The sequence below is a fragment of the Juglans regia genome, chromosome 10 (genome assembly GCF_001411555.2).
Source record: "Juglans regia cultivar Chandler chromosome 10, Walnut 2.0, whole genome shotgun sequence".
Lineage (NCBI taxonomy): Eukaryota > Viridiplantae > Streptophyta > Magnoliopsida > Fagales > Juglandaceae > Juglans > Juglans regia.
Genome location: NC_049910.1, coordinates 32,202,981 through 32,275,069, shown reverse-complemented (window position 1 = coordinate 32,275,069; position 72,089 = coordinate 32,202,981). Strand labels below are relative to the sequence as shown.

Below are 72,089 nucleotides of genomic sequence, written 5' to 3'. Positions count from 1 at the left end.
TATGGAGCCTGTTGTAGGGCTATTGACTTGTAGGGGTATGTTGAGAAGGTCACATTGTATCCTAGTATGTTCTCGAATGGGTTGTGGCTTCCCTTTTGTCACCCTATTTTGGATGTTCTAGATTATATGGCCTTGGCTCCTTTGTAGCTTCATCCTAACACTTGGAGGATCCTTCATCATGTTGCGTGAGATGGCGCTTGGTCTTAGGAACCGACAATGACGATTAGCCAGACTTGACAGCCAAGGTGTTTTTCTACACCCATGAGATACGGTGTCAAGATGACAATTTGTGTAGCTTCTATTCCCATACCAACTACTGGGCAACACGCCTAGAACCCCGATTTTCTCATGTCAAGGACTAATTTAAAAAAGTTCTTTTTCATGTCTGGTTGTGGTTGAGAGTTCCCTACCGGTGAGGTTACTAGGATTTCCGTATTCCGGTCGTGTGGGGAGTTGTTCTTGATGACAGGAGTTTTCTTTGTCTCTTTCTGACTGGGAGCAATCTCTCGTGAAGAAGGTTTATTCCTGGGTTAAACGCCACCAGGAAGAGGTTTGAATTGATACCCTTCTGACTAAGGCAAATATTGACTAGCTCTTAGTCACTTTGAACCGGTCGCATGTTAGTGGCCACCACTTCTTAAGGGAACTGCTTGTTTCCCATGGCCAGAAGAGGCCTTCCAGTGCTCTATCCTAGGACAATTGACAGAAACCTCGTATGGAGGGTGAGACAATTCGTACATCGGAGGAGGTTCGTGACTACTTGAGACAAGCAATAGATTTCCCACCTGGTGCTTCTAGCTATCAGTAGCGGGCTTAGTCAACATCAGGTGTTGGCAAATCGAATTGGCTTGAATCGCCCAGTTTGGACTGCCTTGATGATATTTTGGACTAGGCGGAAGTTGATTTGGCAATGGCGCTAGGTTCCGAATGTCCTTCACCTAGTCTTTGTTTTGCCTCATTGCTGTCCTCGACTTTACACTCTACCTCGCTGGGCGGTCGAGGACCGATTGGCACTTCTAGTTAGGATGAGGATGAAATTGAGATGGCCTTCTATTTGGCTTTCATTGAACCTGTTCCAAGAGGTTCCTATGAACCCGTTCTAGGCATGCCCTTTGAAAATGCTCAGGAGATGCATGCTCATTTGGACGATTGTGCCAAGGCTTGCGAGATGACTTATGGCGTGCCTTTTTGCTTGGTTCGTGACATTTCATGGGGTGGTGCTGATGGTGGTGCCCACACCCCTCGTTCTCTTCCCTTCACCATTTTTGGTGATGAAACTCTGATTCTTCCCTTCAACCCTAGGAGTTTGTCCCTAGACAACCTATTGACCATGGACTTAAGTGAGGATAGCTTCTCAACACCCTTCTCACCCTTTAGTACCTCCTTGGGGCAAGAGGTTTCTTCGCTAGTGGCCTTGGAGGAGACTAAAGTCGTGCCCCTAAATTCTCCCCTAGGTGACGATGAGCCGCCAAGTGAGCAAAGGCCCGATGTTTCCAGGGGCATGAATCTTCCACCTCAAGCTTTTTGTCCTTCTCCATCCTACCAGCTTGGGCAGTTGAGAAGTTTGAGGTCGACCTCTTAGGGTGAGAGGCATGGTTTTTCGGGGTTGCCTAGGCCCTCTAGATCCCTCCCTTCTGAGTCTTGCCTTTGTGGGTCTAGCCCCTTTGGATCCTGTCCACACGCTCGTAATGCTAGGGTTGAATTTGTTCACGAAACAATTAACAAGCTTAGAAGCTTGCTTTCCCTTGTAAGCTTTCTCAATGCCCATCTCCAGCCTCTCCTAATTTATCATTCATCTACTGTCCATATTTCTCTTGTGTGTTTGGGAGTGGACTCACTGACTGCGTGGATCGTAAATGATAGGGTCGAGCTAGAAGATGAGGTCTGTGCTGTGGTCTTTCTCGATTCAAGCTCACTTGGAGGTTATCAAGGTGAGGGTTGAGAAGGATGTGGTGGAGGCCGCCTTTGCTCATGTGCATGTTTACTCCTGCTCATTAGAGAAGATTGTTTTTGCTCTGTGAGGATGTGTCCTACCTCAGCAGTGACTTAGAGAAATCAATGGAGGAGATAACTCACTACTACCTAAAGGTTAAGCTCTTGGAAAAGGAGCTAGCACTGGGCAGGATCGACTAGCCTGCTTAGACGAAGAGTTGGAAAAGATAGAGGAGCAATGCCAAGTATGTTAAGCTAGTGACTCCCTACTATGCAAGAGGAAAGTTTCCTCCCGAGACCATCAGATAGCTACTTTAGAGTTTGAGTTGGCTTCTTCCTAGGAAGAGCTATTCTGACTTTTTCCCTAGTTGGTAACAGTGAAGGTAAGGTGGGAGGTGGGCTTGATCACACTAGTTTGCGAGGAGGAATGAGAAACTTAGGAGAAGTGTTCCCTCCTTTAACAGTCATGCGAGTGTAGGAACACTCAGCTTTAAAGTAAGGCGAGAGATGGGCTACACTGCTCTAGTTGTCAAGGAGGAATGGAATACTTAGGGTAGGTATTCCCACATTTGACCGCCTAGCGAGATGTGATTGGAGAGATGATTAACTTTATGATGATAAACGATGTGAATGATTTTATTGAAATAATATCTTTACAAGTGATGTCTTTCTACAAGGTGTCTTACTTGAGGTGGTTTAGAAAAAATATTTCTTGAGGTGCTCTACATTCCATGGGTGTGGAAATTTTTTTCCTTTGGCATGCCTTAACAAGTAGGTTTGAGGTCGATGGTAGGCCGTGACTACATACGGTCTTTCCCATTTCGCCTGGCATTTTCCTTCCTCTTGGGTTGTTACTTTGGCTTCCTTTAGGACCCCAAATTCCCTACTTTGAATGATATGGGTCTCACCCTCCTGTTGAAATAACATTATATTTTCCTCTTGTTGACCATCATTTTGATCTCCGCCTCCTATCTCATCTCTTCCACTAAGTCCATATTCTCGCGTACTGCCTCTTCGTTCAGTTTCTCGTCGAAGTTCTTGACTCTATAACTTAGCACTCCTACTTTTGCGTGGATTATGGCCAAACTTCTGTAAGTTAAGGAAAAAAAGGGTGTTTCTTCAGTCGAGGTCTTTGTGGTTGTTTGATACGCCCACAAGGCCCTCTGGAGTTCTTCTGCCCATGTCCCATTCTTATCCGCCAGCCTCTTCTTCAGAATCGTACAAGAGTTTTATTGGTTACCTTAACATGTTCGTTGGCCTGTGGGTGCTCGGGGGAGGAATATTTGACTTTTATTCACAGTTCAACATACCAATTGGGGTAGTGGTCAGAGTTGAACTGTCATCTATTATCCGCAATGATGGTTTGTGGAATGTCGAACCTGCGCACTATAGTCTTCCATAGGAACTTGGTGATGTTGGTGGTGGTTACCATTGCTAGGGGTTTCACTTCATGAAGTAGTCTGCTGCAACAATGATGAATTTAAAACCTCCTTTCCCTAGGGGCATGGGATCCAGGATGTCCACCCCCATTGTGCAAAGGGCCACAAGGGCATGATCGATGCCACTTCCTCGGATGGGCAATGTGGAATTGGTGTGTATACTTAGCCCTTTATGTATTTCTTAAAAAAGTGCTCTACATGTTTGAGGGCATGAGGCTAATAATAGCTTGCCCTCATGACTTTTACCGTTAGGGCTCTTCTGCAGGAATGGTTTCCTCACACTCCTATGTGGATCTCTGCCATCACGTATTGTACTTCTTCTAGCGAGATGCACCTCAGTAGGGGGCTGCCTTAGTCTTCACTTTCCTTGCCTCTTCTTTTTCAGGTGGCAGCTCTTCGATGCTTAAGAATTTGGTTATTTTTTGGGCCCATTCACGTACTCCTGTCTCTACTTCCGAGACCTTGAGCCAAACGGCCAGAGTATCCATCCCCAACAACTTTGCTATGGCGAGTCCTGCTAGGAAGGCTTTGTACTCTCCTTCATTATTAGTTGTCTTGAACTCAAGCCTTATCATATTGTATTTAGTTTCTTCGCAAGAATCCGCTACCATATGCACCCCTACCCCCTACTTGATCGGCAAGAGGAGCCATCGACGTAGATTTTCCAGGGATTCTTGGTAGGTTAAAGTGGTATGTCTTCAGGGGCTCATGTGAGTTTTGTCATCAATTCTACAAGGGGAGATAATTGATATTGAACTCAATAAGTTTGATTGACCAGTTCACCAGGCGGTCGGACGCGTTCAGCCTTTGTAGTAATTTCTTTAGGGGTGCTTTTGTCAGAACCTTCATTGGTGGGCTTGGAAGTAAGGCCTCGGCAGGCATGCGTCTATTACAAGGGCGAATGCCATCAATTCAGAGGGCTAGTATCTAATTTCGGCTCCCCTCAAGGCTCTACTAGTGTAGTAGGCCTACTTTTGTACCCTGTCTTCTATAGTTTTCCTAGTTGCCTGAGCTCATTCAAATCTGATTATACTCGAAGTATGTGTCTATAAAGCTTAACATCTGATGGCCCGCAGTTGAGTCCACAATGAAATCGATGCAAGGCAATGGAAAACTGTCTTTTAGGCATGTTTTGTTCAGGTTTGTGAAATCGGAGCATATTCTCTATTTTTCATTCGACTTTTTGGCAAGGACAACGTTAGAGAGCCACTTGGGATAATGGGCCTTTCTGATGAACCCTGTAGTTAGGACACGCTCTACCTCTTCTGCTATCGTTGCGTACTTCTCGATGCTAAAGCTTATCCACCTTTGTCGAACCGTCTTGGCATTTGGTTCAACATCCAAACAATGCTTGATTACGTTGCTATCAATTTCGGGCATATCCTCATGGCTCCAAGTGGAGATATCCTTGTGTTCAACAAGTAGCTTCTTTAACTGTGATCTTACCTCAAGCTTCATTCTGGTTCCTATTCTTGCATTCCTTTTTGGGTGAGCTTCGTCAAGGGCAACTAATTCAAGAGGCTTGTTGACTCCACTTCATTTCAAAGTCCATTCATCTCGAGTTTCAACCTCTCGTTCAATGAGCTCAAGAGGTGGGGGCAAAGGCTGCTGTTCGGTTGTGAGTGATTAAGCTACACACACAATGGTTCCCCTATCTTTGAGTTCTTGCACATATCATTCCCTAACCAATACTTGCTTACTGCGCACTTCTCCTATGCCCGCCTCCGTGGAGAAATTCATCCTCAGCTCGTATGTGGAGGTTATGACCTTCATTTTGTTCAAGGCCGGTCGCCCAATTATTGCATTGTCGGAGGAGCGAGTCTTCACCACTAGGAAGTTTGTCATGGTGGTGGTTGAACAAAGGCTCGTTCCCGCAGTAATGGGAAAGCTATCAAACCTACTGGTTGTACTGTTTTTCTTGAAAACCACACTAGCGACGTCAGCGAGGTTCGTAGTCTGCTTTGGTCTATGCCCATCCTTACGAATGCCAGCCAAACTTTTGTTGTCTACAAATATTCTTCATGTGGTAAGATTGGTGATCAACATTGTTGCCCATATGACTAACACAAAAGGGGGTTTGAATTTAGTTGTTTTAAAAAATTAACAATTGTAAACCAAATATAAAATGTGAATAAAATATGAAGCAGCAATAAATATAAATAGTAAGAGTAAGAGAGAAGCATATTCAATATTTTAATGAGGTTCAGCTTCACTGTGTATGTCCTCGCCTCAAGCTACCTCTTAAGGATTTTCAAATTCACTATTCAACCTCTTTCAGGTGGGGATAGAAACATATTTCACCTTTGAACAATACCGCTTAAAAGAATTCGTGTAGAACACCTTCGACACTAACAACCACCTTACACATGGTGATTCAACTATTCCCTATGTAGAACATATTCTACACGCATAAGAGTTATACACACCCTTTTACTGAAACAAGAGCTGATAGTGGGTAAGTTATTAGAAAACACTCATCAATGAGTAAAATGAAAATAGTACAATGCAAACTATATCTCTCTCAAAATGAACAAGGGATAAGGCTCAATGTTTAGAGGAGAGATTGTAAGTTTTGAATGAATGTGGATAAGAAAATCAACCTATTTATTGCCTTCTCTAAATTACTAAGCAATAGTGAAAGCTTACTATTTTACCTTGTTTGATGATGTTTTGGTTTTGGTTTTCTTGGTTTTTGATGGGTAGGCTGTTTTGTTTGGTTTATTTTATTTCAAATAAAAATTTCTCCTTTTTGCAATTGTCAATGACAACATCATAAATCTTATACTTTTGGCATCTGATAAAATGAGCATTATTTACTTTTCAAAATTTTCAAACAAAAGCAACAACCTTTTGCTTATGTCAAAAATAACATCAATCGCTTTTCAAAATTTTCAAATTTATCATGCACATGTGAGAGATAACAATCAATCATCTTTCAAATTTTTAAAATTCTGACTTTTAATCATGTGTTGCACATGTAAAAGATGATAATCAATCATCTTTAAAAAATCCAAATTTTTAATTTTTAATTTTTAAATATATCATGCACATTTGAAAAAAGCAATTTGATGCTTTATGAGAAGCTTCATTTTGAGCCTAAATCTTATTTCAAATTTTGAAAGAGATGTACAAAATTTACTCTAAGAACTTTATTTGTAAGATTGTTCCCTTTCTTGCTTATGCTTGATTCGTTGATGTGCTGGACTCCATTGTGTAGACAACTTGACATTGAGACTCATTTATGCTTGAACTCATTCGTTATCATCAAAATCTATATGAAGATATATAATTATATAAAACTTGAAACTTTGGGTTCAACAATCTCCCAATTTTTTATGGTGACAAACACTTGGTAAAACTCTGAGATCTGTAGTAATACTTAAGTTCTCCCTAAGAATGTACATTAGTTTTTCAAGCAATAGATAAACATAATTTCAAGCGTATATAACAAGTTTAACAATTCAAAGGATGCTACTTTAAATAAAGCATTGGCAAGAACATGTTAATGTTCTATTCTAAAACTTCTCCCCCTTTTGGAATCATTAAAAAGGAACTGTAGTGACCGATGGCTAGATGAAAACGATACATTAGTAAAAACTGTGGTGCGATAAATAATTGGAGTTGCCCAGGTCCCGACAAGTGGTGTAAAGCCTTGAGGCCTAGCTTTATCGACTTTGTGCATAAAGAGATTCAAATCCGCGGGATGTTTTTGACAAATGGGGTTTTGTAAAGATTTGAAAGTTTTAGATTTTTGTTCAAAAGAATCATCTTTTCCCATCAGATACTCAAAAAACTTCTTACATCATTCCTTTGTTTATCCAAAACGATAGTATGGCTGAGCAACTTTCTTCCATAATGTTCCAGATTTGAATCTTCACACCTTAACCACCCATTTTCTTTCCCAAGGCTGTTAACATCATGATAGGACTAGAGATGCCTTTTTTTGGTCGGACTGATTATGAGATTGTTGCAGAATCAAGAACTCTTAGTGCTCAATATGCTGCCTCTGTTATTGTCTTAGAGGTTATTGGTGTGGGTGACTGAGGTCAATCAACTTCTCAACACTAGGATAATGCCTATTTCGTCAGCCACCCAACACTGAAGACTTTTATGAACCTAGCCTTTCTGGCGTAAGCTTTCTTGCGGGACATTGATGACCCACCTCCCATAAATCCCCTTGCGATGGTTTTGATTTTTCCTAGGAGCGCATTGTCGGATTTTGGAGAGGAACATTTTCCGCACTCCTTGTTGTTGTCCTCCTTCTCTTTGGGCTTTCACTTCTGTGGGTCCTTCATCCCTATTCATGTTTGCTATCCTCTGATCGCCTGGGAGGCGAGGAGTGTCAGGCGACCAATCGTTCGAGGGTTCCATCTTCCTGCATTTCTTCTATCCACTGCTTAAGATAATGGCAATCTTTTGTTGCATGTCCTTTGACATTGTGGTATGCGAAGTATTTGTGGGTCCTTTTGCACAGTTACCATTGTCCCGAGGGCGCTCTCTACTCCTTGTTTGTACATTCATATTCGAGTGCATTGGTCAGCCACTCTAGTGCCTGGAGGTTGCTCCGCTGTCTTTCCTAATTTCATGTTTTCCTTTCCTTGTCTTTGGCTCCTTTTCACGGATTCTCCTACCACTGGTTCCGTCGGATTGCCCTTCCACATGCTCCAATTTTGACTTGCTTTGGGAGGTCAGGGTTGGGAGAGTATCTTCTGCATTAACGAAGTCGTCCGTCCAGTCCATGAACTCCCTCAGTGTGGTTGGGGTCTTCCTTGTCAATGTTGCCATGAAAGGGTTCCTCGGCTAGATTCCACCTAGGAGGGCCGCCAATGTAATCTTCTCATCTTGGTCATCCGTTGCCATGTGCTCTTTGTTGAACCAAGAAGGATAAGATTTCAAACTCTCATTCCCCAATGTTTTATGGTAATGAGGTATGCATAAGGCCGCCTTCCCTTCTGCCTAGTCATGAATTGAGTCAAAAACGGCCTGCCTAGCTCAACGAAACTATCGATAGAGCTTGCAAGACTCCGAACCATCCTCTAGCAGATCCTCTAAGTGTCAAGAGGAAAGCTTGAAATGTAATCTTCTTTGAAAAATCGTGGAGTGTGATATGAGCTTTAAATGTCTCTAGATGCTTGACTGGATCTTTAGATCCATCGTACATCTCAATTTGCGAGACCTTGGATTTTGTTGGGAGCGGCATTACTATCACCTCAACACTGTAAGGCAAATCTGTGCTATTGAGAAATTGATCGGCTGAGGAAGACACTCCTATCTTCATGATCATTTCCTCGTACTTGTCTATGAGGCTGCATAACTTTTGGTGCAGCCTCTTCTTTTACTCATTGTCGGCAACCATTTTGCAAGCACTTTGTGATTCCGCTTTGGTTTGCTTGTTCTGGCTCAGTGTAGCACCTTCCCCAGATCTGACATTTCTTTGCTTTAGGGTCTCATTCTCCCACTAGAGATTCTCCATCTTCAGTTTTATCTTCTTTATCCACTCCTCCATCTATGCAAATCTCCCCTCCATATTCATTGAGGTAGCCTCTTGATTGTGGGTCCTTGAGAATGTGTCGTAGTAGGCATATGAAAAGCATGCGGATGTTATCAGTTTATCCCATAGACGACACCAATTGTTGTGGACGTGTTTCATACCATCACATACGATCTCAGTCATCCTACATTAAAAGAAGCATAGCGGTTCAGTGTGTTGGAAAAACCTTCGATGCCTAAGTAAGAGTTTATGGCGGAAAAGTATGAAATCAAAAGGGTCACCCAAGTTACCTTGAATAGCCTTTCCTTACCAGCTATATAGGTACTTACCTAACCGATAGAGATTGTATAACTGCATGATCCTCTTTGATGATCCCGGGGAGTGCTAAATATCAGGCCTTGGATAGGCAGTAGTCTTGAATAGTTATCCTTTTAAGGAAGGTCCGCGATCTCCTTGACAGTTATATGATTAATCTGCACTTGATAGATTTTTCAATTCCATGGTGGTATCTCCACGGGGTTGTGATATATATCTCTCTATTCCTTGTTTGTTGGACTCTTGATCTTGTGTTGTTGGGCCTTTGTAAGGTTACTTTGGCCCAGTTCGTGAGGGGTGAATATCCATCCCCCAGCTACCTTATATATGGTCATTGGAATTAAGAAATATTGTCGAGTCTTTTTATTAATTAGTTGTTTTTTGTGTTTTTTAATTGCAAAAGTCAAAATAAATAATTACATAAGATTTATCTTGCGAGATGAAAATATCTTTTGGTGAGTGTTGTGGACGTGCTATGTGCTCCTACTAATGGCCTTCATCAACCTGCACCAAGAAGATAAGAGGGGCTCGGTGTGGTGAGGGACTCCTCCAATGTCTAAATCCGAATAGTGTAAGAAATATTTCAATTCTCGGATTGTTTTCAAAATTACCTTTGGCATATGCTTTGGCCTCTATTTATACCGGCTTGTCTTATGCTGAGTGTGTGATTGGAACGGCTAGTCTTATGGCTTGACCATCTCTAATCCTGGCAGGACTGTGGACTGTTAAGATTTCAAGTCCACTACGAATTTAGTGCGTTTCGGCGGTTAGGGACTGGGTTTCTACTGGGCAGGCTTTTGGTTCTGGATTCGTGGGCCCTTGGGACATGGGGTTCGGCCTAGTATTAAGGATGTGCAAATTCGTGATGATTTTTGTTTTTCAAAGAAATTGAGATTTTATCCGAAACTTTGGTGCGAGACAATCTAGCTATCTTCGTATATCTGTGGAAGACAGTGGAACAATGTTCCTACCCCGAAAACCTGAAATGGCGTCGACAAATTCCCCCCACTGATGAACAGCTTGGCCGTGAACTTAATCATTGGGATTTTGACAGATGAGACTGAGTTCATGTGGTTCCTATTTTACTAATCTCCATCTCTTTCTTTTTCTTTCTGACTGCTGGTTTTTGGCCGGTGTTTTTAGTTAGTTATATGCAACACACTTTCTCCCCCTTTATACAACACCTATAGAGTAACCCAGCTTGTCACTTGCAGTTCACAGATGAGGGATAAAATTAAACTGTAAAAGATTCCAACGGTCAAGGAAGGGAAGGGACAATCTTAAAGAAAAATGTCATTCATTATTGTCTTAATTATCATTCTCTTTATTCTCTTACATGACATCAGGTTAATTGGAAAAGTAACTATCCTAATGTACTTATCTTCTCATCGATCGTTTGATATTATTATATAAAGGAATAATAAGTGAATAATAAACTTAACACAAATTTTATGGATGTGAAACTGTTTTAGAGTCCATTGTACATTCTTATATCCACTCAAAAGGGAAAATCAATTGGTGAAGGGCTTTCCTTTGTTATAGTAATTAAGCTGTTAAAATTCTTAGAAGATGTGAAATGCCCCCCCACTCAAAAAGGGAAAGAAGCCCCATCAGCTGGTAACCTCAGGCTGTTCTGCAGCCCTTTAATGGTTCTGGAGCCCTTTAATTTGACCACCCATCACTAATTCATTGTCCGTATATATCCTAGCAAGCTATTGCTTATCTTCAATTGGAGTAGATCATGTACTTTTTCAACGGCAAGAAAACAACAGGGAGATATTCATGTGGTGTTTTTTCTTTGTCCATTAAAATATTGATCGTGATTCTTCTTCAGACTTTTTGCTTAAAATAATGTCAGGATGTGCTTTATTTGCTTTCTTTTTTTTTTTGAAAACCAGTAGAACTTGTATTCAATAAGCCAAATGGCCAATACAACTACGAATGTCTTCTAGATCAATCTGGGTATGAACAATAACAAGAGCATGCTTAGCTAAAACATGAGCAATCTCATTGGATGCTCTTTTGACATGTTAGACAGACAAAGATTCAAAGGAGTTGAGTAGAATCCTTGTGTCCTTGGAGGTTAGGCCAGCGTGAGCCCAATTTTTTGAATCATTTTTGAGTTCGTTTACCACCTGCAGGGAGTCCCCTTCGAGAATGATCTTGTTAAGGTCGATGTTGGCAGCTAATAGTACAGCCTCTTGTGCTGCAAAGTCTTCAGCAAGATGGGGTCAGGGTATAGGAGGCGTTTCATCATCATAGTGGCAATGAACTTTCCTTCATGGTCTCGGATTGCCACACCTACTCCACTAGTGCCATTCAGCTTCTGGAGGCATGCATCCCAATTGATCTTATAGAAGCCAAGAGGAGGAGGTTCCCATTGGAGTACTGGAATACCAGCCAATGGTGGAGGTGTCGAGTTAAGGTTTTGCAGTATTTTGAGTTGATCCATCTTCTGTTTTGACTGAAGAGAAAGAGTGATAGGACTAATGAATTGTTGCTTGAAAATAAGTTCATTCCTTCTCTTCCAAATATTTCTAAATAACTACTGCAAATTCTATTAGAAGAGTCTCCTCCATCTCAGCTAGCATTAAGAGAACCATTTCTTTAAAAGAAGAATGAGATGATGACTTCTTTTGGAATTGCAGTGAGCAGTAGCTCCAGACATCATTGGCTGAGGGACATTCCCAAAGAGAATGTTCAACAGTTTCTTCTGCCAGGCAGCATATGGGGCAAGAGGGGTCTGCAATGATGCTCCTTCTTTTGAGGTTGGATTTGGTAGGCAAAGCATTATGGCAAGCTTTCCACAGAAAGAGTTTTTCAGTGCTAGTGATGGGAAGTTTCCATAGTCTTCCCCATTTTTCTTGCAGGCAATTCGAAAGGGAAGTTTGGCCTTGGGAGGCCTGATAGGTTGCTACTCGGAGGTTGTAAGCACTCTTTACAGAAAAAGCACCATTTTTTGTTCCTTCCCATATTATTTGTCAGGACTGTGGCAAAGACTGAAGGGAATTTGTAAAATAGTGTTGATTTCAGCCTCAGAGAAGAGTCAATGGAGGGTGTCAACCTTCCATGACATAGAGGATTGGTCAATCAGTGAAGCAATCACTGCATCAGGGTCAGAATCTTTGATAGGGCTTTGAATCATGTGTGAGGTGATACCCGGGAGCCGTTTATTTTTCCAGATACTAGTCCTTCTTCCATCTCCAATTCGCCATAAAAGGCCTGCTTCCAAGAGGGGTTTTGGAGAGAGGATGCTTCTCCAGATGAAGGATGTTGTTCTCTTAAGTTTTGCCTTCAAAAAATTACCTTGGGAAAAGTACCTTGCAGAGAGGATCCTTGCTGCTAAGGAATCTGGGTGTTGGATCAATCTCCAACCTTGTATGGCAAGGAGAGCCAAATTAAAGAATTCCAAGTCTCGAAAACCAAGACCACCAGTATCCTTTTGAGTTTCTCATTTGGTTCCAGGCCAGTGAGTCCTGCCTTTGTTTTCTTGCTTGCCCCACCAAAACTCTCTTATTATTCTGTTAATCTCCTCTGCTATTTGCTTAATTTGCTTGGACAGCTGTATCCATATTATTATAAGATTCAAAGTTTGTTCTGGAAAAGAACTGTAGGTTGGAAAATAACAGCTCCAAGCCTCCATGATAGCTGCTGCATATTTGATATATATTTTCTGATCACCGAATTCATTTAAAATCAATTGATGTTAGATAAGACGACATACTCCAGGCTTTTATGGCATTCTGTATCACACCCTGGGAATCTTTCCTTAATGCAATCGCATCGAGCAGTTTTATGGACATACTCTAATAGATGTCATGGTAATACAGAACATTTTGACTAACAACAATTCCTTGCCAAACATTTCTGACCTTAATTAAACACAATGTAGCAGCAAATAAAAGAAAGCATTCGCTTTTTATGCATAAGCGAAAGATTATAATGCAGCACATGACAAAGTACAGAACCTAAGATCATATTGAGCTGGCTGCAATGCATATCCTTCGAGCCACTAAAAATATACGTAACTTCCATGACAATAGTATATATATTGAGGGTTTGTGTATTTTCCAGATTTAGCTAGCCATGACGTTGATTCAAAGCCAGGGTGTATTATAAAGGGGAGTGACAACCGACTTCACTTGAAGATACTTGTGAAGGGCATCCATTCCAAAATCTTTTCCAAAACCACTCATCTTATACCCTCCAAAAGGGCAGTCATTGTCGAAAGCAAAATAGCAGTTTATCCAAATGGTGCCTGCACGGATTGATCTTGAGACGGTGTTAGCCACATTTAAGTCCTTTGTCACGATGCCAGCTGCTAGGCCATATCTAGTGCTGTTGGCCCTCTTAATCGCCTCCTCAATTGTTCTGTAATTATTCACCAGATCATAAGCCAAAATAGAGAGCGCTTTTATCAAGCTGCCAAGTACCATCTCTAAAAATAATTAGGAGAATGAAAATAAAAACATGGAGCTGCATGAAACCAAAAGTTCTGTATATGTGGAACCGAAGTTGGAGGGAACAACCATTTCGCTCATTATAATACATTCATTTTGATATCGAAATTTGTGAATAAATTTGACTGAAAATTGTACTCACTTGAACTTTGCAAGAGCCAAAACTGGTCCAAATATTTCATCCTGCGCTATGAGCATTTCTTCCTGATCAGCAAGTCGGCAAGAATAACAGCAAAGAAGGAAAGACAGACATTGTTAGAATAAAAATTATATAATCATTAGTTTTTAGTAACAACTTAAGTATATACCTTTACGTCAGCGAAAATTGTAGGCTCAATGTAATATCCCTTCCGAGCAATGGGCTTGCCCCCAGTTAAAAGGGTTGCTCCTTCTCTCTTGCCTTGCTCAATGTATGAAAGAATTCTTTCAAACTGCTTCAAATCGACCTGCAAAACTACTCATATAAAACAAGCGGCTTGCCATATGTTATTGTTGTTATTATTATTACTACTTGCATGGGTCCTTCGCAGTTCTATTGCATGGGATTCCAGGCTTCAATTCCAGGAATATTAGGATTGTATCCCTTCTTGTTATTGTTGGCTAGCTGCATGGTTTGTTATTATATATGTTCCTTTGTACTTTCATGAAAGCAATTCACATCATATATACCTGGGGTCCTTGTTGAGCTTTAGGATCAAAAGGATCCCCAACTACCCAAGCTTTTGCCTTTTCCACTAATTTCTTCACAACCTCGTCATATATCCCTTCTTGAACATAAACACGAGAACTTGCCGCACATATTTCTCCCTACAAATATATATACATATACAGATATATAAATATATCAGTTAGAAAAATTTTCATTTGAGCAACATTTTTATATAAAATATCTTTCTAAAATGAAAATTTGTTAAAACAACAAAAAATAAAAATAAAAACTATTTTACCTTGTTAAATAGAATGCCCAAGATAGCAAGCTCGGCAGCCATATCTACATTGGCGTCATCAAAAATTATAAGGGGTGACTTGCCTCCTAATTCAAGTGAAACCACTTTCAAATTACTTTCTGCTGCGGCCTGCATTACTTTGCGTCCTACTTCTGTCGAACCAGTGAAACTAACCTGATAAATTGAGTACAAGCGTATATAGCAGATTCAAGAACATGAATTTATATCCAATCTAAAGCCATAAACTTGGCCGTGAGGTTTACTCAAAATAATCGCAAAAATTTGGAGTTGCATACCGCGTCGATGTCCATGTGAGAACTTATGGCAGCCCCAGCTGTTGGTCCAAATCCGGTTACAACATTGAGCACTCCATCAGGGATGCCAGCCTTGACAAGAGGAAAAAAAAGGTATAGGTGAAAGGGAAAGATTTTAGTTGGAGTAGTAGTTCACAAGAGACAGAAAAGACCACCATAAGCCATAATAATGGCATCTAAAAAAGAATGTCTATATTTTTCATTGACCCTTACCAGCTTAGCAAGATGAGCAAAGTAGAGAGCTGACAGAGGGGTTTGTTCAGCAGGCTTGACGACCATAGTGCATCCGGCAGCTAAAGCCGGGCTAACCTTAATGAAGAACAAGGAGGTGGGGAAATTCCAAGGGATAATGTGGCCCACGACTCCAATCGGTTCGAGCAAAGTGTATCCATGAAGTTCACGGGACATTTTCAGTACTTCACCATGAATTTTATCAGCTGCACCAGCATGGTAACGGAGTAAACTTGCTGCACCTGGAATGTCCATGTTCTTGGCGACACTAAACAACTTTCCACAGTCAATTGTTTCCAGGGCAGCTAATTCTTCTACATTTTCTTCGAGCAAGTTTGCGAATTTCATCATTATCCTTCCTCTTTCCTACAAAACCCCACCAGAGAGGAAAATAAATGATAATTTACATGATATGTTGCAAGCTTTTGGTCCACTGAATTTCCACCAAAAAGTCGAGAGTTAAATTATTTTGCAATATTCTTTTAATTATGTAAGTTTGTCAAAAGATTTTCCATTCAAATTCATACATCATCAGTGACCGTCGTCAATTAATATCATTAAATCATTCATACATCTTCATGGACGTGAACGTTACCTCATTGGTACTGCATCATGTAGTACTAAACTCATGAAAGCGTTACAATAAAATGCATAAAAAATGCTTTTTTTTATGATGTTTGAGTACTTAAATATATATTCAAAGAATCGTACTCCAATTCCAATCATACACTTGTGTTTTATCAGCAAATATGAGGAGATAAGATTCTTTAAACATGTTCACATTGTACCTTTAAAAGTACGTCCGAGGTTCATTGAAATAATATTTAGCAAAAATATATCTTGTTGAGTTTTTTTTTTTTAATAAGTTTTTTTGATTTTTATGTTTTTTTATCACGTAAACCAAAATACATAATCATTTATATAAGATGTATTTTGACATATGGAAATTTATTTTGATGAGTAAAGGATGTGTGTTGGATGGAAAAAGATATATTTTTTTCTTATATAAAAACATTGAGATTTTATCTAAAACACGTGGGTAATGACATCACTCTCTTTTTTTTTCAAGAGCCAATAGCCACACATGTAGTGGCCCCCTCGCAAGAACCAAACCAATAAAACCAATCCGTAAAACATAACTCCAAACACCAACTTTGACTAACACAAGAACCACCAACGTCTAAGCCCAATGCACTAACGACGCAAAGCATGCAGGCAGCCCCAACCTGTCAACCTTTAAAATCCCTTTTAGTTGATGAGGAATAGCGCTGAAGACCACCCACGTCCCAGAATCATGCTCGGAAGCCAACCTCGCTAAGAAATCTGCCCCTACGTTACACTCACGATATACATGCCTGACCATATGCCTCAAGCTTGAAAGCATCTAATATTATTTCCTCCCAAAAATCTTCGATGTACCAAATACCAAAGCGCCTCTTCTCCTGCCAATTAACAATTAAGAGAGAATCAAGCTCCACTTCTATTTGTTGTAATCCCAACTCCAGACAGTGCTGCAAACCATAATAGAGGGTTAAAAGTTCCGCCATATTATTCGTCCCAAGGTCCAATCTTTTCGCAATAGCCAATTTTAATCCCCCTTGGTCATCCCGAATAAGACCACTGACCCCCATATGCTCAGGATTTTCCAAACAACTCTCATCTACATTTAGTTTAAACCAACCCACCGGTTTTTTTTAGTTTTCAAGACAAACCCGATTATTTTTTTCCCCTTTACTGGGATTGAAAACGCCATTAAAATTTATTCATCACCAGAATGAAATTTCTTACTAGCTTTAATCCGCAAGCCCACCCAATAAATGGCCGCCTTTATAGACAACCATAAGGACTCCACCGAGTTCACTCTACCCTCCATACGCGCCTTGCATCTCCAAACCCACAGCGACCATGTTAAAATGATGGGAACAAGGCCCGAATAAACTACCTCTTTGAATGGAGTGACTAGCTCTTCGGAACCAACATTCCATTTTGTCCTTCCATGGTCTATGCGGATCAAAAGGAATGCCCAGGTAGGAGGACGCACGACGCCAAATTTTAGCTGCAACCATACATTTAGCAAGTACATGGTCTTGGTCATCTAAACTCCCCAGAGAACAACATTCACATTTTGAAACTATCGGAATCCCCAAAGAGCTCACACGGGCATCAAAACTAAGAGCAAAATGCATTGCCTTCCACAAATTAACCGAATATTTCTTAGGCAATGCCAAATGCCATATCCAATTAGACCAACTAATCTTCGGGGCTCGGATTCAAATACAATCCCAAGCCGATTTAGACAAAAAATCACCACTCAGGTTCGGTTTCCAGATGAGTAAATATGTTCCTTCCTTGTGCGCACCAAGATAGCCCAAAATTTCTTCCATTTTGTTATCACCCACCAACGCTTTGATCAAGTCCACATCCCAACCATCTTCAAGCCTGCACTCCCTCACCTTCAACTCAGGATGTGCAGTTATCGTACATGACTCCACCAGAGCGCCTGACTTCAACCATGGATCCCTCCAAAATGACACCTGCCCTTCCCATAACCTCTAGGTAGACTGATTTAAAACTTTCGAAATCATGGACACCACACTGCGCCAAAAAACAGAGCCATTCCGAGAACAAACCAGCATAACATGCTTATCTTTAATATACTTAACTTTGAAAAAATTGGCCCATAAAGAGGATTGAGTCAACAACTTCCAAGCAAATTTCATAAACAAAGAAGACTGAACTTCCTCCAAATTTTGTAAACCCATACCTCCCTCCTAAGTCGGCCTACAGAGCTGTTGCCATGCAACCCATTTTCGTTTTGGTTTCCCATCCTATGATCCCCAAAAGAAACCGCTCATGAGACGATTTAAGACACTAAACACAGCCTTAGGCGCATGCATCACAGAAAGTAAATGGACAGGAATACTAGCCACAACATGACACAGTAGAATCAAATGAGCACCAGCGGATAGTAGCTTGTTTTGCCGCCCCCCCCCAAACCTTCCTCAAATGCGGCTCAGCAAGTCATCAAAGTCCAGCACCTTTAACCTACCAGTGGAAAGCGGAACCCCCAGATACTTCACAGGGAACACCCCTTTCGTGAAGGACGTCATTCGCAAAGAGTTTCGCCTCGTGGCAACAGTAGTATATTTGGAAAAAAAAAATAGCCGACTTCTCCTTACCATCTGACCAGACCAATCCTCATATTGTAAAAAAATGTCTCTAATTACTTTGAGAGTAGACTGACCATTATCAGCAAAAATAATAACGTCATCAACATACAACAAATGTGATATGAGAGGGGTGTCAAGGGAAAGAGTGAAAGGAACAATTTTACCAGACGCAAAATTATGCTTCAACAATCTAGACAACATTTCTTCCACTAAAATAAATAAATATGGGAAAAGTGGATCCCCTTGGCGTAGCCCACGACCACTCAAAAAAAAACCTTTTGCCGTCTCATTCATAACTACCAAGAACCACGGAGTCGAAATACATTGTCTGATTATCTCACAGACACGCCAAGAGAAACCAAAAGAAGCCATCACATGCAATAGAAAATCCCAATCCAAACATTACCACCTTGAGCCTTCCTATTAATCATATAGATCATTTCTTGAGCCAAGGCAATATTTTCATAAATGCTTCTATTGGGTAAAAAATCACCTGCTCAGGCGAGACAATTTTACTCAGAATAGGAGATAACCTACAAATCATAATTTTAGAGAACACCTTATATATTACCGAACATAAGCTTATTGGGCAAAATTTATCAAAACCAGATGATTGTTGCACTTTTGGGATTAGAACAATATATGAAACTGAATAGAATCTCGGAAAAGAACCCCACGAAAAAAATCTCTAACTGCTTCCACCACATCCACTTCCACGATATCCCAACACGATCTATAAAATCCAGATCCAAAACCATCTGGCCCGGACTATTATCAATCGGAATTGAAAACATGGCATCCTTAACCTCTTGGATCGAAGGGAGCTGTAGGAGAGAACTATTATCCTCCTCCACAACAATATTCTCCACATACAAAGACAAGTCAGAGAGATCTCTACATTGTCTGGCACAAAGGAAATTACTAAAGTAATCCACGGCTCCCAAATGCATGGTTTCAGGAGTATCCAAGTGAGTACCATCCCTCAATTGCATCTCCTACACAAGAGGCTTAGATAAAGATGTGAAAGACTTGAAAAAATTGAGCTGAAGCCTCCCCATTCTCCACCCAACTAAGCTTAGCCTGTTCTGATAATCTAGTTTCCTTTTGTTGCAACCAAATAGCTAGCTCCTCCTTTGCTAATAATAACGCCACCTCAACCTCCTTACTAAATTGTAGTTAACATTCTAAGCTTTCAATTTCCCTCTCCAAGCACTGAATATTATTCTCTGTACGCCCAAAAACCTGAAGGTTCCAATCTATAGGAACCATTTTTATTTTTTTCAACTTGCCTGCTAAACGAAATAAACCTGTAGTCCCCATTTGCACCTGGCATACATCTTTTACAACATCGTTTAAACCCTCATGGGAGACCCACATCTGTTGCAATTTGAAGGAGGAGGGACCATACCGAGAGCCCAAAATTGACAACACAAAAGACATTGGAGCATGATCCGAACTGGAGCTAGATAAGAAGGACACACCCGCATCAGGCCATAAAGAAATAGCCTCCATATTTAACAAGCAACGATCTAATTTTGACCAACTACGCACCAACCCCAGCTGTCCATTACACTATGTAAATTTACTCCCAACCGACTTCATCTCAGACAGCCCACACGAATCAATAAGTGCATTGAACTAATCCATAGCCATCATTAACCAAGGCCGACCCCCACATCGCTCTGCGTCCTCCCTAATAATGTTAAAATCACCAAGATATAACCATGGGTCATCCTGCGGCATGTCCTTTTGCAGCAACCTCCACAACGCCTGGCGGTCCATATGGTTACATTTCGCATAAACCACAGAGACAAACAACAGTTTAGAATCATACACAATAGAGATCGTAATGTGCTGATCACTTTCATTCATGACCGATTCCTGTAATCCTTCCCCCCAAAGCAACCATAATTTACCTCCACTACATTGATTAGAAAAACAATCGTCAAACTTCAAAGAATTTTTCAAAGCTTCGAGCCTCAACTCACTAGCAAAAGGCTCCGCCAACATGACCAAATTCGGTCGTAACTTCTTCACTAATTTACCTAACCTCCTTCGTGATGATCACATCCCACGGATATTCCAAAAGAAAGGTTTTCACATCATAAATTTAAGCAAGAGGGTATGCTAGGAACCCGAGTAGAGCTTCTAAGAAGTCTCCCACCCCTAACCACATTTGTTCGTTCTAAAGACTCTCCCTCTGAAGGACAATCCTTTGAACTGCTCAAATGCCCCATATCATCACATTCAGGGTCAGAAACACACTCTCCATGCAAAACCATCGCATGCGATTCTGACATCTCCATAACAACATCATCATCCACCGCCTCCTTGGCAGGGACCACCTGCTCAGTAACAATCAGCATTGCACTATTTGGATTAGACACCTCAACCGGCACCAAACAAAGCCCCTCTGTCACCACATGAACCAACTGCAATGTACCTTCCAACACACCCTCAGAACCATCTCTAGACACAGGGCCTTCCAGAGCCATCGCTACTTCGTCCCTTAACACAACCACAAGTTCCACCACATCTACGACATCAACCTTAGCAATGTCCGCATGCTCAACCACAACCACCTACCTAGCCATGTCCACAAGTTCAACCACATTTAAAGTCTCAACCACAATCCCCGTCTCCTCCCTGATAACCTCTCCCTTCTCACCCTACTGGACTGGTTGTTCCACCATTGTAACATTATTGGGACCCCCAAGTTCAATCACCGATACAAGCCCTGACCATATGCACCCATAAGTGCCCCACCCGACTCTTTCACGAACTGTTCCTGGCTTTTAGGCATCCAACTCTTGCCTCCATCCTCCTTCGATTCCTCCCCCACCTTCTGTTTCCGATGCACCACCTTCTTGCCTCCATCCTTCCAACGACAGGTCTTAGAGTTATGTCCTTGTATATTACAACGAGGGCAGAAAGCAGGAAGATTTTCATATTCTATCTTCACATACAAACTGGATGCCTAGTGAGGAATATCAATCCAGATACCATTTAATGGTTCTTTTGCCGCATCCATCTCTAAGCACACCTTGGCCCCATTCGTTCTTGTAGCACACTTAGTTGCATTATCTCAACGTAGAAACATTCCAATCGGCGCGGTAATATTTTCCAGAAAAGACTCATGATAAAAATTCAGAGGTAACCCAGTAGAACCACCTAGACAAGAACCATCGACGGTTCTTTTCCTCATCAAACCCTAGAAACCAGTGAAATCCTCTATAGGACACCCAATCAATATCCATGGCTTCCCTCGATAATGCCTTCAAGAAATCCGGTTCATTAGAGAGACGCACGAAAACATTACGCGGCCTAAGCATGGCAGACACCACAGGTTGCACCTCTAGCCAACAATGACTCTGAATAAAGGAACGAATAGCATCTAAAGTGGGGCGCTGCCTTAAGAATTTTAGGACCATTGAATGCCTGAAAGGCTCCGTGGAAAAATCAACCTCGTCCTTGGAGAAAATCACACAGTGCTCTCCATCAATAATCGTCGCAGGACGAAAAGGAACTTCAACCACCGGGAGTGGTTGTGGGGACTGAGCCAACATAAGACGTCAGCCTCCCAGCCGCCGAGCCAACAAGGCCCCTGGCAGCAGCCATAGCAGCCGTCAACATACAAACCCAAGAATCCTAGCAAAGCCAAACCTAGGAACCCTAGCAGAGCCAAATATCTAATATGTACAAAAACTAAATTTGGAGAAGAAAACATCAACAAGGTGGGTAATGACATCACTCAAATTCTTAAAACTTCTCACAATTTCCTATCCAAACATCACTCAGATATAAAATATTTTTCAATTTCAATTCTTCAACCTTTTCATATAATTATTTTCTTCAACCTTTTCGATTTCAATAAAAAAATAATATTTAATTTTTTTAAAAAAATTTGTAATATTTTTATTCAATTTTTTTTCTATCATTTCTCAAATTCTAATAAAACTTATTAATTGAATCTATTTTGTTACTGTTCACATGCAACTCTGTTAATTATATCATGAGATACTGGTGTCCGAAGGAGCCCTTAATTATGTAAGCCCTTCTTTCACAGACGGCGACCGTTACATTCTTTGGTCAAATTATTTCATGTCGCATCACTGAGTTTGACTTGAAATTTGGGAGCACAATCAATTCATATGAGCAATAATTTTGATGATGCACAAAGGTTTATAATCTTATTTTATTGTTATAATTTTTTTAAACTTTTATATAAAATTTAATAAATAATTTAATTTTTTTTAAATTTTAAAATAATAATAATATTAAAAATTAATATTTTATTTAATATTTTATTTTTATTTAAAATCATCACATCTCAATATCTCACTATACGAACAAGCCTTAGTCTAGATTTGTCTCCTCCAATAAATACTTAACTTAAACTATCTCAATACTATTTACAAATCATCTTATTATTATATATTTACAAAATTATCATCTCATCTCATTTTTCAAATATCCACTTAAATACTAGTTTGAAAAAGAAATAAAATCCCAAAATAAAAAAATAAAACCAGTAAGTACTAGCTAGTAGACGGCCTTTGAACACTATGGGGAAGAAGTTTTTTTTTCTTTTTCTAGGAAATTATTTATGCTTGCTTAGGAGAATTTTTTTGACGCATTAGATGTTTCTGAAAATCCTATAGCACTTCTTGAATTTTATGTTAAACATGTTTCTGGAGTTTGAGTAAAAAACCATCTAAAATACAAAAAACCCATACTTTTGACATCCAGGCGTATTGAGATAAAGGATAAGAGAGAGTAGTACATACATAGCCGGGTAGACGAGGCCATGGACCATGGTCGAATGCCTGGCGTGCAGCTTTCACTGCCAACTCAACGTCTTCCTTGTCTCCTTCTGCAATTCTTGCCGTCACCTCTCCTGTTCTTGGATCTATTGTCTCGAACGTTTTTCCTGTTGTCATTTTAAGGTTTGAAAATTCACCCAGAATTTATTTTACAATTAAAATTATTGAAAATAAGAATGTTATTGTGGCTCTTACTTTTTGTGCCAGTTATTACAAGAAAAATAGATTTTTGTGGCTATTTAATTGTGACGAAAAGAGTATTTGTGATCAAAACAGATTTATTTTAACTGTAAATAATCATGTCGTTGGAATTAACTAGTTACAAATAAGCAGTTTTCTTGTAATGAGTAAATAAAAACTTTTCTTGGCGTTTACATTGCCCCGCTAAAAATAACATATAATTGTTCCAACAGTCAACAAAATATCGAAAATTTATTAATTTCTTGACCAAAAAATATTAACTTAATTAAATTTCTATTTTTATATATTCTATTGACCGTGAGAGTTGAGGATGACGAACAGTGGGGGTTTGGTCATCCATTACGGAGCCATTGAAGTATATATATATTCTCCAAAAACTGTTAAGTAATCTGGAGTATAAATCAACATCATTTTCCCTTCTTTTCTTGGATAATTCCTTGGCCCGGGTGATTGAAAGAACGATTAATATATGCATGTTGTAGCCTACGTATATGTAAATTAGATAACGAGATGAAGTACTTCTTTCTTCCTTTTTCAGGCTTTAACTTGTACAGATTGCTAGCTAGCATGTCATGATAGAGTAATGAAAATAAAGTTGGGGTAAAAAATGGAAAGAAATTAAGAAAGAGAGGGATAATGTAAATAACCTGGAAAATCTATATATAAAGAGAGATATGTGGAGAAGTAGATCATAGATATATAGAGAGATGTAGAAAGCTAAAAACCTGAAACGGAGTCAACGAATTCTCCATTGATGAACAGCTTGGTGAACTTAATCGTCGGGTTCTTCACGAAAGAGGCAGCCGAGCTATCATCGGAGTGACTCCCCATGTATACCTCTGACCTCTGTCTCTGTCTCTGTGTCTGTCTTGTGTATAGCTTGCTAGGTTAATGGAGTTCTTAGTTATTTGCGACAAACACTGCATTCACGATATGGATACATATATGGGTATATATGCAAGTTTGACTTGAATGGCCGAGCGTTTGAAAATTATGTAAGTTTGACTGGCCGAGGAAATTAGAAGGTTGCGTTTGTTGAATATGTATGCACGTGGGCGACTAGATCACTAGCTAGTGTCGTTGTATACTTTTTCTTTTTAATTAGAGCATTGATAGTGACTTCTCTATCTTTATTTTCATCTTTAAATTTAAAGAATATGTCTTTAAATTCATCTACATTAGCTTATGCATCTCTAAATTTTTGCATAGTTATAAATAGTGAATTTGAAGAAGCACTATTCATTCTTCAAACATTAGTTTACTATTTTTTTCTCTCTCCTACTCATTAAAATCAATTTTTTAGAATTTATATTAAGATGATTTTGATACATAAAATTTGTATTAAGTTGATAATATAAAGTGGATGTTAATTGTAAAATATATATAAAAAAATAATTTTAGGAAACAAATAAAAAATAAAAAAATAATAATATTTTATTATTATTTGGTTCAAAGATGCATAAACCAATATGGGAGTTTTTTTTCATATGCAAAATCATTCTTCAAAAATGAGAATTTTGCATATGAAGATGCATAAACCACTACGAATGCTCTAATCGAATAGATAAAAATTCTCGGCATTTTGTTATTAGTTAATCTGAGACTAGGATAACCAAGATTAATTTTGCTGTGAGAAAATCTATTTAGAAATTTTATTTTTTATACACCTAATAAATCGTTAATGAGGACCCTTTCTACATACATCAGTTCTACTAAAAAATAATAGGCGTTTATATATATATATATATATATATATATATTATTTTTTTTAAGTTATAGTGGATGTTACAATAAGTGGTGTGTTTAACACATTTATTGTAGCAAAACTGAATGATATTACCTCCAAGGACCCCAAGAAACTAAAATATGGTCTGTTTCACTTTAAGTTTTTGGTAAAAATTTGTTGATTTTTCTAATTTATAAAATGATTATTAGTTTATTTTTAGTACCCAATATTGGATTCATGAAAATTTAACATTTCAAATTTATAATATGTTCTTAATCTTGTCAATGTTTTAAACTTATGATGAAATTAACATTTTCCTAAGACGAGGAAAAGTGCTTGTAAGGTAGTTTTTTCCCCATATCGGCCCTAAAGCAAGCCCACGAGGAGCCACTGGGAAAGTAAGTCAGAAAGCCCGGCCAAGCCCAATCGAAACTTGCGACCCTTTTTCAAAGGAGTCAATGGGCTTTTGCAGAGTACTCGGCCCACGAGGAAAAGTCACCCCCTAAGTAATCTACACACAAAGAAAGCAGACGGTAGGGGCAGATGAGACTCACCGCCCTAACACCATCTTAATGACACCCTGCCCTTTAGAACCTGCACAAACAGGTAAGTAGGAAATATGGAAAATCCTCGATCTCCTGACAGCAAGCATAGAGAAGCTTAACGAGAAACGCTCACAGGATAAAGTGAGTTAGTAAGCCATAGAACATTAATGGCACTACTGTCCGAACTGAACACCGCATTAATGATGTCGCCCTAGAAGCCACGCCGTATTAAAGGATTCTCACAAATGAACAGTGGAAAGGACAAAGGTTCCTCAAAGTCAGGGATGGGTGGTCCCCACCTAAAAACCTAGCATAAAAGTCGATCTCCATGTACGAAGAACTATCTCTGATCTCTCTAAGCTTACGCACAAACTACTAGGCAGATATACTGACTTTGGCATTAGAAACTCTCTGGCCACCACCAAGGCCCCCACTCTTCGTGTTTGTTTAACTGTGCATGTGAAAACTCAAAGATCCAAGTTGTTGGAACTCGGCCCAAAGGCGTACAAAAATGACGTAAACAGTGACGCCATCTGTGGGATCTCCATAGACTTCACGTGTCTTTCGTATGCCTGCGATTATCCCTTCTCAGACAACTCAGGGACAAGAAGAAAATAAGTCAACAAAAATGGAAGCAAGGCTCTCTATGATGGGACAACTGGTGGGAAAACTAACTACCGAGGTGGAGACCCTCCAGAAGGAGAACAAGAAGCCCAAAGTAGCCAAGACCGAGCCAGAAAATGAAGTAGAACCTAATAACAATGAGCACGTGGGATCCTAGAATGAAGGAGAAGGAGGTGATGCAGAGGAAGAAAGGAAAAAATGCAGGACGAGCTGTGTAACCTTAAAAGAAAGTATAGAGAGATGGAGAGGAAGATGGACACTTCGTCATCAGTAGGCCAATTGCTCACAAATATAGCGAGGAGGTGATGGTCGTGCCCCTACTGCCAAAGTTCCTAGTGCCCTTCATGGTCATGTACAATATGACTAGAGATCCCCTCAAACACCTGAAAACCTTCAAAGACCACATGATTCTACATGGTTTCCCAGGAGAAGTGGTCTGCAGGGCTTTCTCGCTAACCCTGGGGGGTCGATAAAAGTAGGGTTTGGGTCTTTTGCACTCGGGTCCATAGATGACTTCGAGGAGCTGGCCTATTCCTCACACAAGTTCTGACGAGCCGGAGAAGGAGAAGGAGACGCCCCGTGGTGTACCTCCTCACCATCAAACATAGGGAAGACGAGAACCTTAAGGCATACCTATTCAGGTTCAACAAAGAATGAATAACTACGGACGACCAGGACAAAAAGATAACTTTGGCGGCACTCATGGGAGGAGTGTGGCCTCGATCTCAGTTCATGATAAAATTGGCAAGGAGAACTCCCACCACGCTACAAGAATTCATGGATCGAGCCGACACCTATATCAATACCAAGGACACACTTCAGGTCTTGGCCGAGTTGAGGAGGAAAGAACTAGAACAGGCGGAGAAGAAAGGGAAGGCGCCAACCAGGGTCAAGGCCAGAGAGAAGCCGAAGAAAGGGTCACGCGACAACGCAAGAGAAGAAGCCCTTATGAAAGGCATGAGGCTTCGATTTGACTGACTGGCACTCTCCATCCAGAAAGACAACCGCCAACTAGCCCAAGAAGACGATTACAACAACGCCAACCCCTGCTATTGAACCTAACACCAGTCCCCCACTCATAACACCGAATATTGCATTTCCTTGAAAGAGAGGAGAGGACAAGCTGGACGGTCGAGGTCGCGACACCCTTCCACCCAAAGGCTAGAGCGAGAGTGGAGGCAAAGATCGTGGAAAATAAGTGTGAAGAGAATCAGAAGGCCAAGGAGAGGGAATGGAGCTCGAGGCAAAGGATGGTTGTGCAGGGCCCAACGTGATTGCCTTTGTGTACCACATCAAGAAGAGCCACCACTAGGAAAAATTAGATGCATCGCGGAAGGGCTCACTGGCAATGGTGCAACCTCATCAAGGTGAAAGGTGCACGCCAGGCGAGCGAGATACCAAGAAGTGTATTCAGCAGAGTGCCGCCCCAACAAGTATAGAAGAAACGAACCGACCCCCACCACTTCCTTTAGAGAAGACGATGAGGAGAGAGTCCTCTAGCTGCACGATGACACCCTAGTTGTGACTATGCTGGTCACCAACTTCATCACTAGGAGGATCCTTATCGACAACGGCAGCTCATCATACTTCCCGTTTTGGGAAGCCTTTACATGGATGAGGATAGATGCCTCTCGGCTCCAACTAACCCCCATGCCATTGAAAGGTTTTCGGGGACATGGTTCGGGCCAGTAGGAACCATCATGCTGCCTGTCTTGGCAGGCAACTCCCCCTCGACGGCCTTTATCATGGTTGACTTCCTGGTGTTGAAGGCTCATTTGTCATACAACGCCATAATTGGCATACCCACCCTCAACAGCCAAACGGCAGTAACATCTACCTATCACTTGAAGATGAAGTTCCAGACCTCTCAAGGGGTGAGAGATATTAGAGGAGAACAAGTACCCTCAAGCCTGATTTATGTTTTGACAAAGTGATAAAGTGATTTGTGTTTTGATTGGCTATCCACAGAATGCATAACCCTGCCACGGGTTAAGCATGACCTCTATTCTTAGTGCAACCACTTTGGTGACAAAGTGATTTATATTTTGCTTGGCTAATCGTAGAATGCAAAACCCTACCATGGGGTAAACATGACACATGTTTCTGATGTTGTTTCATTACACTTGTGCCTAAGGTCTTTTGTATATAAATTATTATTGAAATGAAATGTTTCTAAAAATACCACTGCATTTCTTTTTCTTGGGAATCGTTTGTTTATGCATTATGTAACTAGCTCATATTTACACATTGGTATATGTTCGCTGCTTACAGATTTGTTGATAACTCACTCAATTATCTCTATTATTTTTTAGATAATTTGAGGTTCTAGCTAAGGGCCAAGAATAAGTACGGGTGGAATTGGTACTTGAGCGTAGAGGAGTAAGTACCTAAGAGTTACAATTGGGTTAATAGATTTGAAATAAGTGACAAAAAGGGTATAAGAGACTATTGGATGGTTTTAAATAGGAAATTAGTTATTTTACCTTTGAATAAATTTTTGAGATAATGATGCCTTTGAGACTTTGTGGAGTTTTCTTTTATTTTATATGTTAGATTTTTGAATAAATGAGTTTGACATGTTATAGAGCGATTCCCTTAATTTCTCATTCGGAGTCTATGGTTGTATAAACAATGTTTCTGCCCTTGTGCATAGAATTCATCCTAGTGTTTCAGTCAACTACGTCGGCTTCCTCGTCTGTTTTCAATAAATGATGAATTTCACTTTGAAATTTCGGAGCACCATATAAATATTAGTTCATATGAAGACTAAAAATTATTTTACGTCTTTCTCTCTCTTTGAGTGTAAGGTTTTCTCTCTAAGTTTCTTAGTAAACTTAGAGCTTCGTCCTGCTAGTCTTTTGTCTGTGCAGGTTAGAAAATGGAGAGTGACTTGTTAGCCTTATGTGAGGGTTTGAAGTTAACGGAAGTGGAGAAACAGGAGGTGGAGGTTAGCAAAGAAGATGTGATTATGTCAGTATCAAAGAGTCTACACTGTTTTATGATGTGTGTGGTAGCTGACAAGGAGGTAAACAGAGGTGCACTGAGAAGCTCATTGGCAAGAATGTGGCAACTAGATAGAAAGGTTATTTTTAAAGAAGTAAGTAAGAATCTGGTTTTAGTGGAGCTAAAAGAGAGAGCTGATAAAAGGAGGATAATGCAGGGACGGCCTTGGTCTTTTGACAAGAACTTACTTTGCATTCAGGACTGTGAAGGATATGAGTCATGGAAGGAAATGTCGTTTCAGTATAAACCATTCTGGGTGCAATGTCATGATCTTCCGTTTGCAGGGATGAATGCTAATACTGGTCTAAAACTGGGTCAATTAGTGGGAGAAGTCCTTGAGGTGGACACAGATAGTAGTGGGATTTGTTGGGGAAGCTGCCTAAGGATTAAAGCGATGATAGACATCACTAAGCCTTTGACAAGAGGAAGGTTCCTAACACTTGGGAAGTCAAAGTTCTGGATCTCTTTCAAGTTTGAAAGATTATCAAACTTCTGTTATCAATGTGGGAAGATCAAACATGCTCTCGGAGGGTGTGATATGCGGAATAGAGGAAATGCTGGTGTGGAAGGCTTCAGCCAGCAGTACGGTCCTTGGTTGAGGGCCAGCCTAAAGCTACCCTCTTCAGCTGTTCCCCAAACCAACAAGGAGTCCGAATATGGTAAAGGCTCAGGGCACTTTCGAAGCAAGGGAGATGGTGATGAACAGCAAGGAAAAAGTGGAAGGTGGAGTATTGCAGAGGAGATAGAGGAAGGAATCGAGGAGGATATACAGGCGGGAGATCAGGGTGGCAGAAGTAGTAAGTTAGACTCTGACCTGTCAAAAGGTAATGCCGATACTAGCTATGAGAAGGGAGAGGCAAGTAAGACAGTGACAGGCTTGTTGGAAAAGGGAGTAGTTCTGTCAGAAGAAGGAAAACAACTTCTGAATTTTAAGGAAAAGATGGTAGAGGTGACAAGGTTGGAGCACGTGTTACCAACTGAAAAAGAAGATCTTTGTGCTCAAGAACACAACTTAACTCTCACAAGAGTCAAAGGACATACTAGTAAATGGAAGAGGATGGCACGTGCCGGGCCTGCCAGCAAGGATACACAGATTTATGCGAATGAGATGGAGGTAGATGAGCCGAGGAAATTAAGGAAAAGGGTATGCCAAGAAGAGATTGAAGAGGTGGCAGACAAAAGAAGAAAACAGAATTATGTCAAGGAAGATGGTGAATATGATCTCCAGGCAGTGGCTGCTGTGCAGCACTGCTAATCATCATGAAACTATTATGCTGGAACTGCTGAGGGCTTGGGAACCCTCGAACAGTTAATGAAATTCACTTTTTGGTGAAGGAAAGAGCCCATCAGTAATTTTTCTTTCAGAAACAAAGATTAACAGGAGTAAAGTGGAGAAAGTAAGATACAAACTAGGAATGGATCAAAGTTTCGTTGTAGACAGCCTAGGCAAGAGTGGAGGACTAGCAATGCTATGGAAATCTTAGGTAAATGCTCAACTACACAATTATTCTCATAATCATATCTCTTTGACAATTACACCTGAGTTTGGTGGTCACCCCTGGAGACTTTCTGGCTTCTATGGAAACCCTGCAGTCGATAAGAGGAAAGAAAGTTGGAAGCTCCTCAGGATGCTCAAGCCCGAACCCTCAGTGGCATGGCTTTGCATGGGAGATTATAATGAAATACTGAGTAATGAGGAGAAGTTAGGCTCAGTTACTAGGTCCTTTCTTCAAATGGAGAAATTCAGGTTAGCATTAGATGACTGTGAACTGTGTGATTTAGGATATATAGGTTCAAAATATACTTGGAGTAACAATAGGGAGGGAAGAGACTTTATTAAGGAAAGACTGGACAGAGTTATGGGGAACGGACTCTGGCCATTACAGTTCAAAAACACAAACGTATCAATTCTATCCGCATTGAACTCTGACCATGCCCCTTTGTTGATCATTTGTGATAATGAGGAAGATGGTTTGAATAAAAAGTCCAGATTGTTCAGGTATGAAGCGTTATGGTCATCGAAACAAGAGTGCAGAGATATAATCAAGAGATCCTGGCAGGCCCCGAGTAGAGAGATCCATCCTTTGAGGAAAATCCAATCTGGTTTAGACAGGTGCAAGCAAGCATTGAATAGCTATTCAAAAGTTCTTAACGGCAATCAAAGACTAATTATCAGACAAAAGAGTGAAATGATCAAAGAGATGCAGAGAATTAATCAAGGTGAGTTTAATGATACCATCAAGGCCCTCAAAGGAGAAGTTAACCAAGTGCTAGCTGACGAGGAAGTTAAGTGGAGACAGAGAGCGAAACAGTTATGGCCAAAGGAGCGAGACAAAAATACTAGCTATTTCCACAAATGTGCAACTCAACGGAGGAAGGGTAATAGCATCAAACAGATTTCTAATGGAAGAGGTGAGATTGTCAGCAATATTACAGAAGTTAGTGAGGCTTTCCAAAGATACTACCAGCAGCTGTTTGAATCCTCAAACCCGAGGGGCATCATGGAAGCATTGGAGGGTCTAGGCCATGTAGTTACTCTTGAGATGAGCTCACAATTAAAAAAGGCTTGTACTGAAGAAGAAATTAAAGGTGCTTTATTTGAAATGGATCCTCAAAGTTCTCCAGGCCCTGACGGCTTCTCTGCTGGTTTTTACCAGGATCATTGGGAGATAGTGGGAATAGAAGTGGTGGAGGCTATTAAGGAGCTGTTTAATTCCAAATCAGGTCTAAAGGAGATCAACAACACTTTTATTGTTCTAATTCCAAAGAAGAAAAGGCCCTCTTTAGTGACTGATTACAGGCCAATAAGCCTCTGCAATGTAGTGTATAAAGTGTTCTCCAAAGTTTTAGCTAATAGAATCAAGCCATATCTGTCAAAACTGATATCCCCCTCACAAAGTGCTTTTGTCCCTGGGCGGCTAATCTCGGACAACATCATAGTTGCTTACGAAGCAATGCACTCTATGAGACATAGAATGAGGAATAAAAAGGAGGGTTACATGGCAATGAAGCTGGATATGAGTAAAGCTTACGATAGACTAGAATGGCCTTTTTTGGAAGCTGTATTGCTCAAGATGGGTTTCGAGAAGGACTGGACAGACTTGGTTATGCAATGTGTCTCATCTGTAAAATACTCTATTTTGTTCAATGGAGTCCTTCAACAGTCTATTCTTCCAGCTAGGGGTTTAAGGCAAGGGGATCCTCTCTCCCCTTACCTTTTCATTTTGTGCACTGAAGCCCTGGGAGTTTTGTTGGATACAGCTGAGAGGAAGGGCCATATCTCGGGTTTTCCTTTTGCAAGAGGTTCTTTGTTGATTAACCACCTCTTTTTTGCAGACGACATCTTACTATTCTGCAAAGCTAATGCTCTAGAGTGGAGCAGACTGTTCAGTATCCTTAAGTCATTTGAGGAAGCCTCAGGCCAAAGACTGAACCTCGAGAAGTTAGCTATTTTCTTCAACAAGAACACGCCATATGAGGCTAGACAGGTTATTCTCTCGACCTCTAAGATGGCAGAAGCTAAAGTTTTTGAAAAGTACCTTGGCTTACCCTCATATGTGGGAAGAAATAAGCTAGCCTCCTTTAGACCTATTTTGGAGTCCATAAGAAACCGGATACAGAATTGGAAGGTTAAGTTCATATCAAATGCTGGAAAAGAAGTTCTATTGAAATCAGTTGTTCAAGTTATCCCCACGTACTGCATGAGTATTTTTAAGCTCCCTAGAACTATTCTCAATGCAATTAACAGACTTATGCAACAATTTTGGTGGGGTAGCAAGGGCAATAACACCAAAACCCAATGGCTTCCATGGAAACAATTGGGAAAGAGCAAGGCAGAAGGAGGGTTAGGTTACAGAGAGTTTGAACAGTTCAATTTAGCACTACTGGCAAAGCAGGGCTGGAGGTTAATCCAACAGCCCCAATCCCTAGTGGCAAAGGTGTTGAAGGCCAAGTACCACTTTAGATAAGATTTTCTACATGCTAAAATAGGCAGCAATGCCTTATACCTTTGGAGAAGCTTTATGGAAGCACGAAATGTTTTGGAGGCATGTTTGATTTGGAGGATTGGGAATGGAGATGCAGTCAACATATGGAGAGACAAGTGGGCTCCACAACCAAATACGTTCAAAGTGCAGACACCTCTAAACCAGAGTTATGCTCACTGGCAGGTCAGTAACTTGATCGATGAGCAAACAAAATCCTGGAAGTTGGAAGCTCTGGAAAGCATATTCATCGAGGAAGACATCAACAATATTTGCAAAATCCCAATTAGTAGCAGTGGCAGACCAGACAAGCTTATATGGAGGTGATAAAGATGGCTTGTTTTCTGTTAAGAGTGCCTATCACTTATTAGGCTCTTTGTCTCAAAGCTTAATGGGGCAATCCTCTGCACATTACAATCAAAAGGAGATAGGGCCAAAAATCTGGAAGTTACAGGTCCCGAGTGCTGTCAGAATATTCTTATGGAGGGCTTCCCATGAATCCTTACCTACTAATCTCAACCTTTGCAAGAGAAAAATCAGAAATAGCTCGTTTTGTCCAGTATGTAATCTGGAGGCAGAATCTGTTCTTCATGCCTTGTGGTCGTGTCCATCAGTCCAGGATGTTTAGGCAGCTTGCTAGAGAAGTCTGCAAAAAATGAAGGTCAACTTTGAATCTTTTAAAGAGGTAATAGAGCATGCCTTATCAAACTTCAACGAAGAAGAAGCAGAAGAGCTTGCATGTACAGCATATAAGGTGTGGAGGAGAAGGAATACTTCTGTATTTGAAGAGAAATTCGAGGACCCCTCAAGGGTGGTTCTGTCCGCATCTCATCTTTTAAAGGAGTTCAAGGAGGCAAATTATAGCAAGCTGTTGGGAGAACATGGCAGGCCATCCAATATAGAAACCTGGAGAGGATGAATGACTATAAGGCCAATTGGGATGCTTCTATTGATTGACTTAGCAGTAGAGTCGGGATAGGTGTGGTGGTAAGAAACTGGGAAGGGAGAATAATAGCAACACTAAGAGCTCCAAGGAAGTTATTTCCCGACCCCAAACTAGCTGAGTCAGTGGCAGCTCTCAGAGCAGTTTTGAGCAGTCAGTGGATTAGAGCTCAACAGGTTTGATCATACAAGATATCAAAGAAGAACTAAAAAGTTTGTCTCTCGGATCTGTACATTTCATTTCTAGGTTGTCCAATTGCATTGCTCATTGTCTAGCAAATGATGCACTAAAACTCTCTGAGGAGAGCATTTCAATGGAGGGAGTCCCTCCTTGTATCTAACATCTATTTTAAATGAATGAAGAAAGTTTGTTTACTCAAAAAAAAAATATGAAGGCTAAAAATTTGGGGAATAAAAGATGAAGAAGAAGAAACCATACGCAATATTCTTGACTGTCCCCCCATATGGAGCACTATTGCGTAAGCAGGAAATTAGAAGGCTGCGTTTGAAAATACTAGTACTTCTTTTGCTTGTGTGGATAGTCGTACCACAATATTATGGCTACAACTTTAATTTATTTTTATCATTCATCTCATCTCATTTAATTATTATAATTTTTATAAATTCTTACACAAAATAAAATAAACAATTCAACATTTTCGGATCTCAAAATAAAAATAATATTAAAAAAATATTTTCTAACAATTTTTTCTTTAACTTTTAACTTTAATTACAATTCTTCTCTTCTTTTCTCATCTCATCTGCGAAAACAAACTATAAGAGTTTTATAAACTTGACTTTTGATCCAAATCTTTGGAGATTTGTAGGTTCAATTGCAATAAGATTCTTAGAAGAAGAGCTGCAATTTCCAATTGATGAGGTAAGAGCTTTGGCATTGACTTCATCAAAGTCAGATTTGAAATTTATAAAAATTACATGTTTTCTATTAATCCAAAACCTCCATATTCATAACCTCACATTAAATTAGTCATTGGATTCATCAAAATAATAATAAAATATTATTTTTTTAATTTGTTTTATATATTTTATAATTACACTAACCATATGTACATTAATAATTTAGTTTGATATTTAAATTATTGTTTCCCAACTTATTTTTTCCCTCAACCTAATTACAAACACATTTCACAAACTAATTTTCAAACATAAACTAGTAGTACAACATATCTCCATAAATCTAACTAACTCAGTTTGCTGTCATCACACAAAATAAATAACAAACATCTTCTCTCAAGCAATCATTCCACAAATCTAACTAACCCATGCAGGCCTGCCTCAAGACATGTCATATCTAGGACTAGGAGAAAGAAATTAATTCCTATACATAGTGGGATATTTGGTCAATTAACCAAATAACAGAGTTTTTGTTGTCTTGAATCACCGAAAATTGCAGAGTTATTGAACTAAAAGGAGTATGCTAAGGAGAGGTGAGCAGACTTCATCAATTAGTGCTTTTACCTTGGAAATTTTGATTTCTCATATGTAATAAGCTCTTAAGCTCTTTCTCCAAGTCAATAATTAAGAGCATCCACATCTCATCATTCATTAATTACTTAATACAGAAAAACACAAAATCGACCTACTACAACACTAAAGATGGGAAATTAGGGATTTTTCACTTCGAGGGGAAAGTGCCTCTAGGGTTAGAGAGAAGATGAAGAAAATGAAATTTGTATTAATATTCTAGATATCATTTCATTACATACGCAGTGTTTCTTATAGAGGAACCATAACAGATTTTGTTGGACATTGGGTCCTAGCAATATTCACGTGTGATAACTACCGAAATTACAAGGAAATGAAATAGGAAATGAAATAAAAACTCAAATGAAAATGTAAAGTAAATGCAATTAATAATTAAATGAAATGCAGCTTCTAGATTCCTTATCCTTTAAGTGTTAGCGCAACCCTAGCCCTTGATCTCATCAACGATACATAACTCTCCCTTTTACCTCCCTTAAGTGTTAGCGCAATACTGTGTCTTCCTCGGCCTTAATCTTATCTCTTAGAACTCTAAGAAACAACCTACAGTTGCTAGGTCCAGTGCTAAGGCCGAATACAAAGTTGTCGCCAATGCCACTGTCGAGTCAATTTGGGTTCAGTCACTACTTCGTGAGATGGGCATCTCTCTCTCATCCACCCACTCTTTAGTGTGATAATGTGGGTGCTACTTATGTCACAGAAAATCTGGTGTTTCATGCTCGCATGAAGCATATCGAAATTGACTATCATTTTGTTCGAGAACAAGTGCAGCGCAAGGCTTTAGATGTTCGCTTCATCTCCAGCAAGGATCAGCTTGTTGATGTCCTTACAAAGTCGTCATCCTCTCAACGCTTCAACTTTCTCAGGAGCAAGCTCAACGTTCTTCCAATACCGTTTAGCTTGAGGGGGGATATTGAACACTCACCAAATAGATCATGATCGTAAAAATATTATCTAGGCTTGTGTAACCGCATATCTCATACTTATCCTATGTAATCTCTTGTAACAAACCTTTTCTATATAAATAATATACAGCAGCCACTCTACGTATTGTAGAAGTAATTTCAACCATATTTTAATTCTTTACTCACTACTCACCACTTCACCATTAGCCACCCGTACAATAACTTGGGTAGATTTATCAAATTTTAAACCAGAGACTGTCAAAATGCAAGGATCTAGGAAATTATGGGTACTCCCCATGTCAATAAGGACTACAATCTCACATCTCCCAATATCTGCCCTCACCCGCATAGTTTTAGGATTTATGGACCCCATTATGGCATGTAGGGAAATTTCAGGGCTTCCCTTGAGGATTCCTAAATCTAAAACCATCTCTTTAGCTTTTTCCCCTTCATTAACCTGTTGTTGCACCACTTATTCTGCCCTTTCCTCCTTTGCACTCTCGTAGATCTCCTCAATCAAATATAATTTTGGTTTTTGGCACTTATGGCCAGGACCTCATTTGGCCTCACAATAGTAACAAAGCCCTTTTTCCCTTCTACCTTCATTTGGTTTTGGCTTATTTTCTAGACTAGTAAGAGAGTTATGTTTGGGTTTTTGTTTGCGTAAACTGGTGGTCTATTTGGGGCTTTAAGGATGGTAGTTTCAGTGGGGTTATGATGGTTCCCTTGTTCCCCCTTTTTGGTGAGGCTAACATATTCCTTTTGAATTCTAGCTAGGCTGTAGGCTGAGATGAGGTTGTGGGGGTGAAACATCCTCATGGGTAGTCTAATTTCGTCTTTGAGATCACTTAGGAAACAACTCAATTTGTATTGTTCAGATAGTCCCCTAAGCCTGTTGGAGATCTTTTCAAATTGGATTTTATAATCCTCAACATAGCCAATCTGTTTGACGCGTGTAAGGGCCTCCATGGGTCATCATAGCAGTTAGGCCCAAATCTAGTTAGTAGGGCCTTGACAAAACACTCTCAATCCACCAATCCTCGCGATTCATCCAAGTCTTGAAACCATGTGAGGGTCTTGCCCTCCATATGGAAAGAAACCAGGCGTAACCTATGTGTGAGGTAAGGTGTTGTAAAAGGTAAAGAAGTGTTTTACCTTGTACAACCACCCTTTAGGGTCTTCTCCACTAAAAACTCAAAAGTCCAGCCTAATGGATCTGGTATGTATGTCTCCCAAGTTTACCAAAGCTTGTTCTGAGTTTGGATTGAGATTACTTGATGATTCTCCATGCTGATATTGATTCTTCTTTTGCAATTTAGTCATGAGCAAGGACATCTATTGAGCCACAGCTTCCACCTGGCGTTGCATAGCAATGACCTCACTTTCCACTGTCCTGAATTGGGACCCTGTAGTTTTTTTAAGTGTATTGTACTTTTCTTGTAATCAGTTTAGGCATGTGCCTCCAGCCATGGTTGGTATGAGAGGAATGATGGCTCTGAATACCAATTTGTAACACTAAAGATGGAAAATTAGGGAATTCTCATTTCAAGGGGAGAGGGCCTCCAGGACCAGAGAGAAGACAATGAAAATGAAATTTATTTTAATATTACAAATATCACTTCATTACATACGTAATGTTACTAATAGAGGAACCATCACAGATTTTACTGGACAGTGGGCCCCAGCAATATTTGCATTTGATAACTGCTGAAATTACAAGTAAATGCAAAATGAAATACAAATCCAAATGAAATGTAAAGTAAATGCAATTAACAATTAAATGAAATGCAGCTTCTAGATTCCTTATCCTTTAAGTGCTGGCGCAACCCTGGCCCTTGATCTCATCAACGGCACATAACTCTCCCTTTTACCTCCTTTAATCGAACCCAACCCTTCTTCCCATCTCTTCTATCGAAGCTAGGGTTTTCTCCATTTTCCATCGTAACACCTACTAATATCTGCATAGTCTCGTTTCAGTCAAACTACAGAAGCTAATGCAAAACCGATCAAAAATATGAGGAAGATAAGGTTGAATGGATCAAAAATAGAGGAATATGGAACTGCGGTACCAACATACTAGTGTAACTACAAGTGACATAGATTAGAGCTTCTCTGGTCCAGACATGGGCTCTAGCAGGGTGGTGTACCCGGGCCTGTATGGCATCACGTGCCCGTGTGTACATCCTTCTCCCCCACCGCTCTGTGTTTCAACACCACTGCATCCGTCGCCATCGATAATGGTACACACAAAGAGAGTTACAGAAACTAGAAAGAATAAGAAGTAGAGGATTGATGTGGGAGATACGGATGACAATGGACCTTAAGCTTTTAACTCAAACTTATAGATGGGTCGAAGCTTTCTGAACTCAGGTCGTGCAAGGAAGCCAGAGAAGGCCACGGATCTAGGTGAAGAATTGAAGATGCAGGGAGGATCTAGTGTACTGCGAAAGCAAGAGAAAGAGAGAAAGGGAGAGTGAAAACACGAGGGGATGAAAATAAAGAGAGAGGGAAAAGGAAAAAAAAAGCCGTTGTGGGATTAAACTAGAATAAAAAACACATTTGGTTGGCGAGTAGTAGCACGCCAAATATGAAAGAAATCAAGTTTTTACTGTAGCTCAAAATTTCCAATTTATCTTTTGGCTAATCCAATGCAGCTATGTTTGGAAGAAATAAACTATATTTTGCATTTGGCTAGACTTTTGATGAAGCAAATGTTGGGTCGAAACTTTCTGAACTCAGGTCGTGCAAGGAAGCCAAAGAAGGCCACGAATCTACTTGAAGAATCAAAGATGCAGGGAGGATCTGGTGTACTGCGAAAGAGAGAGAAAGAGAGAAAGGGCGAGAGAAAACACGTGGGGAGGAAAATATAGTGAGAGAGGGAAAAGGAAAAAAAAGGTTGTTGTCGGATTAAACTAAAATAAAAAAACACATTTGGTTAGTGAACAATAGCACGCGAAATATGAAGGAAATCAATATTTTACTGTAGCTTAAAGTTTCTAATTTATCTTTTGGTTAATCCAATGCAGTTGTGTTCAAAAGAAATAAACTATATTTTGCATTTGACTAGGTTTTTTATGAAGCTAATATCAATGCTCTAACGAGGTGACAGAATTGACTTGCTATAAAATAGAGGTGCACATTCCTATCGATGTTGTACATTAATAATAAGGGTTGAGCACCCACTAAGTTGGTATATATCCAAGAAAGCGACAACGTCTAGGTTCAATTGAAATCGGATTTGAGATTTTTTTGGCTTCATATTTTGGACATTTTTCAATAAGACTTTACATATATCAAATAGTTTTTTTCTAGCTTTCAATTAGATTCAAGTTTACTAAAAACATTACACAAAAATAAAAAATAAAAAAAGAAAAAGAAAAAAAAGAAAAGGAAAAGAAAAAGAAACATATTTTAGATATTGAAAAAGTCAAAAAATAGAACTAAAAATATTTTATTTGCTATTCAAACCTGAAAATTAAAAATTAAAAATTAAAAAATATACAATAGGTTCTTTAGGTTATTCTTGATATATTATTATTCAAAATTTCATATTAGAGTCTCACACTTTCAAATCAACTAAAACTAAAATGTCCATCCATCTAGCTAGGGCCCAAGTTAATAACCAAGGCCTTAGAGCATCCCCATCCAATTCCTTAAAATTTTTCTTAAATTTTAGCTAAAAAGGACACTCCCTATAATTTTATCCTAAATTTTACTCATCTTCATAAAACCTTCTACATCTCATTCCCTATCATTTCTCTATTCTATTAAAATAATATTCTTCTATTCTTTCTTTATTACTTTTTTCTCTCACTTCCATTTCCATTTTTAACTACTAACTATTTTGATAGGAACCAAGGTGAACTTACTCTTAAAGATCCTTTGCAAGTTCCAGATGGGCCAATTACAAGATCAAGGAAACAATGCAAGAATTGGAGCAATCCACTTGGGATGAAGCCAGCAAGAGCCCAATACTCAAGATGGGTCCGAAAGAAGAAGAACCAGTTTTGATCTACTTGATTCAAGCTATGGAAGACATGATTTAGAGATACTGCCTATTGTTATTGGAGGCTTTCAATTTGGTTAAATGATTTATTTTATTAGTTTAGAATAAGTGGGCTTGAAGATGCTTGGCCCATATGTCTTATTTCTTATGAACTATGTTGTTTGGGAAGGTCTTGTATTTTGGCCAAGGGCATATTTGGAAAGTTACTTTTTAGGAACTAGGGTTTCATCAATTTATTCTAGGGGTTATTGTAGCTGCGCGTACTGTAGCCGGTAATGTTCATCAAGGGTCATTTTGGATAAAAGGGGCTTTATTTTGGCTAGAGTTTTGATTAGGTTTGGGTTTAAAAACTCTTTGTAGCCTCATTTGAGGGGTTAGACATTATTGAATTTTATTTTTGAGTTGAGTTTTCTTCTCTTTTTCTTGATTGAATTCTTAAATTTATCAAAGGTAAATCACAACTTTTGTGGCGTTCCTCCTTTGTAATCTGGGTTCTTAAGACGGGTTCTTCAACGGGTCTAGATTTTAATATAATCTAGGTTCTTGAAACAAGTTCTCATCGGGTCTAGGTTCTCCATCCGTTGACTTGATTTTAGCTTTCTTGGGGAGTTTTCAAATTGATTGTGGGTTCAAGGGAATTCATTCCCACGGGTTCATATCATATTTTGTCTTATTCTCTTATTTTCAAATATCACATTTTATAAATACTTATACGATTTTTTTTTCCAGATACAGTATTATTTTTCAATTCAATATCGATATTAAAAATAATAATTTTTTTAAATATATGCATTTTTCGCGTATTGATGGTAAATATTTTGCAAAATAGTATAACGGTAACATTTTGAATTTGCTATGATTAGTACACATGCTTTGTCATTTATCCAACGGTAACTTTTTTTGTCTCTTCTCCAACGGTAACTTTTTTTGTCTTTTCCCTAACGGTAACTTTTTTTGTCTTTTCTTCAACGGTAACATTTTGTGTCTTATATGTAACGGTAACTTTTTTCTCTATAAATACGCATTTTGCTTGCATTCACATTCTCAAAAATCCAACTTTCATCTCTAACTCCCTTCATCAAATGGCTCGTTCTTTCTTTCGCAAATTACTTACATACTTGTCATCTGATGATGAGCTGGATGTTGTTATTAATGCCGAGGTTGATGGAGAGTCATCGAGACATCATGGCAATCGCCAACGTCGTAAGTTTATTCGGCGTGATCATATTCAAGGGCATAAACGCCTTTTTCATGACTATTTCGCAGAAAATCCAGTATATCCCTCTAATCTATTTCGAAGGAGATTTCGGATGAGTCGTCCATTATTTCTCCGTATCCTAAATGAGGTAGAGGCTTACGAGCCCTACTTCGTCCAGAGAAGAGATAATGCCGGAAGACTTTGTTTATCTTCTATGCAAAAGATAACCGCTGCCCTTAGAATGCTGGCCTATGGGGTTACTGGAGATTTTATGGATGAATACATACGTATTGGAGAAAGCACTGCAATGGAGAGCCTAAAAAAAATTTGTAGGACAATCGTAACTGTTTTTTTAGATGAATATTTGCGGTCTCCAAATGCCAATGATATTGCTCGATTGCTTGTTGTTGGTGAACAACGGGGATTCTCAGGAATGCTAGGAAGCATTGATTGCATGCATTGGAAGTGGAAAAATTGTCCCGTTGCCTGGAAATGTATGTACTCTGGCCACATCCGTGAACCAACTATTATTTTAGAAACAGTTGCTTCATATGATCTCTGGATGTGGCATGCATTTTTTGGTATGTCCGGTTCACATAACGATATTAATGTCCTAGAGAGATCTTTTATTTTCACGGAACTTGCCCAAAGGCGTGCTCCACCAGTCAATTACACAATCAATGGCAACGACTACACTATAGGGTACTACCTTGCCGATGGTATTTATCTCAAGTGGTCAACGTTTATAAAGACGATTCCATTACCCCAAGGGAATAAGAAAAAAAACTTTGCCACAATACAACAATCTGCAAGAAAAGATGTCGAGCGTGCCTTCGGGGTACTTCAACAACGATTTGCAATCGTTCGTGGACCTTCTCGATTATTCAAAATCAATGACCTAACAAATATAATGAAAGCATGTGTTATTCTACATAACATGATCATTAAGGATGAGCGTTATGATAGTTAGGGTTTGAATATGGAGTATGATCAACTTGATGATGATCTTCCAGAATTGTCGCGCAATCCAACTAACGAGTTTATCAACTTCATTCAGTGCCATCATGAAATTAGAGACAGCTTGGCACATCATCAACTACAAGCAGATTTAATTGAACATCACTGGCAATTATATTCCCAACAATAGAAGAAAATGTTGTATTAAATTATCTATTTTATCATTAGTAGCGACGGTGTATGAAAGTTTCTAGAATTTCCATTCCAAAAAACATGTTTGGTTCAAGAACATGCTCAAAAGTTATTGTAATATTTTCATTATCTGTAATAGTTGAAGGATTTGTAATGTTGAGTTTCAATCAAGCAACATCTATCCATGTTAGGCTAAAATTCAACGACCACGTTTTCTATTTTCTTAATAAAACTTTACAAATGTACAAATTATATAATACAATAAATGCAGAAAAGTGCCACAAGCGAGTGGTACATAATATACATAGTAGCATTAATACTGAAAAAAGATTTAGTTACAAACAATAACAAATTCCTCAATCTGAGGATGCATTGCGTCGTGCCAATATCTCTCTTTAAAGTTGCTGGAAATATACCTGCTGAACTTCATTTAACGTACTGACATCGAGCAACATTATGCGCTCCACTCTCTCCAACCGGGCGATTTCCAGTTTCTCCACCTCCAACCTTAATCTCTCGTCCTCTTGTCTACATTTATTTCCCTTCATTTCTCGTTCATATGCCATCTTCTCAACCTTGAGTCGAAATAATTCTTTCTCCTGAGCACGTGACTCCTCTAGGAGACTATATTTTTTCTTGTTGAGCTCCACAAGCTCATATGAGGCCCTGCCTTGGGCCTTACGTTTTCCTTTCTCAGCTTTTCTCCCTATAGGCCTATCCAATTCGATGACATCATTACTTTCCAGATTCTCGCCCTCTGTACCACCGACTGAATCAATGGGTGAATTAGTTGCCACTGCTGATGTACATGAATATGTAGGGGACATCGTCGACCTTCGCTTTGTCCCGTCCTTTGTGCAACACTAATTCCATTTCGGTTGGTCCTTCAATAGCTGCCAACAATGCTCGAACTGAAAAGTTGTTTTCTCAAGCGATTGGTACATGACCTTCGCTTTGTCAAACTTCAAATTCAAAATGAAAATCAAATAATACCACCCTATTAAAGATAAAGGAAACATAATACTAGCTTTATAATGATATTTAAGTGTTGTCAATAATAAATAAGTGGATGCTTATACCTTGTCTTGCTTAGTCATACTACTTTGATTCAACCCTTCAACTTGGGTGAGTTTAGCACAAAATTTGTTCGTCGCCTTTTGAATGGCAGACCACCGATGTATTAAGGACCCAACACTCCGCTCATTTGTACTTTCTTTATAATCATTGAAGTATTGACTAACTTTTTCCCAAAGTTGGGCATGTTTTTGGTCCGTTCCTTGGATGGCATCAGTGCTACTATTCAGCCATGCAGAGACAAGTAACTTGTCTTCTTTGGGAGTGAAGTTTGCATCCCTAGCTGATTTTCTTTGAGAGGGAGGCTCTACTTGGGGCGAGGGTGGAGAGTTATCCAAAGTCACGGGATGTTCACCTTGACCAACATAAATGTGGTCAAGTTCAGGCTCCTGAGTCAGGAGGCTGGTGAAGAACATATTTCCATGCTCTTCTGAGTCCATCTCTAAAAATTTGTAAACATGGAAATGTGGTACACATATTAGAAAATTAAGAACTACATTTGCAAGTGATTTTGGTAGCTGGCTCAGGAATCCTATGGCAACGTATGACCACACTTGGCACCCTCCCTCGCATGGTTGCAACAATCGGTTGCCACTATTTATTGGCCATTCGGGTTACCATGCCATGGAGGTGTGTGCGAAAGTGTTGCGGTCACCATTTCTAGATTTTTTCATCATCACAGCCGAGAGGTTAAGACAACTCAAATCCAATAACAATATTAGTTTGCAAACGTTTTAATAAGAGTATTCCCATCCACTTCCCTAAACACTTGTGTGTTTTAAATATGGTTCAGAATGGTTTATAGAATTTACATCATGTGTGAGACACGAGCCCAACATCAAATAGCTGCAAAACCTTACCCAAACCCCACGTGCCTTTTGCGAAAAATATTACAAACTGCAAAATGGTCATTCGGGTGAGGATTACCCCGCCATCACAATGGGGCCCACTAATACTTATGAATTACCCCACTAAACACCATCATCATAGCCTAATAGTAGACATGTAGCCCCCTCCCTCCCCCACAAGTAATAATTATTCATCAGTACCAAACACTGCAAAGGTCCCAATAGCACAGACCAATTCACAGCCAAGGGGTTAGAGAAGGAAAATCCAATACTAAGCAGCAAGCAAAATGCCTAAGAACATAAAAACAGATACGCATTTTGTCAAACCAACAGAGCTCAGTCCATGAGAACAATAATTAAAGAGACCACATTAGCTCAAACCAGCAAACACAAGGCACAAACAAGTCCAAACTGGTTGACTTGAATAATTTATTTTACTCCTTCAAACAAGTCCAAACACAGACTACATTGATAATAACTTCTCACGTTATTATTTTACTACTTCAAAGCCAAAAAGGCCTCATAATAAGCTTTCTATCATCAACTCAACATATAGATCAACCAACTTAGAAAAGTTAAGCTCTCTATACATTAATCTTCATTCAAGTACTTTATAAAGCTCAAAATGAAGTTCCTCTTAGTTCGAATCAAAATACTTCACATTCAGGAAAAAAAAAAAAAAAAAATCTCAAGACGCAACATCAAACATGTTCCTAACTTTACATCATCTGAATTGTTCATATCTTGATATCAACATTTGTTGCACAGAAAATATGTTTTCACCCAAAAATTTCAACTTCGTTCAACTATATGAGAACGCTGCACACAGAGTATTCCATTTGAAAACTAAAACCCAACAGAACCAAGCAAGCAAGACAAACTCAAACGAACCTAAAACGACCCAAAAAGGCAACCAAGACTCGTCTCTAGTGACAAATCTAATCTGGACAGATCTGAAGAGAATCGCAAAAGGAAATAAAGCAAAAAATTATCATAAGAAAAAAACAAATTCTATGGAAACAACGAGTGAAAACAGAAATCAGTGTAAAAACATAAAGGAGTGTAAGAACCGAAACCCAGATGGGGAAATGAGTTTCAGAGAATGTAATCAACCTATTAAAAATCATCAGCCAAACAAGAAAAACTACATCAAGAGGATATTACTTGAAGATGATAATGATTTATGATTTCGCACAGCTTTTGAGCTCAATGGGTTTTGACAAAACCTCCCGCCTTCGATATGTGCGATCCGCTTTTGCGAAAACAAAAATACAAAAGTTGCTTGAGATTGGAAGATGAACAGAAGGAATCCTTACCTATGAACGAAGGTAGGAGCAAGCGATTTTGGTATTTGCTGTGAATCGAGAGGAAGAGAGGAACGCGGGACCAACGACAACAGATTTAGGGTTCGATCGATTAGGGATGTACAGTGGTTCCCCAAATATGGGGAATGACTGTGGATCCCCTAAAACAAATCCCTATTTTAGGGAATGGGATGGGAGGCTCGTTTTCAGCTTCCCCTAAATTTGATCTTCAAATTTTAGGAAAAACTGCACTTTACGCATCCGGATGGGGATGCTCTTAGATAACGGCTAACAAGTAAGAGCAACCGGAAGCCATCATGGTCCAATAGTAATGTTCATCATCCAATCATTCACTATGAATAAATTACAAATAGGAAGCATAACTGCTCAAATACAAGCGAAATACTGTATTAGAATCTAGTTACATATTACTATATTGTAATCTAAATAATAAATTAATAGTCTTACAATATATATTATATATGGTAAATAACTCACTGTTAGCTAAACAAGTTTCATCTGCCCTAATATATGTAATATATATATATATATATATGTGATACTATGATATGTAGTTTATGCATATAATAGATTATTAGTCAATTAATGTTATTCTTTAATAATTATCACATTGATTATTAGTCTGTTAATATTCTTGAATTTAACTATATAAGTTATAGATTTGTTATACAAGTATATAAAGATCAATATATATGCTAGTTTTGATAGTGAGATGAGATGAGATGGTTTTAGATGAGTTAAATAAAATATTATTAAAATATTACTTTTTAATATTATTATTGTTTTAAGATTTAAAAAAATTAAATTATTTATTACAAAAATTAACGATGGTCGAGAAGATTAAGCAGTCAAGCTGTAAAAGTATAGAGGTAGGTCAAGACACTGAGCTGATCAAGATACAGAACTCAAGACATGCAATGAGCCCAGGATACGTACGTCAGAACTCAAGAAATATACATAACTTCCATTTATTGCACATTATTGTATTTTTGTCCACATGATTTGGCAGATCTGAGCGCGGGGGGAACATTGATTCAAAGCCAGGGAGTATTATAAAGGGGAGTTACAACAGATTTAACTTGAAGATATTTGTGAAGGGCTTCCAATCCAAAATCTTTTCCAAAACCACTCATCTTATACCCTCCAGATATGGTGCCTGCACGGACCGATCTCGAGACGGTGTTAGCCACATTCAAGTCCTTGGTCACGATGCCTGCCGCTAGGCCATATCTAGTGCTATTCGCCTTCTTAATCCCCTCCTCGATTGTTCTGTAATTATTCATTGAATAAGCAAAAAGTATTGAGAGATTTTATCACATAAGCTTAATTAAGGGTACCTCTAAAATTTAGAGCTGCATGACTATTCATCTGGGTTTCGGTCCGGGAACCGGGTAAATAGTAACCGTAAGTAAAAAAATTTTCATTGCAAAAGTTGTGGTTGGGGGAGGAAGAAGAGGTGATAACTGGAAATTCTACTCACTTAAATTTCGCAAGGGCCATAACTGTGTTGGGTTTGCTCCTTTGGAGTCCCACACCGGTGGGTGAAAAGTAAGGAGCAGGCCTCAAGGCCTATAAATAAGAGGACCTAGCCTCTTAGTTAAGTACACAAAATCCTAAACTTATTTAGTAACTTGTGACTCTAGTAAAGTTCCTCTATTAGTCTTTTCTTGTAAAAAGGAAAGAGGTGAGAGTTAAAGTTTTGCTAGTGGGGAAGCTTTGTGGGTGTCATTTGGAGTGAGGAGAAAAATTGTGTGATTGTAATAATTTTTCACATAGTGTATTTTCTTCTCTGGGTCTGGTGGTTTTTTCTCCTATTTTGAGAGTTTCCACGTAAATTCTTGTGTTGTTATTATTTCTCTGTTTTTCTTCATATTTCACCAAAGGGTGGATCCTAAGGGGTGAATTTAGGAGGTCCAAATTCCTAACAAGTGGTACCAGAGCCACTAGGTTCTTTTTGGTGGGTGGAGCTTTGGTGTGGTAGTGTGGATACGTACAGTCTAAAGAGGTTCTGTCTAGGAGATTGGTATTTAAGTGGTCCAGTGTGACCCTCCAATCTTTCCTGGGAACCTTGAAGTTCTGTCTAGAAAAGAATAATCTTTCCTGGGAACTTACTTACTGAGTACCATTCATTTATACGGTAAAATTCATCGAGGCAATGTCAGGAAGTAAGGTTTCAAATTCTATCAGATATGAGGTGGAGAAATTTGATAGGAGAATCAATTTTGGCTTGTGGCAAGTTCAAGTCAAGGATGTTTTGATTCAATCAGGATTACACAAGGCATTGAAGGGCAGACCAACCCCTGAAGTCAGCAGTGATACTAGCGTGACTGATGAAACAAAGAGCAGATCTGTAATGAGCGATGAAGATTGGGAAGATCTGGATTTGAGAGCAGCAAGTGCGATACGTCTGTGCTTGGCCAAGAATGTTCTTGCAAATATACATGGAATATCTACGGCAAAGGAACTCTGGGAAAAGCTAGAAGAGTTGTATCAGACAAAGGGCGTCTCAAATCGGGTGTACCTAAAGGAGCAGTTTCATACACTGCATATGAGTGAAGGTACGACTATTTCAGATCATTTAAGTGTTCTCAATGGTATTGTCTCTGAGCTAGAATCTATTAGAGTTAAAATTGATGATGAGGATCAAGCCTTGAAGCTCATCTGGTCTCTTCCATCTTCCTATGAGCATATGAAGCCTATTTTGATACATGGGAAGGAGAAAATAATTTTTTCAGAAGTTACCAGTAAACTCTTTTCTGAAGAGAGAAGACTAGGTGGTGGAAGAAATGGTCCACCTGTGAACTTAGCATTGGTAGTAGCTGGTAATGGGAAGAAGAAGAACTCCATGAAGATGAAAGTAGTCTGCTGGGGGTGTGGACAATCTGGGCACGTCAAGAAAAATTGTCCAAAAGCAGGAGCAGGTTTGGCAAGTGGCTCCAAGTCAGTAAATGGAGATACTGATAATGAAACTAACGTTGTGTCCCTCTCCATGGAAGACGATGTCTGTTAAAGGGACATGTACATCCTCATGGCATGCCATTAATTCCCAAAGTTGTCATGATAGAGGATGTGTTAATGTTAGCGGGTCCACAAATTTGCACACAAGCATTGGTTTGGCATTAATGTAAGGTGTGTGGTGGAAATTTATGTCGATGGCTAATGAACTTCCAGGAAAGCCAAACGTGGAAGTTGCACCATAATTTTTAGCAAGGTTATTTTCGACATGTGCCGAAATTGAAATGCTTGAAATTGGTTTATTCTGAGTGGGTATGCTTTTATGGTGGAGCATGATAGCTGAAGTTATGAAGATCTTCATTACGATGGAGCGTGGCTGTGGGATCAGCCAAAGTCGCAAGGTGGAGATTGTTGGGTTTGCTCCTTTGGAGTCCCACACCGGTGGGTGAAAAGTAAGGAGCAGGCCTCAAGGCCTATAAATAAGAGGACCTAGCCTCTTAGTTAAGTACACAAAATCATAAGCTTATTTAGTAACTTGTGACTTTAGTAAAATTCCTCTATTAGTCTTTTCTTGTAAAAAGGAAAGAGGTGAGAGTTAAAGTTTTGCTAGTGGGGAAGCTTTGTGGGTGTCATTTGGAGTGAGGAGAAAAATTGTGTGATTGTAATAATTTTTCACATAGTGTATTTTCTTCTCTGGGTCTGGTGCTTTTTTCTCCTATTTTGGGAGTTTCCACGTAAATTCTTGTATTGTTATTAATTCTCTGTTTTTCTTCATATTTCACCAAAGGGTGGATCCTAAGGGGTGAATTTAGGAGGTCCAAATTCCTAACAAACTGGTCCAAATATTTCATCCTTAGCTATAAGCATTTCTTCCTGAGCAAATCACCAAGAACAACAATGAAGAAGAGGAGACATATGAGTTGCTAGAATATAAATTAAATGATTAAATTACCTTAAAAAATTAAGATGATCCTAACGTACATGTTGTGAACTGATCAAAAGTATATACCTTTACGTCAGCAAAAATTGTAGCTCAATGTAATATCCCTTCTGATCAGCCACGGGCTTGCCCCCTGTTAAAAGGGTCGCTCCTTCTCTCTTGCCATGCTCAATGTATGAAAGGATTGTTTCAAATTGTTTCAAATCGACCTGTACATAAATATAAAACAGAGCATCTTTATAGGAACGTACCCTACTAATATAAAACTCTCAGGCTTACCATGTTTTATTGCAAATGTTGTTATTGTGGTTATTATTATTGAGGAATGTTTCATCTAGAAAGAGATATATATTTACACAAAAGTAAATTCACAAATTGATCATGACGTGAGTTGATATGATATGTCAGATTGTATAATTATTTTTATTGTAAAGTAGATATGACGTATTACACAAAACCACGTTAAGTTACTTTTGTAAGATTGCTATGAAAAGAATTTAACACTTTTCATTATTATTACTACTTGGGTCCTTTGCAGTTTTATTGGGATTTCAAGGCTCCAATTCCAAGAATTGGATTGTCTCCTTAATTTCTTGTTCTTGTTGGCTGCATGGTTTGCCACTACAAGAAAAAAGGGTTTTGCCGGCGATTTTTCTAGTGTTGCAAAAGAGAACGCCGCATTAGAGTAGTTTTTGCGGCGATTTTTTTATCGCCGCTTAATTCCGTTGAGAAAGCTGATTCAGCAAGTTACTTATCGAGTTGCAGCGAAAATAGTCTTTTTTACAGCGATTTATTTCGCTGGTAAAAGAAAAAACCTGTTGCAACGCTCAATTTCGCCGTAATATACTAAGTGGCGCCATTCCCCTAAAAATATTTTGTTTTTCCCCCCGATTTCTTTCCCCCTCCACTTCTCTCTGTTCTTCCGCAATATTCCATCTCCATTTGCCTTTCCGAGAGATCAGCTGCTACTCCACCCACGTCCCCCGAACGATTTCATCTCCACTTTCGCCCGACTAACCAAAGTTTGCTCCTTTACCACATTTTCCTCCCGCGGAAGCTACGGTCGAGATAGTATCCCCGAAGCTGATTAGGAGCCATGCGATTGGTCTCTTTGAATCTGTGGGATTTGGGTCAGCTGCTTCCAACTGAGGTTGGTCGAGATTCAATTGAGGGATAGCGTGGGTCCTTCTGTCACCACAGGTATGGCTGCAACTCAGTTGGAGTTTGGTAATGAATCGATTTTGCGCGCATGTTTCTTTACAAAATTAGGAGTTTTTTGTTGCTAGACTAATTTCTATCTGTGCAGTTGTGAAATCTTCCGCTCTTTTCACGAATTTTGAGTTCAATATCTGCATTTTGTGTTTCACAGAACTCATGTCCGTGGCTTGAACATTGAATGACCCAGTAAAAAATTGCTATTTTGCCAATACATCTTATACTAATTAGTTGTTACTAAATTATAGATAATCTCAAGTTTATAGTCCTACTTGTTTTTGGAGTGTACCTGTTCTCATAACACAGTATGGAAATTAATTGATTAGTGTTTCGGTAACATGAAGGAAATCAGTATTCTTCTGGGACTATTCCCTGGTGCAGTCACCAAGAGAGTGACATTAGAGTAAAAAATTTCCAGCCCTTCTGAAGAGAACAGGGAACAATTTCTACATCCACAATATGGATTGGCATATATGTGTGTGTGCGTGTGTCTTTTCGTGGGGCTAACACAACAAGACTTTTTTAAGGATAACACACAAGGCTTGAGGAAATTTTTCAGAAGTATGATCCCCAAGCATGACCCTGTACGAATTTGGTTCTTTTTTGAGCAAGTTTCCAATTCTCATGAACTGATAAAAATGTTGTCTTGATAGACTGAACATATTCAATTCATTTTTCTGTGCTCTTGAAATTGGATTTGTGCTAGCTAGGGCCTTTTTTCTTTAATCCTCTTGGGCAAACTCTGCTGCCCAAATGTAGATAGAAAATGCCTCATTTACCCACAACAGACTGCATATACCTCTTGTGTGCTAGAAAAAACTCTTTTTACTGGTTTGAGTGCATGTAGTCCTAATGCTACTAATGATCAAGAACAGGGATGACTCTTATATTAAGATGTGATTTAATAAATTATTTTATATATATATATAGATATTGAGATATATCTAATTATTTCTAAATTAATAAGACATATCTCATTTGTCAGCCTTAATTAAGTTTGATCAGATAATGAGACACTTTAACTAGGAACTCCAATTATAACTTTGACTAGTTCTTTTGGTAGAATCTAAGAAGCTTGCTCGCATTATCATTGCGCTGGATTAACCCTTTTTTCTTCTAGTGTAAAAAAGTTTGATACTGAGTACTGAACTATATGATCATGAAGGGGCACTGATTTTAATGGGCGGTACAAACTCCTAATTTTGTTTTCCAAAGTATAATGGCTTTCCGTGATTAATGGATTGGATATAAATCATGTTTTGGAAACATGATGCTGAAATTAATAATATATATGTTTTTCGGGAGCTTTACTGCCTACTGCTCAAAAACCAACCAATTAAAAGAGATTTTTCTTGTCTGCTTCTCCCTTAGTGGCTTCAAACGTGTAATCTAAGTGTCTTTCGTCCCTTCATATCTGATCTGTAATGTTTTATTAGCGGCGACTGTACGTACTGTTAACAAAGCGAGAGAACCACAAAATTAAGAAGTGAAAATTATTAGAAAAATTAAAAAAATTATTTTGTCCAGCTTATTTTAGCTTTTTAATTAGCTGATCATGATGAACGAGTATTGAGTCTGATCTTCTCTCACTTTTGTTACAAAGTGCATGCTATTGTGGTGGTTTGGAAATATTGGATTCAAACTATAGTTTGAATTAAGTTAGAAAACATAATGAGACACTTTGAGCTTGGAACTCCAATTATAACTTTGACTAGTTCTTTTGGTATAACTAAGAAGCTCGCTCTTATATGACTGAAGCAATCAGATTTTTCTTAAAATTAGAAATACATTATCATGTCGAGAGTTTGATAACTTGCTTACAACGACTTCTTTTTTGGAGAAAAATATCACCACAACAGATTTTATCTTCCATTTGGGTATATGTATCAATTATATAGTACTCCCTAAATATTAATCAAGTTCATTCTGAAATATTAATTGAGCAATTAAGTGCACTTCCAATATGATCATGCTATTGGAGTATTTTTTTTTCTTATTATTACTGTTTGTTTTCATGTTAGCCCCATTGTTTATGCATGATCTCTTACATGCATGATGATTGTTAGTCCACAGCCCCCTCATTTCTTTATATAGAAAGCTCATAATTCAATATTTTCCCCCGAATTACATTCATATCGTTTCGAGTTAATTTATTTTCTGTTTTTCTCTCAATTATCGCAAATTTCTTTTGAGATTCATGATATACTAAGGGATAATATTGGGGATTATCTTGCAACATATATGGTGTGTGTATATATGGATTAAATGATCGAAATGCATGAAATATAATCACTATTGAATATATGGATTCTGTTTTCCCGTTAATATTCTACTCCATCTAACTTCACATGATGAGTACTTGTGTGATACACATGTACATGATTAATTAAAAAATTCACCAATTAAATCTCTAAATGATAAGGAGATCATCCTCCTAATTAATTAGTACTAATGAAAAACAAATATTAAATTCATGAATTAATATATATATATATATATATATATATTTGGTTCTACCCATATTCTGTTTAGATATTACTTAATAGACTGATTTTTGGTTCTTGACATCATGATCATGGACGAAAACCTTGTCAGTTTGGACTGGTATTTGTCCCATTTTCACAAACATATATATAGAGACAAAAGCCACTAGATTCCTTCCACGTAACAGCCACCATCCGAACCACTACATACTTGGGACCCACGTACAACTAGCGTTACTGTGTCCAGCTGTCAGCATCATAGATATGGACATCTTCAGTAGTCCAAAGAGTTCTCTCTCCCCTCTCTCTTGGTACGTAGGGTGATCCAATTAATAATCATTTGGATGTGATTCCTTAACTTTGTCACCGACTTATAAGACTAGTTACTCATGTTATTCATGAAATATTAAATAATGATTACTTCTTCAAGCTTTTTTGTGTAGTTCATCTCATTATATAGGCTTGGTAGACCCCCCCATATATGAAAATCGATCATATCCTATTACTCAATTATAAAGTCTATATTCATATATATATATAGACTTTATATATATATATGGACATTGATCCTATGCGCAATTGGTAAGAGAGCAGATTAATTTAAGGATATTTTCATGTTTATATGGCCCCCATATTTAAATTATAATTTATTCAGTATTATCATTTCTTTTTTTGGCTTCCTTTTTCTCCCCTACAACCAATCATTAGGAGCTAATGATTGATCGATGTTGGGAAATGGATATATTAATTTCACCTTAGCATGCACCTCTCTCTCTCTCTCTCTCTCTCTATGATTATTTCTCTTCTCAATAGCCCTTCAACATATCAATGTCTTTTTTCAGATTATATTACTTATATATTGCACAGGACAAACATCTCTCGTTCATTATTGTAGCGAATACAACTGTGACAGTGGCTATAGGATAGGAGGTGTGAGATGTTGGGTATGGCCATCATGTACTTGATCATGTTCTGTATATATATATATACAGAACATATATATATATATATATATATATATATAGAAATGAATTCCATCACTTGATGCCAGTACCTACAAGTAGATCACTATTGAATATTATGTTGTACTGCTACATATCTGGTTTCCTTGATTTTTTATGTAGAAGAGGGAAAAGATAGACACGTAAGATAAATTGTATATCTATGTTTTTTCAGATCTTCAAATTTAGATAAAAACTTGAAAAGATCTTGATATGTATCATGTACTCGATTAGCTAGGTGCTTGGTCCATATATAGGTGTTGCTAGTTGGTTTTGGTTGGTGTACTCTGTGTAATGCTGCTAATTTTGGGACCCTGATCTGCTGCTGGATATCTTGATCATGTGTATATTTCTGTTGCCTAATAGAGTACGTAACAAAAAGCCATCGATACTATTTAATTTCCATTTATAATATTGTGATATTTAAAAGCGTACAGTCATAAAAATGGAATTATAAATGACATTGATCATAGAAATTCAAGCTTTAGACTTTGTTGTACCGAATCTACCGATAGCATTATTATAGTAAAATGTTTTTTCATTGAATTCCAAAAAGAAAGTTGAATCTTATATTTGGTAAGGTGTAGTCATGTCATTCAACCTGTCAAGTACTGGCCACTTAATTAGAACATCCTCATTGGTTTGGATAAAATCTAACTTCAACTAAATTTAGCTAACAAGACATTTAAAACACCCCACATTGAATTAAGCATGTTTGGATAAATTTAGATATTAATTAAAGTAACTCACTAAATTGTGGATGTATAGTAACTTAGCCAAACACTATATAATTCATTTCTCACTCCTCTCACCAAATATGTAGGTGCTTTTTGTAATTAAGAAAATACCTTTAATTTATTATTATTAAATATAAAATGTGATAAAAATAAATTAATTAGTTAATATTAATTAGAATATTAATATTTAATTTAATTTCTGTATATTTTCACACAAAATATAATAAATAATTCAACTTTTTCAAATCCTAAAATAACTTTTCTAAATTTTCACACCAAATATAATAAATAACTCAATTTTTATTCTACTATTCACACATCATCTCAACTCATTTTTGAATCCAAACCTCTCTTAGAGTCTACGCAATTTAAAAATACTATACAGATAATATTAAATATTAAATATTGAGTACTGTTATATCCACAAAAATATTACATAAAAACAATATTATAAATTGACATGGCTTCATCTTATCTATTAGATCTATTTTATAATAAAAGTAATTTTACTATCTGATGGACCACATCAAGCCACGTAAGTTTGAGAGATTACTTTTGTGTAATTACTTTATGGCTAGAGTATTTCCCTTACATATTATAGGGTTTCTCATGGTCTTGCCATCTTTCTCTAAATTAATTATACCTCTAAAGGAATGCAGTTTGGACAATAAAATGAGATAAGAATTAATTTTATGAATAGTAGTGAGATATTTTGAGTTAAGTATTTTTTGAGTTTTGAAAAATGAGAAAAAAATTTGAATAAACAACATAATAAAATAAAATATTGTTAAAATATAATTTTTTTAATATAATTTTTATTTTAAAATTTAAAAAAATTAAATTATTTTTTGTTTGAAAGTTTGATAAAGTTGTAATAATTAATTTAAAAATATTTATATTTTTGAAAATAAAATGAAGGGAGAAGATAATTATTTCCAAACATCCCCTGATTAGTCGGCCGGTGATCTGGGTTTCTATTTTTTCACCAGAAAGCAGAGTCAGAAATTAGCCATAGTGACTGGACCAGCTTGGTTTTTGTCAATTTCATTAATGTTTCCGCTTGTTTTGTTTGACAGTGAGAGTTGAGGACAACAGATCTCTCTCTCTCTCTCTCTCTCTCTCTATATATATATATAATATAGATTACAGAGTTTCAATGTATGTTTCCATATATATATATATATATATACACACACATTCAGGGTTGTGGCATGGCCTACGCATCTGTAAAGATTAATAAGAGGAAGTACTTCTTTCTTTCTTTTCCGGCTTTTAGACAAAATGCTTCTGATCATGATATAGCCTGATCATTATATCATAAATAATAAACTACACAAGTTGGGAAAAAACAGAAGGACGAGATCAGTTAAAATATAATCTGCTAACTGGAAAATCTATATATTAAGAAAATATATATGTGGTGGTCAAGTAGATAGATAGAGAGATAAAGAGCTGAAAACCTGAAACGGAATCAACGAATTCTCCGTTGATGAACAGCTTGGTGAACTTAATCGTCGGGTTCTTCACGAAAGAGGCCGAGCTGTCATCGCAGCGACTCCCAATCTCTCTGTCTCTCTCTCTTCTGTATAACTTTCTCTTGCTGTAGTTTGGTGTTCTTAGTTCTTTGCGACTCACACATTCACAATATATATATATATATATGTATGTATATGTATGCATAGCACTTAGGAGTTATGACTGTTCATTCTGAGCAGTATGTGTATATAGCACTTAGGAGTTATGACTGTTCATTATGAGCAGTATGTGTGTATATATATACATACTAGAGGTGAAGTTACGTGCGAGGCACGCTTATCCTGTATTAAATTGTTCTAAAAGATAAACATTCAGTGTAGAATAAGATAATTTAATGATAACGTCTATGATGATAATATAGATTATTCTAGTTAGAAACTACTAATTCAAATAGTAATAAGTTTAAACAAACTATAAGTTCAAGTAAGTTTGGAAAGTAAAGGATTATGTTTGGAATTCATATTACAATTTGTTTTTTAAACGAATAAATATTACATAATTGTTTTTTTCTTTACTGAAAGTAAAGTTTGGGAGGTTATGTATTCAGAGGTGGTGTGTTCTCCTCATTCACAACATTTATATATGGAGAGAACATTGAAATTTTTGTGGCGCTATTTTTGGAGTTGATCTAAATCTGCATCCAATTGTATGATCCATTTTTTGCTTGAACATAATTTTGTAATATTTTGAATATACGATAAATGTTCTTGCATGAAATGAATTTAGAATTTAAGCATGGTTATCAAAGATTTAGAAACATGTTAATATAGAATATATAAAGTATGGTAAATAAATATATATGTAGAGTTTATGTCTAATAATAATCTTGTCAATATATAAAATGAACCAATTTATAATTTGAAAGAGTAATAGTTTACTTAAAAGACATTATTATGAATATATAATATTAAATTTTTAATTGACCAGATAAATGTAATATCAAAACCAAACGTTATTAACATATTAAAATTAACACTCGTTACATATATACAGAGACAATTTGCATATATATATAAATATATATATATATCTTCCTATATGCATGGTGCGCGCGTCATATGCATGCATGAGTTCATATCCTAAATATTCCTAGCTACATATATAAGAAAATATTCAGTTTTATCCAAAAAAAAAAAATTTACTATTATTTTTTTTTCAACATATAATATTTTTTTTTAGTGATTATATATCGATTTTATTAAAAAAAATTCTTCATTTTGTCTCTCTCCTCTGCCCGATTCATCCCCACGGCCCATTCTCCCTCAACCCAGCCCGGTACCGCCATGCGCCGGACAACCTCACCGCCACCACCGGCGAGTCCCCCTCACACCGACGACCAACCGAGGCACCATCGATGTCCCACACGCGCAGTCCTATCTCTCCCCCGCAAAAATCCATCCTAAATGGGTTTCTCCCATTTCTCTCAAACCGCGCTGCCGTACGTGGCCACCTACCGTTACAACCACCACAGGCGACTCCCCCTCACATCGGCAACCAATCCAGCCACCACCGATGTCCTCCATGTGCAGCCGTATCTCTCCCCCGCGGAAACCCATCCGAAATGGATTTCTCCCATTTCTCTCAACCCGCGCAGCTGTATGTGGCCACCCAGGCCAACCCACCTCCACCACTTTACACCGGCAACAACCTCTACCAAACCCAGCCACCACAAACCTCCCTTTCCCTCTCCATCGCACACTGCCATTCGCAAGCACACGGCAACTCTCTCTCTTCCTCTCTTCAAACCAAAAGGAAACGAAATAGAAAGACAACAAAGATACCAAAATAAATCTGAAAGGAAGAGAAATCATACAGGTCAATGTTTTACTATTTATTGCTATTGATGTTATAGACACTTTTAAGATATAGGAAGATATATATATATATATATATATATATATATAAGATCAAGGCAGTAGATAAGTCAATGTTACTTGGTGGAATTATTATCTCTAATATTATCACTCTTCAGATTATTTTGGGCAATATATCAAATAATTGACTGATAGATCGAGAAAATGATACAAACACATTTATTGTAGATTTTTTACACAACTTCTATTAAATTATATTAATATTTTTTAATTGAAACCCATGAAAATATGAAGGCTGTATATGTTGGGTCATGTGGAGCTTAGCTGAGAAGACGTCAAGTCAAGAGTTCGCTTAACATGGCACTCGAGCGATATTCAGACAAAGAGTTCACTCGAGTAAACCTTGACATTGGACTCGAATGAACTCACAAAACTCAACCCAAGAGTTCACTTAAGGTGTGCTCGATGATTGGCTCAAGCGAACGTCGTACAAAGAGTTCACTCGAGACTCACTCCATAGGCCATTTGAGCGAATGTTGGACAAAAAGTCCACTCTAGGCGCACTTGACACTCTACTCGAGCGAATAACCCAAAAGTTGTTGCCTTAGGGTTTCTCCTGCCGTTTGATATAAATATGTTATGTCATTTTGTATGAGGCATCAAATTGAGAACAGATTGAACAGAAGACAATAAGAACAACGATTTTGTGAGCACAAGAAAGAGAGAGGCCGTAGAGAGAGAGAGTTGAGATTGTGAATAGAGGGAAGGTTTTGTAATTCACTGTGTTGTAAATATCCTCTAAATAAAATTTCCTATAGCTATGTGGACATAGACATGTTAGTGAACCACGTAATTCTTATGTCGAGTGATTGTGTTTCTTTTTCTCGCATGATCGTTCCCAACAATTGGTATCAAAGCTCCAAGGTTTGGAATTTGGGACTAAAAGAGAACGATGGCTGGAGAATAAGTGAAGATTGGAATCGAGAAGTTTGATAGCATAGATTTTGGTTATTGGCGAAGGTAGATCGATGATTATCTCTACGGGAAAAGGCTTCATCTTCTTCTATTAGAGCCTGCTAGATCGACAGATTCTGGGAGTTATGCACCTCACCCTATGTAGATCAGTGGCGTACAATGTTATTAAAGAGAGAACCACAATGGATCTCATGTCGGTTTTGTCAAGTATGTATAAAAAACCATTGGCGAATAACAATGTGCATTTGATAAAGAAACTGCTCAATCTGAAAATGGCAAAAGGGGCGTCCATGGCCCAACATCTAAATGAATTTAACACTAGTACAAATCAATTGACATATGTTGAAATTAAGTTTGATGATGAGATTAGAGCGTTGATTTTATAGACATCATTGCCAAATAGTTGGGAAGACAAAAGAATAATTGTAAGTAATTCTGCAGATAAAATGAAATTGAAAGATGATGATATCCAAGATTTGATCCTAGCTAAGGAGGAGCGCATAAGAGGTTTTGGTGAGTTCACGGGTCTGGTTCTATTCTGAATGTTGACAATAGGGGTGGGAAACATGACAAGTCAAAGTATAAGAACATGGGCAGGTGCAAGTTAGTCAAGATCTGGGTAGTAGATCATCACTTGTTGGAATTGTGGCAAGTCACGAATGGGTCTTATTTTAAATAGCCAGATTTTTTTATTTTAGAAATTATACTTAAATATTTGAATTATTAAAAGTTAATATTTTAAAAAGATGACGATATCTCAATATTATTGATAATCCTCACTTATTGTGGAGGAATTCTTTATACAAAAAGAAACATGAGAGTTACAACGAAGAAATAAAGTTCAAAAACCAAATTCTTAAACAATTCTTCTAGGGGCAGTCGGCCCTTGCAAACAGTGCGCAATCGGCTCTTAGAATAATATTTTTTAATTGCCACATCAATTTAAAAAAAAAAAAAAAAGAACGAAGAAGATGAAATGCGGGAAAGATGAAAGATGCTACTATTGGCTTCTTCTTCAAGTTACTTTTTCCTTCCGAAATGTTCTGAGATTGGCCATGCGGAAAAAGTGGAAAAAACTTTCAACTTGCTTTGATTGTTGAAAGAAAGTGGAAAAAATACTGGGAATTAATATTCTTCTACATTTAGTATTCGGCATCGTTGTCTATAAATAAACCTGTAAAATCACGGCGGCCAATGGTACTCTTTGTTTGAGGCAGCCACGGAGACCATTTCTACATTCATGAACCCCTCCAGGCACCTTCATGGTCCACTAACAAAAACACATTTATTTACAAAAGACAAAATTCAACTACCCATGTCACATAATTCATCGATGATTTTGGATAAGAACAATAATAAAAAAAGAATAATATAACGAATATAGGAATAAAGAAAGAATGGTCAGGTCCCATTTCTTCCCATAGGTGCTCCTGCACTTCCATGGCTTTGGATCCGAGTTAGAAGAAGAGGAAGAAAATGCAAAGACGAAGGAAGAGTTAGAAGATGCGAAGAAGAAGCTGCGAAGAAGATGAAAGACTCTGGGAGGGAGGGTCAAAGGACGCTGAAGAAACAACACGGACGTTCATGTGGGTATGTGGGAAGACGAAGGGAGGGAGGACAACGAGAAAGAATCATAGAACGATTCATTTTGATGCAAAATGAAACGCAGCGTTTCATTTTGCATGTTGGCAAGGACTCCCTAGCGCTTGGGTATGTGGGAAGACGAAGGAAGGGAGGACAATGAGAAAGAATCATAGAACGATTCATTTTGATGCAAATGAAACGCAATGTTTCATTTTTCACGTTGGCAAGGACTCCCTAGCGCTTATGCTATGCGATTGTATTAAGCATTTTTCATTCTCAAAAAGTTATAAAGATCTTATAGAAGAGGATTACAATGAAGAAATGTTATTCAATAGTTTAATTTTAGTTTTTATTATCGCAGTAAATGAGTCCAATTCGAGAAAGTAACAATTGGTCGAGCTCTTTTTTTTTATAATTTGTATTTGAATACGAGTCATGCCGGAGCATATCATCGAGTTACATGTTATATTAACGAACAATTCATTTATTATATGAACGAGTATGAACTTATTCACAACCTACTTCATTTTAACATATCATTAATTTGTAATATATATTACAATTTTGTTTGTTAGTTTTAATAAACAAATTTCGAGTTCTTATATATATATATATATATATATATATATATATCTTTGTGTAGTTTATATATCTATATATATTTTACTAATTATATTTATAAATATTAACAATATTAAGAACTTGACTCCGTCTTATCTTTCAAAATATTTAAAATATCTCCATTACATAGTTGAAATTAGTTATGATGCTAAAATACAATTTAATAAATAAATGTTTAGCCACATGTACCGAATAAAAAATAATAGGTAAATGGTTCTTAAAAAGGATTAATTAATTGCAAGCATCAAAATATATAAATGTTAAGTGATTAGTCATGGTTATAAAATCAAATTAATTAATCAATCAAAATCATAAATAATAGTTAAGCTAGTTAAAAAATTATACGGTCACGAGTTTTTATTTAAAAAATTATATTTAGCCGTCCAACATTACACATTTATTGAAAAAAAAAATAAAAATCTGTTGAAGAAGAAATCTCCCCATTTATATAGAGTGGGGTTACTATGCGGCCCACTTTTACCTTCAGACGGTTTTTTTTAATTTTTTTTAATATACTTAAATATTTTTAAAAATAAAAAAATATATATTAATATTTTAAAAATTATTTTTTTTAATTATTAAATAAAAAAGTTAATCAACTGACGGAAAATGAAGAGGTAAAGTAATTTTTTTTATTTATATAACGCAACCACTCTTCATTTATCTTCGTGCGCTCTCTCTCTCTCTCTCTCTATATACCTCTCGCCTATCTTTACCGTAGGCTGTAGCCTTCTATTTCCCTCCCCCTCACCTTTTATTTAGCTCGTGCTTCCCATCCCCACTATTTCTAGCCATCCTCACTATTTCTAGCTGACCATGCTACACAGCTACAGCCTAAACCACCCCTAAACCACCGAGGCGTAGGACGAGACGGTTTTCGATAAGAACCAAAAAAAAAAAAAAAAAATTATTATTATTATTATTATTTTTAAATATTTAAAAAAAAATAAAACTCACAATATTATTTTTTTTAAAAAAATTATCGAAATCCAATCGAAATGTCTAATAAAATAGCATTTTTGTTTCTAGATAGGCCGGTATAGTTAGATAAGATCTGGTTTGATTTTGCAGATATCTCATTTTATCTCAACATCTAAATATTTTTTAAATAAAAATATTTTTTAATTTAGTATTCTTCTATATGTACATTTAACTTTTATTTGTTATCTACCATGATTATTTAGTCATGATAATTATTAAATATTGACAAAAGTACTTGTATTCCCATTTTCCATCAATCGTAAAGTTAATGTTCATTTACGCACATATGAACAACTTGGAAAAAAAAAAAACTAAAGCGTGCAGGTTTATTAATACATGATTCAGGTTTATTAATACATATATGATTCCGTGAACAGCTGAAGATACAGAACTCAAGTACGTACGTACGTACTGCGTGCTGTTTAAAAGAAACGCGATTGATTCAAAGCCAGGGAGTATTATAAAGGGGAGTGACAACGGACTTCACTTGGAGATACTTGTGAAGGGCTTCCAATCCATAATCTCTTCCAAAACCACTCATCTTATACCCTCCGAATGGGCAGTCAATGTCGAAAGCAAAATAGCAATTGATCCAAATGGTGCCTGCACGTACTGATCTCGAGACGGTGTTAGCCACATTCAAGTCCTTTGTCACGATGCCAGCTGCTAGCCCATATCTAGTGCTGTTGGCCTTCTTAATGGCCTCCTCGATTGTTCTGTACGTAATTGTTCATATATGATATAGAGGCAAAAATATACTAAGGGCTTGTTTCATAACTAATAAGGGGTACCTCAAAAAATCAGGAAGATGGAAAGAAAACTTTTGGAACTGCCTGAAACCATTTTGCTCATTGTTTCGATATTTTACTCTGTAAACTGTAACATTAAACAAAAGCATTTTGGGAAATTGTACTCACTTTAACTTTGCAAGAGCCATGACTGGTCCAAATATTTCATCCTTCGCTATAAGCATTTCTTCCTGAGAAAGTCAGCCAAAAGTAACCACAAAAGAAGGTAAGTGTAAGACAGAATCGACTCCAACGTGCAGGTTGTAAAGTGAAAAGTAATTATATACCTTAACGTCAGCAAAAATAGTAGGCTCAATGTAATATCCATTCTGAGCCATGGGCTTGCCCCCTGTTAGCAGGGTGGCTCCTTCTCTCTTGCCATGTTCAATGTATGAAAGAATTCTTTCAAACTGCTTCCTATCAACCTGTACATTTAAAAAAAAAAAGATTTTTCTATTGTTATTGGGATTAGAGGCTCCAATTCCTGGCAATTGGATTATCTCATTAATTTCTTGTTCTTGTTGGCTGCATGGTTTGCTATTATGTTCCTTTGTACTTGCCTCCAAGCGTTAGAAATAAAACTAAGCCTCGAGTCATACATACCTGGGGTCCTTGCTGAACTTTAGGATCAAAAGGATCCCCAACCACCCAAGCTTTTGCCTTTTCCACTAATTTCTTCACAAGCTCGTCATATATCCCTTCTTGAACATAAACACGAGAACTTGCCACACACGCTTCTCCCTACAGATAAAAGATTACAAATAGAAAAAAAAAAAAAATGTCATTTGATCAGTCAAGCTTTTACCCTAAACAACTTTCTAAAATGGGAATTTATTAATACAACACAGAATAAATATTTTACCTTGTTAAATAAAATACCCAAGATAGCAAGCTCGGCAGCCATATCTAAATCGGCATCATCAAAAATTATAAGGGGTGACTTGCCTCCTAATTCAAGTGAAACCACTTTTAAATTACTTTCTGCTGCAGCTTGCATTACTTTGCGACCTACTTCTGGGGAACCAGTGAAACTAACCTGCAGGTAAATCAAGTACAAGCATATTGTAATAAATTCAAGAGCATTCCCATGCATGCAAATTTAAGCAATGAATTTTGTCGATAATTTTTTCCCAAAATATTTACAATTAAATAAGCAAACGTACGTTCAACCAAAAACTAGAAATTGCGTACCGCATCGATGTCCATGTGAGAGCTCACGGCAGCCCCAGCGGTTGGTCCAAATCCAGTTACAACATTGAGGACTCCATCTGGGATTCCGGCCTTGAACGATAGAAAAAGAAAGTGGGTGAAAATGAAAGATGTCAGTTGGACCTCATATAAGACAGAAAAGGCCATCATAAGCCATGATTAAGCCACAAGTTTGACATTTTTGGCAATTATATGAAAAATGTATAAGTTTTTGATACATCCTTACCAACTTAGCAAGATGAGCGTAATATAGAGCTGACAGAGGAGTTTGTTCGGCAGGCTTGACGACCATAGTGCACCCGGCAGCTAAAGCGGGGCTAACCTTCACAAAGAGCAATACGGTGGGGAAATTCCAGGGAATAATGTGCCCCACGACACCAATAGGTTCAAGCAAAGTGTATCCATGAAGTTCACGCGACATCTTCAGTACTTTTCCATGAACTTTATCAGCTGCACCAGCATAATAACGGAGGCAGCTTATTGCATGTGGGATGTCCACGGCCTTGCCAACACTGAACAACTTCCCAGCATCAATTGTATCCAAGGCCGCTAATTCCTCTGCATGTTCTTCAAGCAAGTCCGCGAATTTCATCATTATCCTTCCTCTCTCCTACAAATTAAAGCATCACCAAAGAGGGAAAGAAACAATAATATACTTTAGCTGTTGCAAACTTTTGGTTCAATGAATTAAGTATCTAGCTAGCTATATAGCACAAAGAAGGCTAGTGGAGGGTTAAATTATCCCGAAATCGAACATTGTTTATCGAACAAGTACCGGCTTAAGATGTGGTGACAGTAGTGATATCCCTAGAATTAATAGTGCTTTTAATTATATATATATATATATATATATATATGTGTGTGTGTGTGTGAGTTCATCACAAAGGTTTTCCCCTTCAGATTCATATATTGCTATCGGCACTTAAAAGTTCTTGTTGGTAAATCCTTATTGACCTAATTATATGACTGGTGCAAGTGCATGAAGTCTTTTCGTTTATGGTACGGTAAAAGAGATCAATGCATAAAAACAAAGTTTTTTTTTTTTTTTTCCTCACGAGAATACTAACTAGTGTCAAACTCATCTCAACCTATCTTAAACCAATTATTACTGAGACTTATTTTTTTCAACTTTTTATAAATTATTAAATATATCTCAATCTATTTCATATATTTAAATTCATATCTCAACTTAATTTATATATTTTAAAAAATATTATTATTTACAGATGAATCCAGATAATCCGAAATCACTTTACCCAAACAGCCTAAGACCTTGATCACCATATAAAAATGGGCTAATGGCTCTCTCTTTGGCGGAGGTATAGGTTTGAAAGAGTTTTTAATAATTAATTAAAAACTTGATCACCATATCTCCGGCCAAATGAGGCTTGGCAGTAAAAATAATTAAATAACTATATATTCTCTTTTCCGCCAAAAACTTTTTCTTTTGTCATGATTTTTGACTTGAAAATTTTTTATTTTTGATTTATGTCGGTGAGTTTTTGTTTGATGTGTGCTGTTAAAGTAAATGAATGAACGGACGAGATCTCGTTCATCTACATGTTAACATAAAACATCGATGAATTTTCGAGTCCCATGATATCAAGTTAATTTATGAAATCTTTGCAAAAGCTTTTATAGATGGGTTTCCAACATTAATACATGATGAGTTAGATATTATAATAATATTTGGTGTATTGTTTGATCCCACCGCCTAAGCATTAATGTCATTAATTTGACTTTGAAATTTTGGAATAAATTATATATAATATATGCAGGCGTTCCATTGAATAATATAATTGACTTCAACTATTTATAGTCTCTCTATCACATTAATAAAGGATGAACTAACTCTAATAAAAGGAAATAAAAATTAATTTAAAAAAAAAAAGTGAATTGACCAAACTGACATTTAGCGGTAGCCGTTCACTCGATCGAGCCACTAGATCAAGATCAGGTACTGACCAGATCATCACCTTCATGATGAGGTGGCCAAATTTGGTCATGGGATCGAGGATCGATGTTATTTTAAAGAAAAAACCAACTCATCATTCTTACTTTACATATTATATATAATTTTTTAATTTTTTTCTCTCATAGATAATAAATAAAAGAATTCAATTAATTTAAAAATAATTAAACTATAAAATATAATAAATAAATAAAAATAAATATGATGTGTACGTAATATGTGATCGAGATGATAAATAATAAAATACTATTTTAAAAAATATTTTTGTATATTTGGGAGAGGTTTTTTTTTTATCTATATTATATGTTGTACTTTAAAGTCCTCCTAATTTCAAGTTTTTGTATTGTGTTTGACGTAGAATGATAAGTAACATCTTTTCTTTTAAATCAATAATTCTATTTATTATTCTTACACACTGCACTTCATTTTTTTAACATCGATCTGTACGTCTAAAATATATGGCCGGATGGTAACTGTACATCACAAAATATCAAAACTCCTTTTGGCATCCAGGTTCCACTCACGAAAGAGCTAGGTAAAGGCCAAGAGAAAGTAGTACATACAGAACCTGACAAGCGAGGCCATGGACCATGGTCGAAAGCGTGCCGTGCCGCCTTGACTGCAAAATCGATGTCTTCTTTGTCTCCTTCTGCAATCCTTGCTATAACCTCTCCTGTTCTTGGATCTATCGTTTCGAACGTTTTTCCTGTTTTTATTTTAAGATTTAGAAATTCATCCAAATTGATCATAGAATAGTGGCTACAACACTTCAAATATTGTAGAATCCACTATCCACATGATGATGTTCATGTCACTTTTCAAAATTAGAAAGTTCACCTTGATCTTGTAATAATTACAGAACATCTCTATTCTCCAAAAATAAAGTAGACAAAGAAACTATATATCCATATGAACTGGACCTTAGTTTTCGTCGAAGTCTTTTGGTTCTCTCCTTTGCTTCTCATCAGTCATGAGAGTTGATCAGGACCAAAGACGTGCACGTGGGGATTTCGTATTAATTAGAGGAGTCGACCCATATGAACAATAATCTTATTACTTTTGGTACTTTTTTTCTCAGGAGAGAAAGGCAGAAGAAGAACAAAAGAAGAGTGCCCTCCCAAAAAAAATAATTTAAATTAATAAAACTATTTAAGGAATAAGAATTAAGAACAATATATATCCATGTTGTGGCGTACGAATTTGTAAAGGTTAACAAGATCATGGAGTATTTCTTTCTTTCCTTTTGGGCTTTAACTTGTACGTACAAGCAGCTTGTCTTGTAGTCTGAGTATATCATCAATGGCCATAAAGTACTACAAGTTTGGGAAAAGAAGAAGAAGAAGAAAGGGAGGATGAACACACACATACACATATAACCTGGAAAATGTATAAAGAAATATATATGAGGTGAAGTAGATAGATAGAGAGATAGAGAGAGGAAAACCTGAAACGGAATCAACGAATTCTCCATTGATGAACAGCTTGGTGAACTTAATCGTCGGGTTCTTCACCGAAGAGGCCGAGCTGTACTCATCGCCGTGACTTCCCATCTCTCTCTCTTCTATATAACTTTCTCTAGCTATAGTTTGGTGTTCTTAGTTATTTGCGACTCCCACGGCCTTCAGAAGATATATAAACTTAGGAGGTATATATCAACAATATGATGAAGACAGTATATTAATATAAGTTTGTATAGTAGCTAGCTAGCCAGGTAGTATTATTGCATGTCTTAATTTTACACTTTTCTCTCTAGGTTAATATCCTGGACTATATCAAAGAGTTGACTTCCCGACCGTTTGAAAATGACAGCCTTGACAACCACTAGGGAAGATTGGCTGCATGCATTTGAACGCGCGTGCGTTATTAACACCATTACTACACGACGTTTGATCTATTTTTTAATTAAATATTCAAAAGAAAAAAATCAAAAGAAGATATCATAATACTTTTAAATATAATATACTAGCTAAGGCATCAATGTCGAATTAATGCTACCAATAATGATTTCTGTTAACGAAAAATATAAATATATATGTGCCGACGTATATCCTTCAATGATTGAAGTTATTTAATTATATAATTTTAATTATATATGTTTGGTTAATTAAGGTTGTATTCGAATTGAAATATATAAATTTATAATTGAGAGTTAATAATTAGTAATTAATCAAATTAGCCCCCCATGAGAGTACCATGAATGCCGGCTAGTCTAGCTAAAATTTCAGCAAATTCACTTGGTGAAACAACGGGGCTAAATACACTCAACAAGGAGAGTGGTGGTTATACTAAAGAAATACTTGATTGCGCTTTTGGCATTAATTCAGAGTGGCTTAGCTCATATGGAAAATACACTGTGAGTAGCCTGGCTACTAACTGTTCAGCTCACAGCCCTATACTTATATCTTTGCATACACCTAATGATTTCAGCAAAAAAGAAAGGCATTTCAGATATGAAGTTAATTGGGCCAAGAAAGAAGGTTGTAATAAAGTGATCAAAAAACCATGGCATGGTTCGATGAGTTCCCCAAATATGCTAATAGAAGCCATTGCTAGTTTACAAAGATGTCAACTGAGACTAAAGCATGGAGTAAGGATTTTCATAAAGGTCAAGGCAAGCTAATCAATTCTAAGCTTGATCTGATAAAAAGTTTAAAAGAGTCTAATGATGGCTGCCTTACCGAAGAGATTAAATAGCTGTAGAAGGAGGTGAATATCCTACTAGAAGATGAACACATCATATGGAAGGAAATGGCTAAGCAAACATGGTTGAAGGATGGGGACAAAAACACCAAGTATTTCCACAAGTGTGCAAGCCAAAGAAAGAAAACCAATACAATCCGTAGGATCACTGATGGGGATCGCTATACCACTTCTGAGACTATGGAAATCAGTCACATGTTCTAAAGTTTCTTTCAGGAGTTGTTTACAACCTCTAATCCTAAAGGCATCGAGATGTTTCTAAGATCTATTATCTCCTCAGTGACTGAGGAAATAAACATCAATCTTACCCAAGCATTCTCTAATATGGAAATAAAGGAAGTTGTTTTCTCTATGAACCCATTAGACTCCATTGGAATACAGTGGGACTTGGAGTCTGTGCTACTATCTTGGAGACTCTAAATCATGGAAGATGGTCTCAAGGCCTTAATGATACCTACATTGCCCTTATTCCTAAGACAAAAAAGCCCTCAAAAGTATCAAAATTCAGACCAAATAGTCTCTGCAATGTATTTTATGAAATAATTGCTAAAGTTTTAGCTAACAGATTGAAGTCAATTCTCCCATATTTAATATCCCAAACTCAGAATGTCTTTGTCCCTTGCAAGCTCAATATAGACAATGTTATTGTGGCTTTCGAGTCTTTGCATACAATGAAGACCAAAATGAAAGGTAAAGATTGTTTTATGGTATTAAAATTAGACATGAGTAAAGTATATAGCAGGGTTGAATAGAGTTTTCCGTAGGCTAGAAAAGATGGGCTTTGCAAAGAAATGGATTGACTTTATTATGTACTGTGTTTCCATTGTGTCTTAGTCTATCATCATAAATGGAACCCCACAAGAAAGTTTGACTCCTTCTAGAGGTATTAGGCAGGGTGATCCTCTTTCACCCTACCTATTCATCCTCTGTTCAAAAGCCCTTAGTAATATGCTGAACAAGGCTGAAGCTGATGATACCTTGATATTTTAACCCATTAGAATGGAGCAAAATGTACAACCTACTGGATTTTTATGAGAAGGCCTCAAGACAAAGATTGGACAAGGAGAAAACCTCAATTGTTTAACAAAAACACAAGGGAAGAGACAAGGAATATCATCAGAGTTGCAAGTATCAAAGCCACTATATCTTATGAGATGTACTTGCTTCTGCCATCTCTTATAGGGAGATCTCGATCTAGCTCTTTCAGAGAGATGCTTGACAAAGTGAGAATAAGATTGAGCAGCTAGAAAACCAAATTCCTTTCAAACTACCAAAACCACTACTCCATGAACTTAACAAAGTTGTGAAGAACTATTGGTGGGGTCAACATGTTCAAGAAAATAAAATTCATTGGGTCAATTGGGATCATATGAGAAAAGCAAAGAGATAAGGTGGGCTTGAGTTTAGAGATTTTTAGAATTTTAATATAGTCATGTTAGCAAAACAATGTTGGAGGATTGTTCAGAATCCAAACTCACTGGCTTCACAGATTCTCAAAGCTAAATATTTTCTCACTGCTTCTTTCTCTCAAGCAAAACTAAGTAGTAATCCTTCTTATGTTTGGCAAAACTTGCTAGTTGCTAGACCTCTTCTTGAAGAAGGCCTTATCTGGAGAATTCGAAATGGAGAAAGAGTAGGCATCTGGACTAATAAGTGGGTCCCTCAACCTAATACTTTTAAGCCTCAAAGTTCAATTAGGTTCGCCCAGGCAGACACAAAGGTTTCAACACTCATTGATAAAGACACAAATCAGTGGAATCAATCTTTGGTGAATGCCATTTTTTCTAAAGGAGAAGCCGATCTGATCAGAACCATACCCATTAGTCCTTGCAACAAAACTGATAGGCTTATATGGAGATGCACAACCAATGGTCTCTTCTCTGTCGAAAGTGCTTGTCACCTTGCAAGGACACCAGTAAGAGCGTAAAAAAGGCCAACAATCAATCCTGCAGACTTTGAATGATAACTGGACAAAGCTTTGGCATTTGGTCATCCCTAATGCTTGCAAAACCTTTCTATAGAGAGCTTGTTTAAATGCCCTTCCCACCAAATCGAACATTCTCAGGAAAAAGGTGGTAGATAACTCAAGGTGCCCTATTTGTGGCCAAGAATATGAGATAGTGGAGCATGCTTTATGGGAGTACATTTCAGCTAGAGACATTTGTGGGCAATGTTCAGTTAGACATAAAAAATGCAAGACTCAAAGACAGGCTTTCAAGGATGTAGTGGAAGAAATGTTTGATTTGCTAAATAATCATAAAATGGAAGAATTCTTAGTGATATCTTGGAAAATTTGGACTAGGAGAAATGAGTTTGTTTACAAAGATACATTCACTCATCCAAACAAGCTAGTGCAACGTCTCGACAATTTTTGCAAGAGTCCCAACAAGTTATTTGAAATGCTAGCAATCCAAAAGGTAGTCA

At 37.7% G+C, this 72,089-nt stretch overlaps 4 protein-coding genes and 1 pseudogene across 4 annotated transcripts; 1 reads left to right on the top strand and 4 right to left on the bottom strand.

Moving 5' to 3' along the window:
- Window positions 1-12,941: 12,941 nt before the first annotated feature.
- On the bottom strand, window positions 12,942-24,246 carry LOC109004654 (aldehyde dehydrogenase family 2 member C4-like). Its single transcript, XM_018983286.2, has 9 exons — window positions 24,049-24,246; window positions 23,087-23,229; window positions 15,112-15,495; window positions 14,881-14,970; window positions 14,585-14,758; window positions 14,307-14,444; window positions 13,946-14,083; window positions 13,780-13,841; window positions 12,942-13,548 (listed from the first exon to the last, which is right to left on the bottom strand). Exons 1-9 carry the CDS (start codon window positions 24,152-24,154, stop codon window positions 13,275-13,277), a joined length of 1,509 nt encoding a protein of 502 aa, XP_018838831.1. The 5' UTR covers window positions 24,155-24,246; the 3' UTR covers window positions 12,942-13,274.
- Window positions 24,247-33,859: 9,613 nt separating this feature from the next.
- On the top strand, window positions 33,860-36,588 carry LOC118349702. Its single transcript, XM_035695243.1, has 2 exons — window positions 33,860-34,088; window positions 36,350-36,588. The coding sequence occupies exons 1-2, from the start codon at window positions 33,860-33,862 to the stop codon at window positions 36,586-36,588; spliced, it is 468 nt and encodes a 155-aa protein (XP_035551136.1).
- A 7,392-nt stretch (window positions 36,589-43,980) lies between these two features.
- Window positions 43,981-44,421, bottom strand: LOC108997891 (glutathione S-transferase T3-like). The gene has a single exon (XM_018974278.2). The coding sequence runs from the start codon at window positions 44,419-44,421 to the stop codon at window positions 43,981-43,983; it is 441 nt and encodes a 146-aa protein (XP_018829823.2).
- A 2,767-nt stretch (window positions 44,422-47,188) lies between these two features.
- On the bottom strand, window positions 47,189-58,577 carry LOC108997890 (annotated as a pseudogene).
- Window positions 58,578-63,301: 4,724 nt separating this feature from the next.
- Window positions 63,302-68,614, bottom strand: LOC108997881 (aldehyde dehydrogenase family 2 member C4-like). Its single transcript, XM_018974273.2, has 9 exons — window positions 68,410-68,614; window positions 67,529-67,671; window positions 65,220-65,603; window positions 64,976-65,065; window positions 64,647-64,820; window positions 64,388-64,525; window positions 64,072-64,209; window positions 63,914-63,975; window positions 63,302-63,712 (listed from the first exon to the last, which is right to left on the bottom strand). The coding sequence occupies exons 1-9, from the start codon at window positions 68,513-68,515 to the stop codon at window positions 63,439-63,441; spliced, it is 1,509 nt and encodes a 502-aa protein (XP_018829818.1). The 5' UTR covers window positions 68,516-68,614; the 3' UTR covers window positions 63,302-63,438.
- Window positions 68,615-72,089: the final 3,475 nt, after the last annotated feature.

What these genes read in the sequence shown, in the direction of transcription:
- LOC109004654 (XM_018983286.2), bottom strand. Translation starts at nt 24,154, where the DNA reads ATGGGGAGTCACTCCGATGATAGCTCGGCTGCCTCTTTCGTGAAGAAC. An exon ending in GGCCTCGTCTACCCGGCTAT is followed by an intron (nt 15,496 to 23,086) that starts GTATGTACTACT and finishes GGGGTTTTGTAG; the next exon opens with GAAAGAGGAAGGATAATGAT. An exon ending in TTGGCTCTTGCAAAGTTCAA is followed by an intron (nt 13,549 to 13,779) that starts GTGAGTACAATT and finishes GAATAATTACAG; the next exon opens with AACAATTGAGGAGGCGATTA.
- LOC118349702 (XM_035695243.1), top strand. Translation starts at nt 33,860, where the DNA reads ATGAAGGTCAACTTTGAATCTTTTAAAGAGGTAATAGAGCATGCCTTA. An exon ending in CAAGCTGTTGGGAGAACATG is followed by an intron (nt 34,089 to 36,349) that starts GCAGGCCATCCA and finishes CTTATGTCACAG; the next exon opens with AAAATCTGGTGTTTCATGCT.
- LOC108997891 (XM_018974278.2), bottom strand. Translation starts at nt 44,421, where the DNA reads ATGGACTCAGAAGAGCATGGAAATATGTTCTTCACCAGCCTCCTGACT.
- LOC108997881 (XM_018974273.2), bottom strand. Translation starts at nt 68,515, where the DNA reads ATGGGAAGTCACGGCGATGAGTACAGCTCGGCCTCTTCGGTGAAGAAC. An exon ending in GGCCTCGCTTGTCAGGTTCT is followed by an intron (nt 65,604 to 67,528) that starts GTATGTACTACT and finishes TTTAATTTGTAG; the next exon opens with GAGAGAGGAAGGATAATGAT. An exon ending in ACGCTCATCTTGCTAAGTTG is followed by an intron (nt 65,066 to 65,219) that starts GTAAGGATGTAT and finishes CTATCGTTCAAG; the next exon opens with GCCGGAATCCCAGATGGAGT.